The sequence below is a fragment of the Dama dama genome, chromosome 20 (assembly GCF_033118175.1).
Source record: "Dama dama isolate Ldn47 chromosome 20, ASM3311817v1, whole genome shotgun sequence".
NCBI lineage: Eukaryota > Metazoa > Chordata > Mammalia > Artiodactyla > Cervidae > Dama > Dama dama.
The window spans coordinates 21426375-21494897 of NC_083700.1; the positions used below are offsets into that span (position 1 = coordinate 21426375).

The 68523-nt window shown below is 44.9% G+C and overlaps 6 protein-coding genes across 14 annotated transcripts; 1 reads left to right on the plus strand and 5 right to left on the minus strand.

Annotated features, from left to right (window-relative positions):
* Positions 1-1325: 1325 nt before the first annotated feature.
* On the minus strand, positions 1326-11553 carry MRPS21 (mitochondrial ribosomal protein S21). 5 transcript variants are annotated; one of them, XM_061120911.1, is made up of 4 exons: positions 11489-11524; positions 11176-11242; positions 10922-11036; positions 1326-1625 (listed from the first exon to the last, which is right to left on the minus strand). In XM_061120911.1, the coding sequence occupies exons 3-4, from the start codon at positions 11002-11004 to the stop codon at positions 1445-1447; spliced, it is 264 nt and encodes an 87-aa protein (XP_060976894.1). In that variant the 5' UTR covers positions 11005-11036; positions 11176-11242; positions 11489-11524; the 3' UTR covers positions 1326-1444. The 5 variants fall into 5 exon arrangements, with proteins under 5 accessions (XP_060976894.1, XP_060976895.1, XP_060976896.1 ...); XM_061120912.1 differs by lacking the exon at positions 11489-11524 and adding an exon at positions 11354-11464; XM_061120913.1 differs by lacking the exon at positions 11176-11242 and having other exon boundaries at positions 11489-11553.
* A 5454-nt stretch (positions 11554-17007) lies between these two features.
* Positions 17008-20512, minus strand: CIART (circadian associated repressor of transcription). Of its 3 annotated transcripts, none has more exons than XM_061119909.1 (6): positions 20430-20512; positions 19435-19860; positions 19194-19269; positions 18881-18959; positions 18661-18772; positions 17008-17653 (listed from the first exon to the last, which is right to left on the minus strand). In XM_061119909.1, the coding sequence occupies exons 2-6, from the start codon at positions 19798-19800 to the stop codon at positions 17129-17131; spliced, it is 1158 nt and encodes a 385-aa protein (XP_060975892.1). In that variant the 5' UTR covers positions 19801-19860; positions 20430-20512; the 3' UTR covers positions 17008-17128. The 3 variants fall into 3 exon arrangements, with proteins under 3 accessions (XP_060975892.1, XP_060975893.1, XP_060975894.1); XM_061119910.1 differs by having other exon boundaries at positions 19435-19730; positions 20430-20510; XM_061119911.1 differs by having other exon boundaries at positions 19435-19606; positions 20430-20500.
* Positions 20513-22260: 1748 nt separating this feature from the next.
* On the minus strand, positions 22261-29734 carry C20H1orf54 (chromosome 20 C1orf54 homolog). 2 transcript variants are annotated; one of them, XM_061120919.1, is made up of 6 exons: positions 29594-29734; positions 28294-28377; positions 27585-27643; positions 27063-27170; positions 23010-23108; positions 22261-22329 (listed from the first exon to the last, which is right to left on the minus strand). In XM_061120919.1, the coding sequence occupies exons 1-5, from the start codon at positions 29637-29639 to the stop codon at positions 23013-23015; spliced, it is 393 nt and encodes a 130-aa protein (XP_060976902.1). In that variant the 5' UTR covers positions 29640-29734; the 3' UTR covers positions 22261-22329; positions 23010-23012. The 2 variants fall into 2 exon arrangements, with proteins under 2 accessions (XP_060976902.1, XP_060976901.1); XM_061120918.1 differs by having other exon boundaries at positions 23010-23111; positions 29594-29733.
* A 2728-nt stretch (positions 29735-32462) lies between these two features.
* On the plus strand, positions 32463-36633 carry APH1A (aph-1 homolog A, gamma-secretase subunit). 2 transcript variants are annotated; one of them, XM_061120917.1, is made up of 7 exons: positions 32463-32804; positions 33596-33766; positions 33938-34011; positions 34247-34369; positions 34524-34651; positions 35059-35182; positions 36448-36633. In XM_061120917.1, the coding sequence occupies exons 1-7, from the start codon at positions 32692-32694 to the stop codon at positions 36471-36473; spliced, it is 759 nt and encodes a 252-aa protein (XP_060976900.1). In that variant the 5' UTR covers positions 32463-32691; the 3' UTR covers positions 36474-36633. The 2 variants fall into 2 exon arrangements, with proteins under 2 accessions (XP_060976900.1, XP_060976899.1); XM_061120916.1 differs by lacking the exon at positions 36448-36633 and adding an exon at positions 35528-36333 and having other exon boundaries at positions 32464-32804.
* A 154-nt stretch (positions 36634-36787) lies between these two features.
* Positions 36788-42970, minus strand: CA14 (carbonic anhydrase 14). Its single transcript, XM_061120915.1, has 11 exons — positions 42857-42970; positions 40701-40721; positions 39592-39771; positions 38792-38934; positions 38473-38568; positions 38212-38278; positions 37873-38030; positions 37650-37770; positions 37419-37439; positions 37236-37320; positions 36788-37113 (listed from the first exon to the last, which is right to left on the minus strand). Exons 1-11 carry the CDS (start codon positions 42909-42911, stop codon positions 37050-37052), a joined length of 1011 nt encoding a protein of 336 aa, XP_060976898.1. The 5' UTR covers positions 42912-42970; the 3' UTR covers positions 36788-37049.
* Positions 42971-55287: 12317 nt separating this feature from the next.
* LOC133040155 (guanine nucleotide-binding protein G(I)/G(S)/G(O) subunit gamma-5) lies at positions 55288-55687 on the minus strand. Its single transcript, XM_061119912.1, has one exon. The coding sequence runs from the start codon at positions 55611-55613 to the stop codon at positions 55407-55409; it is 207 nt and encodes a 68-aa protein (XP_060975895.1). The 5' UTR covers positions 55614-55687; the 3' UTR covers positions 55288-55406.
* Between the last annotated feature and the right edge of the window lie 12836 nt (positions 55688-68523).

Below are 68523 nucleotides of genomic sequence, written 5' to 3' on the forward strand. Positions count from 1 at the left end.
AAATGAGATTGTATAAAATTGTTCCATCACATATTTAATCAGTAAATATGGTTATCGTGAAAATGAGAAAAAACACGACAGAATTAAAACCAGAACAAATCTGAAGTCACGCTGCTATACCACAAGGGGGCAATGTTTGAACACCAGTAATGTGGAGAGGTAGGAGTTGAGGCAGTCTGCTCTTAATTTTTTAATGCTGAGAGGGCTCCAGTCAGGGTCAGGAGAGGTGACTACCCTTTGCATTCTACAGGGGTTGGCACTAACTCTCTTTGTACTAGCAGGCATGACTGTCAGGGGACCAAGGTCAGAGAAAACACAATAGGAGAGGAAGCTCGCAGCTGGTCTTCCCATAGTGGTCAGATGCCCCAGCTCTCACCTGAAGTGCCTGCTGAGGAGAGGGAGGGGTGGTAGTCAGAACTCCACCTGGAATCTCCTTTGAGTACTATAAGGCAATGATTCTCAAATGTTATCAGGCATCAGAATCACCTGCAGGGCTTGTTAAAATAGACTGCTGGGCTCCAACCTCAATTTCCAATTCAGAAGGTCTAAAGTAGGTCTAAAACTTCCATTTCAAGCTGTTTTCCAGGTGATGCTGCTGATCTGAAGATAACATTTTGAGAACCACCGCTGTAGGTTTTTCTGGCTTTCTCTTAACACTCCCCCATTCCCTCTTTCCTACCATCCATCTACTGCTTTCATTTCTACCAACCCTTCATTAGCTTCCTTTAGGAAAACTAAAGAAAAGACCAAACAGGGGTAAATGTTAGACTGTCTTTAAGATTCTCCTGAGGAAGGGTTTCAGCCCTCAACCACTCTGGGTGATGGGTGTTTCAGAGGTGGGACTTACTCCACACACACATATGCTTCCTCTCCCTTTATTGAACTGCCTGCCAACAGCTGGAAGGTAGTTCAGTAAAGAGGAACAGATCCTTTTCCAATCGTAAGATCTTGCTTTGAGTTTCATAAAAATTAGTTAGAACATGGGAGATATACTCTACTACATTTGAGAAAAATTTCCCACCTCAGACTGCCTTTTAAAAAATTACAGTAAAATATACAAAACATAAAATTTACCATAATTGATCATTTAAGTGTACAATTCCATGGCATTAAGTACATTCCCATTGCTGTGCAAGTTCCACCATCATCCATCTCCAGACCTTTTCATCTTCTCAAACTGAAACTCATACTCATTAAACAATAATTTCCCATGCCCCTCCTGTCAAACCAGCCCTTGGCAACCAACATTCTATCCCTAGACTACTTTTTGACTCAGTTTGTCTTTTGACTTAATAAAAGAGAGTATCCACTGCTGACTAGTGGAATTGCTTCTTGCATATATGTGATTGAGTTTATTTTAAGAAAGGTAAATGGGATTGGAGGAAGAAAAGAGGTGCAGACAACTGGATAAGGGTTTTCATACTGGGCCTCCTGTCCACAGGCCTCAGCAGCCCTGCCATGGATCTGCCCGATTCTTTCGCATCAAGAAGTTGATCTTGCGAGCCATTTCCATGTTGTAGATCCGCCGGCAGGTTTCATAGCTTTCCCTCTGTCGCCGACGGCAAGGCTTCTCGTAATACCGCCGTCGCTTTATGTCCTCAATGAGCCCATCCATGGTAAGGATTCTGTATAAAGACAGACAATGAAGTTAGAGGCTTAGGCTTATTGTTATTCTTTTCCAGTTTCACAATGATCAGAAGTCAACTGACCAAACGATTGGTATCTGTAAAAATGATAGTGTGCAATGGTGACAATATAGCATTCACTGCCTACATATACAGGCCAGGCCCCAAACAGTAATATGTGGAGAAATAAAAAGGCAATTAATTATACGGTCCTTGTTCTTGGGGAGTTGACCGTCATTATCATGTTCTCAACCATTTTTATTTCCTACCACAACACATCTGAGAGATATGGCAGTGGCAGGGGGTCTCAACCAATGGTCTCACCCATTTCAGAATCTTCAAATGGGGTAAGTCATTTGCAGTAGGAAAAAAATAACTAGAGGTGATTCCTACCTGGTCCTTAAGAGGAGAATGTAGTTCCACCCCTGCTGTGTTTAAGAGCTGATGCAGCTTAATTATGTACATTTGGGAAATCTCTGGGCCTACTTCATACAGGGAAAGAAGAGGCCCTTATCACACCAGTGATACAGATAGGAGCATCAAAATAAGAGCCTCAATCATGTTTTTCCTATGTACCACATGCTCCAACCACACATCTGACTACTCCCTGAACACACATTAATACCAAGTCTTCTTTTTAAAGTGTTTGTAGTAGCTTTTTTAAAAAAAAAATACCAGGTCTTTACTCAAGGCTGCTTCCTCAGCCTAGAATGCCATCCACAGCTCCAAACTGCCAACCTTCAAGATTTTCCACAATTTTTTTTTCCCCTTGGGAGATTTTCCACATCTTTCTTTTTTTTTTTTAATTTTTATTTATGTATTTGTTTTGGCCACACCACATGGTATATGGGATTTTAGTTCCCCAGTTAGGGATTGAACCTGTGCGCCCTGCAGTGGAGGCATGGGATCAAACCCCTGGTCCACCAGGGAATTCCCTTCCACATCTTTCTGATACCAAATCCAGATACCATCTCTCCACAAACCTCTCTCATCTTAGAGAGAAGATCATTTGTTTTGTTGTACACCTATTTAGAGATTATTTCATTTTGCCATCCTGTTAGTTATTTATATAGGTGTCTCTCTCCTTAGACTGAAAATCCCTGAAGGCAGAAACTGTGTTTCATTCATCTTAATTTAGCTCAGTTTGTTTTTTTTCCTGCCCACCTAACTACTTCAACAGTTTCTCTTGCTGGATTCATAACATGCATACCTCAAAATCACCTCTTCGTTTTCACTGAGCCAAGAAGACACAGGGGCTTATTCTATAACTTACCTCATCCTGAGGCTCCTGAGTGCTCTGGCTTCAATCTGCAATTTGTCCCTCCCTCTCAACCCATCATCAGCTGGTCCTGAGAAGTCTAGAGGCACCTGCTGCTACTGCCCTCCAATCTTGCATTGTTTACATGACCCCATTCCTGCCTACCCTTTCCTTTCATTACACATAAAAAGTCAGTCAGAAACACAATTGGAGATGGCTGTCGGTAAAGAATCCACCTGCAATGCAGGAGACCTTGGTTCGATCCCTGGTTTGGGTGGAGGAGGGCATGGCAAACCACTCCAGTATTCTTGCCTGGAGAATTCCCATGGACAGAGGAGCCTGCGGGCTGTGGTCCATGGGGTTACATAGTCAGACATGACTGAACAACTAAGCACAAAATTAGAGGGGAGACAGAAGCAGGAAATAAAAATAAGAGAAACTACCTGCTCCTTCTGCTCAGTGGGAAACCCTATGTATTGCTGCTACGTTATACCAGAAGCCCAAGGTAACAATAATAGATTGAACATGAGCTTGAAAAGATTTGAGCTTTGGGTACATTACAAATGTGAATAGACATGGGCGCCACCATCCTTTGGGATCTTTTAGACTCCTGCTGATTTCTAAGTTCAGTTTGCCTAGGTTTTTTTTTCTTTCTTTTTTTTTTAGTTTGTCTAGGTTTTAATGGCAGGGAGATGGGAGGCAAGGGAACTGCCTCAAACTCCCAGAGGTGGAAGGAGCAGATAATTCGGGTTCTATTGAAAACACAGTCATGCCCAGAAGTGGATCCAACACTAAAGTTGTACAGTAGAAAAGGAGGGCACCAAAGACTCAATACCTTTGCCCACAGAGGGTCTCCAATGCTGTCTTTCTTCCTCCACTTACCCTTAAATGTTGGTATTGCTCCAGATTCTCACTGTAAATTCCCTCCTTTTTGGTTCTACATGATTCCCTTAAACTATAACATGGGCCTCAACCCTGATGCACAACAGAATCATCTCCTTAAGAGCCTTTATTTTTGTATGCCCCCTTTATTTTTTATTTTTTTTATTAGTTGGAGGCTTAAGAGCCTTTAAAAAGTATTCATGCCTCGGTCCCATTCCTCAGAGACTCTGATTTAATTGGTCTACAGTGGGGTTTTATACTGGGTATATTTTAAAAGACCCCGCAGGTAATTCTAATGTAGAGCCACACTTGAGAACTGACCCAGACACTGCTGACTCTTAAATCGTTATCTTCAGTTCCAGTCTTAAAAGCTAGGATGATGCTTCCAATTGCCTTAAACCTCACAAAAAAACAAACTTATTATCTCCAACTAAAATTTATTCTTCCTCCTCTACACTCTCTGTTAATGGCATCATCAGTTACTCAAGCTAAAATCTCATGTTCCTGGACTAGGACTTCTTTTCTTCCTACACCCACATTTACAGTATCTTATAAATTCTATAACCTGAAATAGTTCTTAGAGCTCTCCCTTCTCTCTTTTCCTATGGTTACAGCTCTAATTTGATCCTTATCTTATACCTGTACTGAAATAATCCCCTAACTGGTCACTTAATCAACAAGTATTTATGAAATATCAACTCTATACCAGACACTGCATTAAATGCTGAGGATAGAAAACAAACTTTGACATGGTTTCCTACCCTCATGGTCTAGTAAAGACAAAAGAGTTACAATAGAGTGTGATAGATGCAAAGATAAGGGAAATATGGTTATAGACACCCACAGGAGAGGACTTGAGGATAAGGTGGTTATGAAAGCTTCCTAAAGGATACTTCATTTGAATTGTGAAGGATAAACAGGTTGCCCTATTTCCATTCTCTTTCCCTACACCAATTACTGTCCTAAAACATAAATCAGAGCATGTCACTTTGATGTTAAAAAAAGAAAAATTGTTCCCAATAAACAAAATAGTCTAACCCAGTGGTTCCCACTTGTTTGTACATTAGAATCACCTGGGGATCTTTTAAAAATTCCAAACCCTAAGCCTCTCCAGGCCAACTAAATTACAAGTAAGAAGGGACATGAGCAGGGTTTGTTAAGTTCCCCTAGTAATTGCAAAGTGCACATAAATTTGGGAACCACTAGTCTAAGCTCAAAGCCCTAAATAATTGAGCTTCATCCTCCCTTTCTCTCTAGCTTTATCTTTAATAACTTGCCCTAAAAAGCCTGTCCAGTCACACTGAACTATGTGTTTACTCCAAACACATTATATATCTATTTTTTACATTTGTTCACGATGCTCTTTAGAATGCTTCCTTTTTAAAAAAACTTTTTAAAAAATTATTTATTTATGGCTGTGCTGGGTCTCCGTTGCTGTGCTCAGGCTTTCTCTAGTTGTGGAAAGCAGGGGCCACTCTCTAACCGTAGCGTGTGGGTTTCTCATTGCAGTGGCTCCTCTTGTCGTGGAGCACACGCTGCAGGGCTCGCAGGCTTCAGTAGTTGCGGCATGTGGGCTCAACAGTTGTGCACAGACTCAGCTGCCCCAAGGCATGTGGGATCCTCCCAGATCAGGGATCAAATCTGTGTTCCCTGCATTGCAAGGCAGACACCTAACCACTGGACCACCAGGAAAGCCCGTTTCCTTTCTTTTTTCTGTTGTATAAAATGCTACTTATTCTTCAAAGGCCCAAACCAATGGGTAACATTTGTAAATTGATCCAGGAGAAATTAATCATGCCTTCCCTCTGTTCCCAAAGCACAGTGGTTCTCAAGCTAAAGTTTAGACTCATGCAATAGCCACCTAGAAAACTTGTTAAAACACAGACTGTTGGGACTTTCCTGGTGGTCCAGTGGTTAAGAATCTGCATGCCAATGCAGGGGACATGGGTTCGATCCCTGGTCCGGGAATCAGGGAAACTCAGTCTGTGAGCCACAGCTACTGAAGCCTGCAAGTCCTAGAGCCCATGCTCTGCAACAAGATAAGTCACCACAAAGAGAAGCTGTGCGCCGCACCCAGGGAGTGGCCCTCACTTGCAACAACTAGAGAAAGCCCACATGCAGCAACACCCAGTGCAGCCAAAAATAAATAATTTTTAAAAATTAAAAACACCCGCAGATTGCTGTGTCACCTCCACTTTTTGACTTCATACAGGTCTAAGGTGGGGCCCAAGAATTTGCATTTCTAACAAGCTCCCAGGTGATGTCGCAGCTGATGGTCCAGGGAGAACCAATGCCACAGCACACTGTTAAAACACTGATCAGACAATGTATTTGGATATGTTTGGTTTTTTAATTTTTAAAATCTCCCTTACTGGGTTGTGTGCTTTCTAAGGTTACAGATTAAATCTTTCACTTTTGCATTTAATATAATACTTGGCAAAGAGCAAATATCAGTAAATGTATGACAAAAATGAATCCTCTAGGTCAGGGGTCCTCAACCCCTGGTCCAGTCCAAAGCCTGTTAGGAACCGGGCCACACAGCGGATGAGCAGTGGATGAGCAGGCAAAGCTTCATCTGCTACTCCTCATTGCTTGAATTACCACCTGGCCCATCCCCCCACCCCAGAACTGTGGAAAAATTTTCCACGAAAACTGGCCCCTGGGGCCAAACAGGTTGGGGACCACTGCTCTAGGTGACTGACGAATGTCCACAGCTCAAGAGATTAAGTTACATTATAACAGACACAGTTCTTGGGAGTATTAGCTCAGAAGGCCACAACATTACCTTTACTAAAATGGCACGTTAGAGTTTAGATAGCATTTTCACATCCATGATCCTAATTATAATTCTATGAAACTGATTAAGCAGGTAACATCATCTTTTTTTCTTGGCTGCACTGTGCCACATTCGAGATCTTATCACTGGACCACCAGGGAAGTCCCCAGCATCTCTTTACAGGTTAGAAAACTGAAGTTCAGTGAGGCTGACCCGCCCAAGATCATGAAATGGAGCTAAGAGTAGAATTCAGGTCTTTAGTGCCGTGCTTTATAACAGCACTCTGCTTCTCCAGTAAAAACCACTGAGGTTCAAAAGACAAATTACTATGGTGCCCACAGGCAAAAAGAAAATAAGAGAGGAAAAAGCTGAGCCAGACTCCTTCATTAGAGTAAAAAGATGCAAGCCAAGAAGACATGGCACACTAAGGGAAAGGCATTGATCCAAACAACTAAGTATTTATTTCTGTCTAGGCTTTGTTTCGGAGAAGGCAATGGCACCCCACTCCAGTACTCTTGCCTGGAGAATCCCAGGGACGGGGGAGCCTGGTGGGCTGCCATCCATGGGATCGCACAGAGTCGGACACAACTGAAGCAACTTAGCAGCAGCAGCAGGCTTTGTTTGGGCTTCTCTGGTGGCTCAAGCGTTCTGTGGAGATCTCACTGGGTAGACACATAGGCTGTTTCCTTTGTAAGACTATATTTGTGCTCTAAACATGCTAAAGCTTTAACCACTTTCCTTTCTTCTCATTTGCTGTCATACCTACTGCTGTAATTAAACTGCGGAGCATGCAACTTATTATCAAAAATATGAGAGAAATAAGGAGAAGCCAGAATTTAAGCGAGACATACAGAAAAGGCAGCTAAAGGACAAGAATACTGGAGTGGGTTGCCATTCCCTCCTCCAGGAGGGCGTTAGGAAGCATTACTACAAACAAAGCTAGTGGAGGTGATAGAATTCCAGCTGAGCTATTTAAAATCCTAAAAGGTGATGCTGTTAAAGTGCTGCACTCAAATGTCAGCAAATTTGGAAAAGGCAGTAGTGGTCACAGGACTGGAAAAGGTCAGTTTTCATTCCAATCCCAAAGAAGGCCAATGCCAAAGAATGTTCAAACTACTGTACAATTTCACATGCTAGCAAGGTAATGCTCAAAATCCTTCAAGCTAGGCTTCAGCAGTACATGAATCAAGAACTTCCAGATATACAAGCGGAGTTTTGAAGAGGCAAAGGAACCAGAGATCAAACTGCCAACATTTGCTGGATCATAGAGAAACTAAAGGAATTCCAGAAAAGCATCTACTTCTGCTTCATTGACTATGTATGCTAAACCCTTTGACTGTGTGGATCATAATGAACTGTGGAAAATTCTGAAAGAGATGGGAATACCAGACCACCTTACCTGTCTTGTGAGAAACCTGTACTCGGAGTCAAGAAGCAACAGTTAGAGCCTTACATGGAACAACTGGCTGGTTCAAAATTGGGAAAGGAGTACAACAAGGCTGTATACTGTCACCCTGTTATTTAACTTATATGCAGAGTACATCACACAAAATGCCAGGCTAGATAAACACAAGCTGAAATCAAGATTGCCAGGAGAAATATCAACAACCTCAGATATGCAGATGACATGACTCTAATGGGAGAAAGTGAAGAAGAACTAAAGAGCCTCTTGATGAAGGTGAAAGAGGGGACTGAAAAAGTTGGCTTAAAACTCAACATTCAAAAATCTAAGATCATGGCATCTGGTCCCATCACTTCATGGCAAACAGAAGAGGAAAAATATGGAAGCAGTGACAGATTTTATTCTCCTGGGCTCCAAAATCATTGTGGATGGTGACTGCAGCCATGAAATTAAGATGCCTACCCCTTGGAAGGAAAGCTATGACAAACCTAGACAGGTATTAAAAAAGCAAAGACATCACTTTGCCAACAAAAGTCCAACTAGTCAAAGCTATGGTTTTTCCAGTGGTCATGTACAAATGTGAGAATTGGACAAAGAAGACAGAGTGCTGAAGAATTGATGTTTTTGAACTGTGGTGCTGGAGAAGACTCTTGAGAGTCCTTTGGAAAACAAGTAGATCAAACCAGTCAATTCTAAAGGAAATCAACCCTAACTATTCACTGGAAGGAATGATGCTGAAGCTCCAATACCTTGGTTACCTGATGTGAAGAACTGACCCACTGGAAAAGACCCTGATACTAGGAAAGACTTGAAGACAAAAGAAGAAGAGGGCAGCAGAGGATAAGATGGTTAGATAGCATCACTGACTCAATGGATTAAGAATCTGAGCAAACTCCAGGATATAGTGAAGGACAGGGAAGCCTGGTGTGTTACAGTCCATGGAGTTGCAGAGAGAGAGACACGGTTTACTGACTGAGCAACAACAACAAAGCCTATCTAAATTCACCAAAATAAACCATACAGAAAAAAACTTACAGGGAGAGGTCAGAAAAAGGGTGAGGTAATCTGGAAGACTTTCCTTCCCCAAATGCATCATTTCAGCTCACTAGCTAATTAGCTACAGACTCTGTAAAGATATTCACTTAGTGCTTCCAGTGTAAGGGCAGAGATCATTAGACATCTCAACCTTCCCACAGACATGCCACTTAAAGGTCTGAAATAGAAGAGTCTAGAAAGAGCAGTTATAGAGAAACATGAAATAGGGTTATCTTACTTGCCCTGTTATCCTTTCATCTTAAGTGAAAGTACAGCGGGAATAGCTTCTTCGCAAGGATATGACTGGCACATACAGACACCATAAAGGTAAAGAGGCTGACTCTTTTAAAAGACATACAAATCATCTTGAGCCTGCAACTGCTTCTCAATCACACAGCTTCTGATAGCATCTTTGTTCTCACCTACTATGGTCTTCTGCCCTCCAGCCCTCCACACTTAGAACTCTCTGCTTCGCTAAGAAGTAGGTTCTCTTTCATTTATCTACTTAGTCCCCAAGAACCCCACCTACATTTAAACCTAATCATATAAGGATTCTTAACTGGAGAATGACTGCCATAGGTCTCCCCATTTCCACAGAAGCTAGTAAGTAATCTATAACGTGGAGCAAAGAATACTGCACTAGAAAAATGTGTGTGTTTTATACTCCTTTCAATCATTCGATAATTGTAACCCAAGGAATATAACTTAATCTTCCCAGGCTTCTCTTACTTCTTCAATAAAGCAACCACCTTAGTGGCCTTAAGGCAGAAGATCAGCTCATGTATTATCTCTTTCATATAATTCAATTCAACAAGCATTTGTTTCTCCAAACTCTGCTTCATTGGGGAGAGAAAATGATAAATGAAAGTCAAAATCCTTAAAACTGGTGATAAGAGAAGATTAATGAACTATTTTCTTTAGAAAACATAATTTTATTAGGGATCAGCCTAGCATTCAAAACCTTTCAATACAGCTCCTCCACTTCAGCCAGTTTATTTCCATGTTTTTGCTTATGTTGTAACCTATCTGCTGAACCTGTTTCACTTTTCCATCACTTGCTTGCTCCTTTAAGATCCCAAATCTGAGTTCACCTTTTCCATTAGCCTTGTCCCACACCAATCTCTCACTCAGCTTTCCATGTATCATGTACTATATTCCTGCTCACTAGCAATATTATAACTCGGTTTTCCCTTTGGGCTCTTTCCTAAAGTCTTGGATAGAATTCAGGTTCATCATCAAAGGAATGATTGTGGATGAATATGCCTCACACTGTTCGGATTGGGGAAGAACTTCATTTTTAAAGACAGTAAACTGAGGGACTGAGAAGTTCCAAGACTGTGAACACCTGGGCTAGCACTGGTTAGAAACAACCTCACTCTGCCATCGAAGGTCCATATAGTCAAAGCTATGGTTTTTCCAGTAGTCATGTAAGGATGTGAGAATTGGGCCATAAAGATTGAGCGTTGAAGAACTGATGCTTTTGAATTCTACTGGAGAAGACTCTTGAGTGTCCCTTGGACAGCAAGGAGATCAAACCAGTCAATCCTAAAGGAAATCAACCCTGAATATTCATTGGAAGGACCAATGCTGAAGCTGAAGCTCCAATACTTTGGCCACCTGAGGCGAAGAGCCGACTCACTGGGAAGACTCACTCATCAGTCTTCCCACTTATGATGGGAAGACTGAGGGTAGGAGGAGAAGGGGGTGACAGAGAATGAAATGGTTGCATGGCATCACCGAGTCAATGGACATGAGTTTGAGCAAATTCCAGGAGACAGTGAAGGACAGGGAAGCCTGGCACGCTGCAGTCCATGCGGTCGCAAAGAGTCAGGCACGACTGAGCACTGGTCAACAGCAAATGACAGAGGGAGGGACAGAATAACCACCACACTTCTCAAGAGAGTTGGTTGGCCTAGTCTTGATTCTGGTCCCCAACCAGTTACCTGTTCAGAGTCCTGTATGCACCTTCCACGTTCCCTTCTTGTACCATCACAGTCCTGGCAATGAACTTCAGATGTTTTGCCATGACCTTGGATTTAAGTCTTCAATCTGCAGGACCTAAAGTACGATGGAGAAAGGGGAAGTAAAGTATAGAGACCAGCTGAAAAGAGAAACACAATAGAATACAGAACCGCGTGGCTTATTTAGGGTCTGGAAATGCAATGGGCTCAGAAAAGAAGTCTGGGACACGTGTTACCTCATATCCTGGAAGGTACACGTGACTCGTTATCAAGATTCCCCCGCTCACTTGGCCAATACAAACCCTGCCATAGGGAAGAAACGAGACAGTAGCAGGGTATACCCACGGAGGTTTATTTGGCCGGGCACGGAAGAACCGGGACGCGCCGAGGGCGCCCCCTCCCCCTCCTAATTACCGCAAAAGTTCCCAGGATGGTCTGGGGCGGGAACTGGGCACAGCCTCTCTGTGCTTAGGAAAGGGGGCAACCGCGCGGAATCTCTCCCTCCCGCCACACCCGCCTTATTTTCACCTCCCAGCAGGAGCCCCTCACCCCTTAGCACCCAGCCAACTGGGAGCCCGCCCCAACAGGAAGCGGAAGTGCGTCATCGCACGGGGACAACGAAGCTGAAAAGGAAGAGACGCTACGTAGAAACCATGACAACATTCTGGCAGGAGTAGGGGGTTTTTCGGTTCCGTCAGCCACTGCCAAGCCCTGGGTCAGCACTCTACAGCTGGCAAAGCAAAGTACTTGTTGCCTGAAATTGTCCCAAAACAGATTCCTCGCTTTCTCGCGGAGTTACGGTCCTTTGGCCTCTGAGGTCAGCCCGATTCTGCACACTTTAATCCTATTAAATCTTTTTTTCCCCTTCCAGTTGAAGTAAAGTTGATTAAAAATGTTGTGCCAATCTCTGCTGTAATCCTATTAAACCTTAAATAGATATTTAATCTAGTTCTTTTTCCGGACGGAAAATGAGAGAAATAGGCGAAGCTTCCTGAGCATGGTTCCTGTTTTCATAAAGGACACAGATTCTTTGAGAGCTGCTCTCAGGGTGGAAGGGGCTTCCATGGTGGCTCAGAGGTAAAGAATCCACCTGCCAATGCAGGAGACCTGAATTCGATCCCCTGGGTGGGGAAGATCCTCTGGAGAAGGAAATGGCAACCCACTCCAGAATCCTTTACTGGGAAATCCCATGGACAGAGGAGCCTGGCGCGCTACTACCTACAGTCCGTGGGGGTGGGGGGTGGTCACAAAAGAATAGGACACAACGTAGCGAACTCCGGATGGAAAACAGCTTTACACCCAAAAAAACTGAGGGCAAGAAATGAAATAACATACTATCAGTTTCCTATATCACCATCTCCCTAGACATTTCACTAAATAAAGTGGAATCACTAAAGAATCGGAAAAGTCATCTACAGGATTTAGAATCAAAGACTCTTTTATGCCAGCTTCTATCCCATTTGTCTCCTAGTGAGACTTAGAAGAAATAACTTTTTTTTAACTTTTTCCTCATTGTAGAACCAGCTTTCCTTTTATTCATGTTATGTCTACATATATCTTGTTTTATGGGTATTCATATAAGTTCAGATCTACTGGAAATAGCTACTGGAAAACAATAGGGAAAGGCTCAGAAGAAGAAAGCATGTCAACCAGGTACTTGTGCAATACCGTTCTTTGGGTAACTCCCCTGAAACACACAGGAACATACACACAGACAGATGCATCCTCATCAGTTATGCTAACAGGACTCACACAAAAACTGAAGCCTGCCTTGAAGTAAGCCAGGTTCAAAGTAACCAAAATAGAGCTAGTCTGAGATATGATTATGCTTATCAACAAACTTTTATGGAATGCCTACTTTGTGTCATTCTACTACATCTTATTTATTCTTATTATTTTTGGTTGGCTTCCCTGATAGCTCAGTTGGTAAAGAATCCACCTGCCATCCAGGAGACCTCAGTTCCATTCCTGGGTTGGGAAGATCCCCTGTAGAAGGGAAAGGCTATCTACTCCAGTATTCTGGCCTAGAGAATTCCATGAGTTGGAGACGACTGAGCAACTTTCACATCACATTCACATTCTTGATTGTGCTGTCTTTGTTCCTGCATGTAGGTTTTCTCTAGTTGAGGGAGCAGGGGTTACTCTTCATTGTGGTGCTTGGGCTTCTCATTGCGGTGGCCTCCCCTGATGCAGAGCACAGGCTCTAGGAGCATGAGCTTTAGTAGTTGCGGCACAAGGGCTCATTAGTTGTCGCGTTCTGGCCCTAGAGTGTTCAGGCTTCAGTATTTGTGGCAGGCAGGCTCAATTGCTCTGCAGCATATGGAATCTTCCCTAACCAGGGATCGAACCCTTGTCCCTTGCATTGGCAGGCAGAGTCTTTTTTTTTTTTTTGGCAGGCAGATTCTTATCCACTATACCACCAGGGAAATTCCTCCACTGCCTCTTGAACTACCAAAACATAGTAAGTGTCCAAAAAGATAAATAGTATGACAAGGTAGTGTATGATGAATGCAAAATAAATTATACAGCCAGCAGCATAATGTAGTAGAAAAACACTGGATTGGAAGTCAGGTGATCTGGATTCTATCAAAATCCTGATACTCATCAGGCATATGACCTTGAACAAGTCACTTAAACCAGTAGTCTGCAAAGTACTGCCTACAGGTCAAATCCAGCCCCATTCTTGTTTTTGTAAATAAACTTTATTGGGACTTCGCTGGTGGTCAACTGGTTAAGAATCTGCCTGCCAATGTAGGGAACATGGGTTCAATCCCTGGTCTGGGAAGATTCCACATGCCTTGGAGTAACTAAGGCCATGCGCCACAACTACTGAGCCTGAGCACTTAGAGCCCGTGTCCCCAACAAGAGAAGCCACTGCAACGAGAAGGCTGTACACTGCAATGAAGAGTAACTCCTACTTGCCTCAACTAGAGAAAGCCTGCTCACATAAATGAAGACCCAGCCAGCCAAAAGTAAATAAATTAAAAAAAAAAAGTTACTGGAACACAGTTCTGCCGTTCGTTTATATATTAGATATGACTGTTTGGGCTACAATGACAGAGTTGGGTAGTTGCAGCAAGATGTATGGCCCACAAAGCATACATCTTGCTTCGCTGACCACTTACTCAAACTCTCAGTCTGTTTCCTCATCTGTAAAAATTGAACTAATATGTGCCTTCAATCACACAAAATTTGTCATGGGAATCAAAAAGGATAACATGGAAAAATATTTTGAAAGAAAGGAAGAGGAAAAGTAGCATTTTTGAGAACCTTATATCAGGGTATTAGATACCAAACCTTGTACTAGGCAGTTTATATACCTCCTTTCATTTGATGGAGTAAAGGGCCAAAGCCTAAGCATATAGATTGTGTTTAATAGGGCAAACAATTGGGAGGACTTAGTTAAAAGAGGGTGGAAAGGCTGGGCAAGCTGAGTGGCATGAACAAAGAGTTTAGAGGCAAAAAGGCTTACAGTTTCTGGGAGCAAGCAACAACAAACAGCCTGGAACAGAGGGATCATGCATGGTAGCAGAGAGAGAAACAGAGACCTTGACTAAATGTTTTGGACTTTCTTCTCAAAATATCAGAAAGCCATTGAATAGGAAATGACATGCAAAGCATTGTTTCTGGAAAATTAACCTGTTTATAAGTGAGAAGGGATTAGAGGTAAGAGAAGCTATTACTATAGTCAAGATTTAAACCAAAGAGGTGGTGATGGAATGGAAAGGAAGAAACAAATTTAAGAGCCATCCCAAATATAGAATAAAAAGGATTTGATGACTAAACAGCACCAAATTTTAAACTTAGTTATCTAGAAAAATGATGGTACTGTAGGTAGCATTAACAGAAGAAAAAGAGGCTGTAAAAAGGCAGAACAGGAAGAATGCTAATTTGATTGGTCAACACTAGAAAAGGCATCAGACTGGAAAACAAGAGTCCTGTAAGACACATTGTTGTCTTCCACAAGCTACCTAAGTGTCCTCATCTATAAAATGGAGTTGAATTAATTACAAATGGTACCCTCTTGGGGCTTCTCTGATAGCTCAGAGGTAAAGAATCTGCCTGCCAATGCAGCAGACACAGGTTGGTCCCTTGGTTGTGAAGATCCTCTGGAGGAAGAAATGGGAACCCACTCCAGTATTCTTGCCTGGAGAATCCCATGGGTAGAGGAGCCTGGCGGGCTACAGTCATGGAGTCTCAAAGATTAGGACACAACTGAATCGACTAATCACGCTCTCATGTCACCCTCTTGGCTCTAAAACGATGAAATGTTTACTAAGTTTTAAGTATTAGTAATGTGTAAATGAAACCGTCCAGCAGAAATGTATAAATTCAGTATGTCATCTCATGGGAAAGATTGAGACTGGAGAGGAAGCTTCAGAAGTCTTCTAAGTTGAGGTAATAATTAGAGCCATGAAGAAGATGAAAACTTGAAGTGAAAGAATATAGTTAAAGAGCCAAGGATTGAGCCTAAGGGAACACCCATACTCTGGAGTGGGCAGAAGTGAGGCTATTGTAAGATATAGAAGTTGTTGCCAGATAGGTAAGAGGAGAATTAGCATAGTGTGCTGACATTGGATCCAAGGGAAAAGAGCTTCAGTAGGTATTACCAAGAGTGTCAAATGATACTGAGAGCACTGAGTCCCTGGCCTTTGTAAAGCCCCTGGACCTACTGATTGGGTGGAAGCTACTTTATGATACTCAAATTCTGTAAGATCATTAGTGACTAAGAAGGTGCAGTAGAGTGATGACATGGATGCTAGGCTGTAAGATTTAAGGATTATGTGATAGGAAGGAGTCAGAAAGAGTATGATTAGACTCCTCTGTGAAGAATTAAAGAAAAGGGACTTCCTCCATGGTCCAGTGGCTAAGAATCCACTTTTCAATGCAGGGGCCACAGATTCGATCCCTGGTTGGAGAACTAAGATCCCACAGGCTGTGGGGCAACTAAGCCTGTGCAATGAAGATCCCATGTGCCACAAATAAGACCTGGTGCAGCTAAATAAATATATACATAAATAAAAAGAATTACAGAAAAAAGATGAGAAAGTGAAAGAGGGCAATTAGAGTCAAGAGATATTTTCAAGAAGAGGGTACCTGATCATACTCGCAGGAGGAAGAAAAATAAATAAATCAATAACAATTGGAAGTTACAAAGTAAAGAAGGGACAAGTGATTCAGCAAAAATTCCAGAGGTGAAAGGTAATCAAAAGCACAACTGGAGCAGTTTGCCTTAGAAGAGAGAGCATGTTGTCTGAAATAAAAGGAGACAATAATCTACTGAGAACTGAAGAGTTGAGAAACAGGTGAAAGATGTACAATTAGCTATGAGACATATGCTACGCAGCCCATATGCAATATAAGTAAAATGACAAGGTAGTCTGATACATCGCCGAGGCTGGAAGAGGCCATGGTTGTGATGGAAACTGGGATAGAGGAGAAAGAACAATACATGGAAAAGTGGAGAAGTAGGTAAATTCACAGACTTCACTTCTGTGGTCTGATGACACCGGGTAACATACGTTTAGCAGCTGAAGCTTTTTGAATAATGATGAGGCCCAGCGTCTGAGAGGACTTACCATTCTGACAGTTCTAAGGCATCCCTTCCTCTTCAAAACTAGCGACCACAGTGGCTGTTCTGGCTTTGGTGTCCCTTCTCTGGCAGCAGTAGTTTACATTATGCATTTATCCACAAGAATCAACAGTTCCCAGGGAAGCAAAGAGCTAGCCCTGAGTGGCAGAACCTGCTAGTCTGGACCAGCTGGAAGGTTACAAGCATGAGAGACACAAAGGCAAAGGTACTAGTCTCTGAGCCTGAACGGAAAAACAGACCCAGTTTTGAACCCCTAACTGTCCCAAGGGCGTTTCCTAGGAATTTAGCAGCAGAGAGTCCCTTTTCCTCTCCCACAGGACATATATTGTCCCATCCAGACCTCTAATTGGGGGGAGCTTGCGTTCACAAACATTTCCCTCCCCTTTCTTTTCTGCAGGTCAGAGGAGAAACACTGGTATTTGAGGCAAAAGGTTTCAATTTCCCCCAGTGAGTAAACTCTTTAAGTATAAAATTTATTTAATCATAAAGGATTTCTCTTTCTTCAACACGAATGCACACATTAAAAGTAAAAAAAAAAAAAAAAAAATAGAGACATATATTTACACAAATTAGAAACTACAGTCTCAGGTCCTGGATTAGGGGTTGAGAGGATGGACAGCAGGAGCAACTAGAGGATGGCTTCTCATCTGTTTCAGGTGTCCTGTGGTCATCTCTCTGGTCAGGGTGGGTAGACCAGGAGGGGAAGGGGCACAGCTACAATTTGATGGCAGAGTTACTGGCAAATTGTGATAATGAGGCCCCTCTGCAGATAGTTTCTGATGATTACCAGGGATGACAGGAGATGCTGTCGTAGATGAAACTGGAGTGATTGGGGCTGAGTGAGTCAAGGGCTGTACTCCATGCTGGAGGAAAAGGATGACACCAATGCTGGTTCCAGTGCCTAAAGGACCATGGCTAAAGGAGATGGTACCTGGGGAACTGAGAGGGGGATTGCAAATTGGAGTAGTGTGGATCCAAGTGAGGTTCAGAGCTGGCCATTCGGTGAGGTGCCAAGGCTGCTTCGGTTTTAATATTAGCTGTCCTAGCTGTGTCTGGTCCATCTTTTCCATGGAAGGTGCAGGAGAGGAAGCAGCTGGATAACTGTGGTGGCTTGGAAAATACTAGGGAGGGGGAAGAAAAGAGAAAAAATTATGTGAGATAGCTTTCAGATTAATTCCACCTGGCTGTTTAAACCTTGGTTTTTCCTTGGGAACTCTGTAATGCTAACATACCTTGCTTTATGCAATAGATAATTTCCTGCCGGGCCATGACTAAGTAACTGTTTTAGTAACCAAATTCTTAAAGGCCTACTATATATACCACACACTACATAGCACTGGCTATTAAGACATATGAGGGATTCCCTGGTGGCTCAGTGGTAGAGAATCCACCTGCCAATGCAGGAGATGCAGGTTTGATCCCTGGGTTGGGAAGATGCCCTGGAGAAGGAAATGGCAACCAAATCTAGTATTCTTGCCTGGGAAACCCATGGAGAGAGGAGCTTGGCAGGCTACAGTCCAGACATGACTTAGCAACCAAACAACAATTCAGACATATACAAAATAAAACAGTCTCACAAATTTTCACTCTTTATAAACAAATTTGTTTTAGAACGTCTTTCTAAAGTTTTTAACTGGAATCATCATTTTCCAATTTCTGTATTTTAAGGTCTAATTTTCTATGTTGAGTTCCTTAAGAACTGCAACCATTCCTCAAAACCTATGCTTCTAGAGGGATACAAGGATCCTTGGGTAAGAGTAAAAAGGAGAGGAAAAGCGGTTTAGGGGCAGCAAAGGAGAAAAGATTTTCACAGACAAGCTGTGGAATCTTCTTGCATGATTCATTTGGCCAGGTAAAAAGTCTTCTGTATCTATACAGAAAGACAAGCTACAAGATGCAGTATGGGGTTAAACTCCAGGAGTTCTTAGAAATGACCCAAACAAAATGGAAACAAACAACATCTAGAAATCAGACTATGAAGGAATGTAGGCATTCTCTTCCTTGAAAAGAAACTTATTGAAAAGATGAAAAGACCCAGAAGAAAATGGGAGAGGGAGCCCCTTTCTGAAGGTATAACTTCATTCCTTTGGTTATTTCCCCAACTTTTCCTCAGATAATAAGTTCTCACCTTGGTCAGCTGGTGCCTGCTGCTACCCAATGATGACTTCTGGGCAACTATATGAGGAAACCAAGTCTTTAACATTCCTTCCACCTGTAACAAAGTTCCTAGATAACGCTCTCTGTGAGGGAAAGTAAAAAATAAAAGGCCATTAGGTGTGAAAAAAGCAACAGAACAGGATTGGAAATAGCACTTTATGAAGAAGAGAAAAGAAGCAAAGGGGACTTACCCCATCTGTGGCTTCTTCAAAACTCCTAAGATACGCTGGATCCTGTCCATTGCCACACTCTGCTGGAAAGTGCTCAATCCTGGGGTTAGGAGAGAGAAGGTGAGACAAAAGATTGAGATTCAAGAATTTAGTCAGCAAAAGGAAAGACAGAAGGGAGTTAAAATCGATTCACCTAAGGAAATTGTCACAGGAGAGAACGGGAATAATCTAGGCCCTAAAGACTTAAGAGAAATACACATTTAAAACATATCTGGAGAGAGACAGAGACAGATATGAACCTAGCTCAAATGAATGCAACTAATTAGATAATTACCTCTCTCAAATCGACCCATCTTCAGCCCCTTCAGTAGGTCTGTGAGAGGGGGTATGAATCCTTGGAGCTCTTTACACTGTAGGAAAACAGGACAAATGGTATGAGAAGACCAAGAACTGCCCACAACAGTACTTATTTTTCCATCCAACCTGGGAGCCAATACGCTCCTTGTGGGGTCCTTATCAACCAAATGAATACTAAGCCATTCTGGTCCCGTCTCACTTTCCCAGCTTTCTCTTACCTTCTGAGCAAAGAGCAGGTCTCCTTCTGTGGTACAACCCTGGATGTTTATACAGGTCTCCAATTCACCATCTCTTGATCTTTTGACCCCAGATCCTGACATAGAAGCAGCCAAGCCCCGCTGTTCCGAGTGAGATGCTACATGTTGGTTACTGGAAACCTTGGGTCGTTGCCTGCAGCGGATAGGACCAGGGCTGGGCCGAGAACCTTCCTTCGGCTCAACAGTGTCTGGCTTGGGGCCATGAACCCACTTGTCCTCCCCCTCACTATCGGAGGGGGAGCCAAAGTCACTGTTCACTGGGGAGGTGGAAAAAGAGGAAGAAAGAGAGTAGGAAGAATAGGAAGAAACGCTAGACGGAGAATCCATAGGTTCAGAAGCAGGGTCTGGAGAGCAGCTCCCGGAGTACCCAAAGATCAGGACCTGCAACTGAAGAGCAAAGCGAGGGGGTCTGAAACCAGAATCTGAGGATTGGGAAATGGACTGAGAAACTGGGGTGTACTGTATACGACAATAACATCTCTTCTCTCCCTTCCCAGTATTAATCCTGGCTCGGGCACAATAGAAAAAGTCATCTTCCCCGCCTCCCCCACTCCATTAAGAACCTGGATTGCCTTTGTGCCCGCTGCAGAGCAGCTCTTAGCCTGACACAGACTGTTCGTTCTTCCTCATTTCAGAGTAAATGACATGATATGACCCCTTTCTCCGGTTCGCCTTTCTGGTCTCATCCTGGCCCCGTAGCGAGCCTCTCTACCTGAGCTCACTACACCAGCAAGCCGGAAATCTGCTGCACTTGAACCCACCTAGGGACCCTGTAAGAAACTCCCGCCTCTTCCCAACCTTTCTGATCGCCATCCCTGCGCCGGACAATTCCCAGTCGCACCTGCCACGTGATGCGAATCCTTGCAATACCATTATCTGCAACGAGTCCCTAAGCCCACTCCCACCGGGTCTGATCCTCCCGCGCGGATAGCTCCCTGGCGTCTGAATCTCCTCACCTGTGTCAGTCGGCTCAGCCCAGGCTGTCTGCAGCTCCTACTCAGACTCTCGAGTCTCGGCTACCCACCTCCGGCTCCCTCCCACTGGGTCCCGCCCCTTCCCCCTCCGGGACACGTGCAGCTCCGCACGTGCCTTCCCCCTGCTTACACAGACCTCGCAGCCTCATTGGTTGTGTAGCCGGTGACACGTGACTCTCGTTACTGACGTTCACATCCCATTTGCTACAGCATACAGGGGTTCGGCCAATAAAGCGGCTGTCAGGGGACGATTGGTTGGATGGTAAGCATTCTGTGCTCCGCCCCTACATGCGGCTAGCAAGGAGGACCCGGTGATGAGAAAAGGAGGAGGATGGAAAAAGAGTGGAAAAGAAGGGAGGGGAGAAAAAGGGCGGAGCCCGTGGCCTTAAATAGGATGGTGGTGCGTGAAGCCGCGCGGCTGGAGTGTGCAGACTAATAGTGTGACCTGAGGTGTGAGCCTTGCCGTGTGGGACTCTTGGTTCTTCCTTGGTAACCGACCCCTGTGCCCCCTCTTTCAGCGCCTCCGCTCACAAGTGCAGCACGTGGAACCCGTCAGCGACTTGCGTCTGCAACGTGTGTGTGAGAACACGGACGTGTGCCCCTGTGTATCCTCCTCCCCCCTCCGCGGCCCAGCCCTCGTGACTCCCGGGTCTCTGTTTCACTTTCCCCTCCTCCTTATCCTACAAGTTGGGTGCCTCCTGCCCTCTTGGGTGAAGAGGGTGGGGACTGCTGCCGAGAACACCGCGTCCTCTCCCCGGCTCCCGCTGGGGCGGCTCCTCCAGCCCTTTGCTTACATAACCCGCCGCGCACGTTACCAGCTCAGATGCCAGCCCGCCATCAATCTAGAGGTCAAAACCCAGCCGAGTTGTTCCTGACTTCTACCCGGGTTCCTCAGGCCCTGTGCCCTTAATTTCATTTTACTTAGCACAAGGAATGGGGAGGCGGGTAGGTCTGTGATTTCCTAGATTATGCCTTTGTTTAGCTTTAGTTTCTTCATTGGTCCTCTGGAGAAGATTTGAAGAAGAGAGGGTGGCAAAGTCCGGAGTTTACTATTCACCGCCCCTTGCAGTGTTTTTTTTTTTTTTTTTTCCTTTGCTGCACCCCCGGGAGGCTTGCAGGATCTCAGTTCCCCAACCCGGGCAACAGCAGGGAAAGCTCGGAGTTCTAACCACTAAGCAACCAGGGAACTCCCCTTGCAGTGTTGAAAGCACTGTGGAGAGAAGGGGACTGGGCTCAGGGACTGTGGGCTGATTAAAGTTTTGACATTGAAGAGACCGCAAGGGGGCAGCCTAGTTCTGATTAGGGTCGCAAGGATAAAGGGAGAAAAAATTTTTTTTTTAAGTTTGTCCTTGCATGCCCTAATTACTAACTGAAAATGGTACATATTTAGAGGCGGGGGTGGGGGGGGGTGGCTAGGGGTGTGGAGAGTAAGTAGAAGAGGGTGTGAATTTTTGAAATCTATTCTAAGTAGCTTTTGATGGTTTACGTTTGTTTAACAACGTGCTCATTTTTAAAAAGGATAAAAGGGTTCTACTTCAACTTTCTCCAAGGATATTGTTTCAATACTGTATATGATAAGGTAAAGCGGTAGAATTAGAGGGAATTATAGGCTGTGAATAAACCTGTTTGTGGGTGCTTTTCTCTGTTCTTCCCAAAATTTCAGTTCCACCCTCCTCCCATGGTCCTAATAATTCCCTCTAAATCTACTGTTGCCTAACTCCGTTTGTAATCCACCCTTCCCACATATCCTGGTGCTCTCTTCAGTGTTGTGGCTTTAGAACTGGCCCTCATAAAGGAGTAGAGAGTAACCAGATTACTTCATTTATTTATTTAATCTTCCACTGTCCTCTTCCCAGATCCCCATCAAGGAGTCTTCCTTCTCCTAAAAAACAAAGGGGGGAGGAGGAGGTTTGCGGAAAATCAGGGTCAGGAGACTCAGGAAACCTTTCAGGCTCTTCCACCTCTATGGAAACTGCCCGGATTTTATATTTTGAGCTAGATTTCCTCATGACATCTATTAGATGTGTCCCCTCCTTCATTCCTTCCTTCTGCTAAACTTCTTCGTGCCTCTTACTGTGGTTACCAACTTAAATTCCTTCCTTATAATTCAAGTTTCTCTTCCCTCTTCCTTCCCCCCACTGTCTCTCCCCTACATTGGAGAACCATTCATGCCCCCACTTCTGAACTTCAGCCTCTCAACTCTGTCAGGTTGCAGGGCCCCTCCCGTTTTGCCCTCTGGCACCTGCAGAACCTTAAACCAGTCCAGGCTGAAACCAGCTCTGATTCCTCAAGGCAGACTGGAAACCTGGAGAAATTTCTTGTCCCTTCCACCTGCTTCTGCTCTAGGAGGTCCTGAAATCATCCCAGTTCAGAAAAAGTAATGACTCTTATGACAAAGGCCTTTGCCTCAACATCTCCTAAACCTCCTTGAAGTTAGGTAAGCTTTTTCTAAATGTGACCCCTCTTCCTTTAAGCAGCTGAAAATTGACCAGGCTGGGAACACTAGCTGGAGATACTGGTAAAACTTCAAAACTGCCCCAAGGCCAGTGGCTGCACTCTTACCTTTTACAGGAAATACATCCCCCCATGAACGAGGGCCCAGAACAGAAGGAGCGGACCAGAACTCTGCAGACTGGATACAGCGTCATTCAGATCTGGACTCTGCTAAAATACAGACATCCCCTCATAGTAGGCTAGTATCATCCTCCTACCACCCAGCTCCCACTCTGGAAAGATAACCATCTCTTTATGCCAACCTCTGTCGTCTTTCTTCTGAGCTTAGAGAAAGATCCAGCCCTCCTCCCCATCACTATAAGAAGTCCTTTCCTCTGTGCCTTTCAGTCATTCCTGACCATACTAGGGAGGCCTGACTCAATTCAGTGACGTGTTTTTTGTTTTTTAACCTATGCACGTGACACTGTGCTAGTCACTGTGATAGGTGCCATATTAGTCACTCAGTCGTGTCCGACTCTATGCAACCCCATCGACTGTAGCCCGCCAAGCTCCTCTGTCTGTGGAGTTTTCAAGAATACTGGAGTGGATAATCATTCCCTTCGCCATGGGATCTTCCTGACCCAGGGATTGAACCCGGGTCTCCGCATTGCAGGCAGATTCTTTACTGTCTGAGGCACCAGGTTCAGGCACAGGTGCCGTGTGTGGTAAATCGCTTCGGTTGTGTCTAACTCTTTGAGACCCTATGAACTGTAGCCCACCAGGCTCTTCTGTCCATGGGATTTTCCAGGCAAGAATACTGGAATGGGTTGCCATGCCCTTCTGCAGGAGATCTTCCTGTCCCAGGGATCGAGCCTGGGTCTCCTGTGGCTCCTGCATTGCAGGCAGATTCTTTAATGCTGAGCCACTGGGGAAGCCTGCATGAAAGTAAGAGTAAAGTGAAGTCGCTCAGTCGTGTCTGACTCTTTGCGACCCCATGGACTGTAGCCCACCAGGCTCCTCCGTCCATGGGATTCTCCAGGCAAGAATACTGGAGTGGGTTGCCATGCCCTTCTCCAGGAGATCTTCCCAACCCAGGGATGGAACCCAGGTCTCCCACATTAGGGGCAGACGCCTTAACCTCTGAGCCACCAGGGAAGCTGGGAAAGCCCACGTAGGGGGATATAAATATGATTAAGACATTGGTCCTACCCTCACAGAGTTAACAAGCTAAAGGGAGCCTGCTGCTGCTGCTAAGTCGCTTCAGTCATGTCCGACTCTGCGACCCCATAGATAGCAGCCCACCAGGCTCCTCCGTCCCTGGGATTCTCCAGGCAAGAATACTGGAGTGGGTTGCCATTTCCTTCTCCAATGCATGCATGCATGCATGCTATGTCGCTTCAGTCATGTCCGACTCTGCGACCCCATAGATGGCAACCCACCAGGCTCCTCTGTCCACAGGATTCTTCAAGCAAGAATACTGGAGTGGGTTGCCATTTCCTTCTCCAAAAGGAAGCCTGCCATATACTTCAAAATATTTATCTGTCCTTGTCAGTCATCAGCTTTCCATTCCTATTGATTCCTCCCATCTATGTTCAACTATATTCAGACTGCACTTTGGTTCTGCACTTTGGCCCTTTCTAGCTGTTGCTCCTCTCTCCCTCTCCCTCCCTCTCTTTGGCTGCACCTCGTGGCATGGGGGATCTTAGTTCCCTAGCCATGGATTGAACCCATGCCCCTGCATTGGAAGCATAGAGTCTTAAATACTGGACTTTCAAGGAAGTCCTCTGCTTCTTTTTTCATTACCAGATTTCTCAGATAGTTGGTTTATCCTCTCCCTCCACTTTCTCACAATGTATTCCCTTTCTAATGCCACAGGAAGTAGCTTGTGGTACAACCACTCAATTGAAACTGCTTTCTCTGTAGTTATCAATGACCTCCTTCTCCTTGGCCTATTGGTAGCTTTTCACTGATTATATATTAAACTTTCTCTTCTAGACTCTTTAATACAAATTTGGCTATCTACCTACCTCTCCAATCAATTTGTTTCCTTTTCCTTGGTTGATTCCTCTCCTACTAACTAAAGGCATTGTTATTGGCCTTTCCGTATTCTGTAAATACTAGATCTACTGAGCTTGTCTGCATTTGTAACTTTGCACTTAGAACTGGAGCATGGACTTAATTCAGCTACCTTTAGGGCACCCTCACAGGCTGTGCAGAGAAGGTAACGGCACCCCACTCCAGCACTCTTGCCTAGAGAATCCCGTGGACGGAGGAGCCTGGTAGGCTGCAGTCCATGGGGTCGCTAAGAGTCGGACACGACTGAGCGACTTCACTTTCACTTTTTACTTTCATGCATTGGAGAAGGAAATGGCACCCCACTCCAGTGTTCTTGCCTGGAGAATCCCAGGGACGGGGGAGCCTGGTGGGCTGCCATCTATGGGGTCGCACAGGGTCAGCCATGACTGAAGCGACTTAGCAGCAGCAGCATAGGCTGTGACTGTAAATTCAACTAGGCCAATACCAAATTTATAACTTCCCCCCCTAAATCACTCTGATCACAGTTCCCATTTCAGTCAACCATTTTCCCAGACGCCCATATTTAAAATTATTTTTAAAACTCAAGTTATTTTAACTCTCCTCTTATTTATTGCCCATATGAAATTATCACTGGAGCAAGGCATTTTCTTCACAGTGTTTATTTTTCTCCGCTCCATTAAAAATGCCACTTCTGGGGCTTCCCTGATGGCTCAGTGGCAAAGAATCCACCTGTCAATGCAGGAGACATGGGTTCGATCCCTGATCCAGGAAGATCCCACATGCCTTGGAGCAACTAAGCCCGTGGGCCACAACAATTGAGCCTGTGCTCAGGAGCCCAGGAGCTGCAACTACTGAAGCCTGCTCGCCCTAGAGCTTGTGCTCTGCATCAAGGGAAGCCACTGCAAGGAGAAGCCCTGGCAGCAATGAAGACCCGGCACAGCCAAGAATGAATAAATAAACAAACAAAATGCCACTTCCCTCATCCAGACCTTTAATGGATGCAAATCTCATTAATATCTCTCCAGTCCATTGCATCCTTCATACGACCAGATAAATCATTTTTCAAAAATACCACTTTCATCATGCATTTAGCACATGGGAGAACATACTAGGCCCCCTATTGTTTATAAGTCTGAAATTTACCTTGATACTTCAGACTCTGTAATTTGGCCCTGTGTTCCCATATGTGAAATTACCAAGCAAATACATGTAGCTTTGAATATTTTGTTTGTTAGTTTCCTACTGTTCCTTTCCATATACCATCTCCTTCAATCATACCTCAACCACTAAATATACCCTTCTTGTTCTGTCCTCCTTGTCTGTGTAGCTCTTTCACTCTTGGAAGAACTTTCTTCCAAATTGCTTTCATCCTTTTATAACTTACTGCCAATCAAAAGCTCACCTATTCTTCAAAGAAGTATCTCAAGAACAGTCATCTTCTGAAAGTCTTCCAGACAACTTCAACCTGTACTAATCTCTCTCCTTCCACCGCCTAAAGCACTTGTTTGTCGTATGCTGTCAAATTTGTATGCAATTTAACACTGTTAAAAACCTTTTCATTTTGTTCCAAATGTTTCATAAGTGTAAACTTGAGTTTTATGAATACTTTGAGGACAATAACATGATAGATTTCTTTTTCATTAGCAGCAACATCCTTAGCAGCTTTAGGCATAGTTTACAAAAACATGGTGGCCAAGTGGTAATGAATCTGCCTGCCAATGCCAGAGACACAAGAGACACAGGTTCGATCCCTGGGTTAGGAAGATCCCTGGAGAAGGATATGGCAACCCACTCCAGTATTTCTTGCATGGAAAATTCCATGGACAGAGGAGCCTGGCAGGTTACAGTCCATGGAATCACAAAGAGTTGGACATGACAGAGCACCAGACTCTATGTGTATGTAAACACATTAAATACTATTCAACTGAAATTTAACTGCACCAACTCTTCCCTGTGTTCTGTATACAGTATTAAATCTCAGTGAAAGAAATGATGGCTAATCTGAGATGAACACCTGCGTTGTAGTACTAGTTATTTGGTTCCCCCATCCACCAAAGCTTCCCTCTGCTCCGCATCACCAGTCTGGGGATCCATCCAGGGTAAGGGATGTCTGTCTCCCTCCCCACTTATCCCCAATCCACTCACTGGTTCCATTGTCATTGGTTTCTCTGTTACAGGCTTCTGATGGTCAGCGCGGTCTGTTTCATAACTAATGGTAGTCTCTGATGCTTCCACCTTCTCATCCAACCTGTTCTGCCCTCAGTAGGATTAGGAAACAGTTATCATTGCCTCCGTTCAACATCCTCATAGATTCTCTATTTAGATTTCTTTTTTACTTCACCACCTCTTCTCCCCTCCAACCCCTCATCCAAGACTTACACTCAGGGAGCTTTCCTACTTCATGTTTGCATGGATTATGTACCCACCCCATTCACCAACTCCCTTGACTGGAGGACTGTTCCTCCCTTTCAGTGTCTTAGCAAACCTACTGCATTCTGGCTTCATCCCCAGCTGTTATTAACAAATTTGTTTCAGATTCACTACCTAGTTTCACTTCACCTAAATAGTTTTTATTCCTGTTGATTATTTACATTTCAGCAATGTCTAGTTTCTTTTTAACTGCTACCTATCCTGATCCTCCTAGGGGATCATGTAGATTTCACTCACCACTGTGTTCTCTGGCTCAAACATAGAGTAATCAACAGTGAAGTTCACACTAAAGTCATCTGGTGAGGAGAAAAAAAATAAGTAGTTACAAATCAGAAAGGTAGCACTAGATCCGGAAATGAGAAGAGTAAGAAATTGTTCAGAATACTTCAGTTTGCTCAAGTTATAAAATTAACTGGTATAATATAATTCCACAAACTTTAAGGACTTCTCAGATGGCATAGTGGTAAAGAATCCGCCTGCCAGTGCCGGGGATGCAGGAGACTTGGGTTCGATCCCTGGGACAGGGACCCTGGAGTAGGAAATGGCAACCAGGTCTAGTATTCTTGCCTAGAAAATTCCATGGACAGAGGAGCCTGACGGGCTAAAGTCCATGGGGTCGCAAAGAGTCAGACATGACTGAGCGACTACGCACATGCACACAACAAACTCTAATGTTAAAAATGTTTGTGAATGTGTATGCATTTATATTTTCAACCTGATATCTAAAATCATGCACAGATTTGAAATTTTTCAAGTTATTTCAACCAGTTTCTAAAGGATCACTAGTTCGAAAAATAACATCATGAGTTTGATGGCTTTTACTCAGAGCGAAATTTCTCTCTGATCTAGTTATGCCATTGCAGAAGGAAAAGTCAGAGTCTAAGAACTGAGTAGCTCCCAAACCTCTCTCCAGCCTGTGAAGGATCAGAACCTTATATGTACTCACCATAGCTGGGGGTGATTGTGTAATAATAGATCACCTGATAATACTCATCCTCTTCCAGTTCTTCTCCATCCTCATATTCTTGTCCTAGGACAAGAACTAGAGGTCAAGGGGGCATCTGGAAAGCCTTAGCAATACAAGGACACCGGATGTTGACCTCAGCTCTATCAGTATTCTTTGTTTCTGCCTCCCCTCTATTATCTCCCTGCCTCTGTACCTCTAAACCCTTCTCTGTCTTCTGGACTACTTAACGCTGACAAGGCCCGTTCCTCTCCGCCCTTTCATCGGGGAATCCCCAGAACTGAAAATGTGAAAATCCTCTTCACATACTGGAACCCAAACTAAGCCTTAAAAACGTAGGAAGCAGGGAGACACCAGAAATTAAGACCTTCAAATCTACTCCTCAGGATTATGCTCCAGACTTACTGTATTTGTGAGAGATCTCCTCTTAGCAGTGTCCCTCACAATTAACTAATACACCTGGCCTTAGGCTTTTGGATTTGGGCTTTAGTTCTCCTTTCAATGCTAACTAGCAGGATATCTCTGAACAACACAGTTAACACCGCTTTCTTCAGATGAGTCAGAAGGACTAAATGATCCATCTGCATTAGTTTTTCTTCCTCCCCAGGACTAAAAATATGTGGCTTTGACGTGACAGGGTCAGGAATTCTAGGCCGCCTGCTCAATCGTTTTCTAAACTCCTTGCTTGCGCTCTCTTAACCCCAAGCAGTGACACAACAGTCTGGAGGAAAAGGAAACAATGAGAGCACCTGGAAGGCTGGGAACAAAGGAGGGAAGAAGCCAAGCTACTTCTGGGACCCTGTCACTGAAGGCAGCCAGTACTCAGTATTCTAAAGGTCACCCCTCCTGGGTCTTTACTAATACAAGGCTTTTTCTCCAGTTCTCTGGGAAAGAAGATACCCTGGCTTCCCTCGATAGTTTCAGACTGCTCCACCTTCAAGGAGCCTGCCTCAGTCCACTCTCACTTGAGTCCTTATCTCACTCAACTCTGATGATGGTGAGCTGAGCTCACTCTTGTTAGGACCTCCCCATGTCTGGGGCTCCATCCGCACCAGCTGCCTCTTCTTTGACAGGACTCTGCTCTCCTCCCCGTTTCCTGTCTCTAATTTCCAGGTCCTCCCTCTGCCCCTGCCATCTAACACCGATGGGAGAGTGTTGTCCCTCTTTCCTGAACCGCACCTCCGGCCCTCTTCTCATTTGCTTTTCTCCCACCATTTATGGTTTCTCCCCATTTATGGTTAGAAGGCTTGGCTCAAAAGCCCAGGGAGAGAGGTGAACTTACCCAGGATGAGTGGCACAGCAAGAATGGCTACAAAGAGGACATCCATTCTGGATTCTGCTCTAGTGCCTTGCAAAAAGGAAATTACACAGTTTCCCACCAAACTTACCCCGCCTTCTGCCCTCCTCCAAAGCAGCGAAGGAGCAGCAGCAACTCTTCTCCTGGGGTGGGGGGGGGGGGGGGGGGGAATTTCTCCGCCCACTTGCTGCCTGACTAGGCCATCAGCTACTACCGGTGCAGTCCTCAGTCACAGTGGCCCAGATTAGAGAGACAAAGTGAATTTTGATGGGAACATGTTCACTGAGACTCCCTGGCCCTAGACCAGATCCACTCAGGCCACCTGCTGCCACTTTCTGAAAAACAAAACACACAAACGAAAAACCAAACCAAACAACAACAAAAAACCCAGCTTACCGTGAAGTTTCCCCTCTCCCCTACTTTCCTTCCTTGTGCCCAGTCCTCACAAAAAGCTCCCTCTCCCTCTCACTGTCCCTAACTGACTATCCTCTCCAGAACTGCTCTTCTCCCTGAGGCTTCATCACAGTCTCTTTCTTCACAGTCAAAATATTCTGAGGAAGGGATAAGCATTTTTTTCTAGAGTGAGAACAGTCCCCTCCCTCTGCTTATCTCAGACTACCAAGTATGGGAGCAGTATCAACATCACCATCTGACTCTATAAGCACCTGCTGCATTGATTCTCATTAAAAAAAAAAACAAAAAACTTTTCAGTCAAGACTAGTTCCTTCCTCTCTGCTAAGTACTGACCTCAACTCACCTCCTTCTCAAGTTTCTGCACACAGGATGGGAGAAGGGAGGAAGCAGGTACTCTTTCCCTGTGGTACATGCCACACCTCTTCTCCCCTTTCAGTCCTTTGGTGTGTTCGCTTCCTCCTAGCTTACAGGGGTGGAGTTCATCTTATCCTCTCTGCTTTTATAGTTCCCATTTTCATTCCATCCAGTGTAGAAACATTTAGTGACATATTGCTGGGCACAGTGTGCTAGGCCTAGTCTGATAGGCAATTTAGGGTTCAGAGGCAAGGAAATAAGAATTTTTTTTTTTTTAAAGGGAGTTAATAAACATCTATTCAACATCTACTATGAGCCAGGCACCATGCAAGTGTCTGTGGAAACACTAATGAACAAGATAGGTTTGGCGCCTGTTCCTAAGTCAGAAGATGCTGTGATAAGAGCTCAGAGGAGAGATGATGTCTTATCCCCACCTCTTCTGGATTGCTATCTCAGAAGCAAGACAATATAGAGTCTTGAGCACCGACCAGGATGCTCCCATCCTCTCAACCTTATTGGGGGCAGATTTGTATCGTTCGTTCTCATATAAATCTATATAATCTACCCCTTCAGCTCCTTTCCAGAATTTTCCAGAAAAAATGTAAAACTTTTATATGGATATACATCTATGCATTGCCATAAATCATTTCCAGAAGGAAAGGAAGGCTGGTTCTCTTTGAACAATTTTTATAGTGTTCTGGGGGTACTTTGATAACTTTCTCAAAAGCGATGTTCCAGTTTCCCTCACCTTCCCATCCTGGCACTCTTTTGCCAAAACATCCTCCCTAAGGACTAACCCTGCTGCTGCTGCTGCTGCTGCGTCGCTTCAGTTGTGTCCAACTCTGTGCGACCCCATAGACGGCAGCCCACCAGGCTCCTCCGTCCCTGGGATTCTCCAGGCAAGAACACTGGAGTGGGTTGCCATTTCCTTCTCCAATGCATGAAAGTGAAAAGTGAAAGTGAAGTCGCTCAGTCGTGGTCGACTCTTAGAGACCCCATGGACTGCAGCCCACCAGGCTCCTCCGTCCACGGGATTCTCCAGGCAAGAGTACTGGAGTGGGGTGCCATTGCCTTCTCCCAAGGACTAACCCTGCTGCTGCTAAGTCACTTCAGTTGTGTCCGACTCTGTGCGACCCCAGAGACAGCAGCCCACCAGGCTCCCCGGTCCTTGGGATTCTCCAGGCAAGAATACTGGAGTGCAAAAAAAAAAAAAAAAGAATACTGGAGTGGGTTGCCATTTCCTTCTCCAAGGACTAACCTTACCCCCATCCAAATGAAGTTACAGTACCCTCTAACACTTTAACTTTCTTTCTAAAATGCATCCCTTGTGCCTTCCCTTCCCCCAGTCTGAGGAAAAGACACCCCTGATGTTCATTTTCAGAAAATAAATAAAGGAAGTATGACATAAAAGGAAACTGAGTAACTTTGGTGGTGTGGGGGGAGGGGGATAGTTTTCCTTCAACTCCATAGCTATAATTGCTTTTTACAAAGAGCTTTAACTCCCAATTCCAACTCAAAATCCTCTCCAGCCTACCTAACATTGCTATCCAGGCTCCTTTTACTTCCTTCTTATTCGCTTGTCATTATAGATGAAAGCTTCATTAGCGACACTGTATTGTTTGTTTCCTACACTAGCCTGTTCAAAGAGCACCTACTCTTAAGTGTAACCTTCATTTCTTCGGCAGTATCTCCAGCTCATTTCCTCTCATTCAAGTAAGAACAATACCCGTCCCTATCTTCCGGCACTCTCTATCCTGTGATTTCTTTGTATTTGTTCTTTAGTTTCTAACAGGATCTTCCCCCTTTGCAGCTCTTCAAGAAAACGTAGGATTGCTACCACCCTGCCCCATAAAATAACGAAAGGAAACAGCGACCAAGGCCGAACCGAACCGAACCAAGGAACCTGGGCCCGGGCCCGGCCCACTGCTTTAACCGGCCGGAGCCACTCCCAGGTCCGAGGTCCAGGGCAAGGAAAGCTGGACTACAACTCCCAGCAGGTCGTGAAGCCACGCCCCACCTCCGCAGCTCCGCCCCCACGGAGTCTCCCTCCACTGGCCTCCAGGGGGTGGGGATTAGATGGGAGGTGGCCATGAGGCTGCAAAGGGGTTTGTTCCCTCCTCGGCTTCCGTAGAGGAAGTCGCGCGGACTAGTGTCTGGGGTTTCGGTATCCCCGCCTTCCCCGGGGGTCCGGGGGTGACATTGCACCGCGCCCCTCACGGGGTCGCGTCGCCACCCCACGCGGACACCCTAGCTGGCGTGCTCCTCCCCTTCCCCTCGCTTGGCCGGGTCTCCACCCCGCCCCCAGCTGCCCAGCCATGGGGGCCGCAGTGTTTTTTGGATGCACTTTCGTCGCTTTTGGCCCGGCCTTTGCGCTTTTCTTGATCACTGTGGCTGGAGACCCGCTTCGCGTCATCATCTTGGTCGCCGGGTGAGTTAGGGGGTTGGGGAGACGCGGAAGGACGCCGAAGAGTGAGATCCGAAAGGAGCTTGAGGACCTGGGGCGAGCCTGAGTCTTGCTCCTGCTCAGTGGTGTCCGGTTCTTTTGCGACCCTATGGACTGTTGCCCGCGAGGCTCTTCTGTCCATGAGATTTTCCAGGCGAGAATACTGGAGTGGGTTGGCGTACTGAAGATACTACTTCAGGAAATCGTCCCTACCCAGGGATGGAAACCGCGTCTCCTGAGTCTGCTGCATTAGCAGGCGGATTCCTTACCACTGAGCCACCCCTGGGACGCTCCAAGGGAAGCCTGAGTAGGGGGAGACAAGTTGGAGGTGAAGATTGGGAAGGGTCGAGTCAGGGATCTGAGTGATTTGCCCTTTCCCGCAGTTGGTTTCCACCTTGCAGGGATCGCACAGATTCCTCCTGTACTCCTCCCGGCGACGTCAGAGGAGGCCCAGGGCCAGGACTAGTGAAGGGGCTGTGCTGACCTCACCCGTCCCTACCGAAGTATCCAGGAATGGATACCTCGCCCTCTTGTGCTCCTGCACTCTGGCTTTCATAGCTCTGCAGACCGTTTAATCAGATTTCTAAGCCTTCCCCTGCGTTCAGATCCCTACAAACTCCCTTGGTGGAGACACTTACCCTATCTCCTCCCCGTCTCCCTGGCCATCCAGAAGTCTAACTTCCGCTTTTTATGCTGCAGCCTTGATTGGTTTCTCTCTTTGATGTCTCAGGATGCCTTCTACCCTGGCTTGTCTGATTGTCCTTGTCTTTCCTCAGGGCATTTTTCTGGCTGGTCTCCCTGCTCCTGGCCTCTGTGGTCTGGTTCATCTTGGTCCATGTGACCGACCGGTCAGATGCCCGGCTCCAGTATGGCCTTCTGATATTTGGTGCTGCAGTCTCCGTCCTTCTACAGGAGGTGTTCCGCTTTGCCTACTACAAGCTGCTTAAGTAAGAAGATGGGATGGTCTGGAGGGGAGAAGGGCAGAGGACTGAACTATGAATGGGGCAGCCCTGGGTGGTGGTTTGGACGAGGAAGCACCAAGGGAAGACGTTAGAGGGAAAGGAGATTCCTGCCCTCCCTCATGTTTCCCCTGTCCCACCCACCCCACCACACCCCAGGAAGGCAGATGAAGGGTTAGCATCGCTGAGTGAGGACGGAAGATCACCCATCTCCATCCGCCAGATGGCCTATGGTGAGCCAAGGGAGAGGGACTGGAGGAGGGAGTTGGACACTCTTCTCTCCCAGGGAAGCCTCTAAACATCCACGTGTCCTAAGTGGCTTCTTGTTTTTCTTCACACCAGACTTCCAAGGATAGGTTGCCTGGAGGGAGAGAAGGTGGGGGGGAATTGTGCCTGGGAATGGGGAGGGATCACTGGCAGTCAGGCTATAGTGATCTCTGGCATTGATGAGACCCTCCCTCCCCCCAGTTTCTGGTCTTTCCTTCGGTATCATCAGTGGTGTCTTCTCTGTTATCAATATTTTGGCTGATGCACTTGGGCCAGGTGTGGTTGGGATCCACGGAGACTCACCCTATTACTTCTTGACTTCAGGTAAAGTCCACTTTCTTTCTTGCCTTCCTGCCCCATCCATCCCTAAGCCCTGACCTGATTTACTGGCCCTCCCTGGGAGATATCTTTGGCTCAGCATCTCAGGAGGCTGGGAGAAGACGAGGGATGTATCTCATCCCCATCTCCCCCCCTGCAGCCTTTCTGACAGCAGCCATTATCCTGCTCCATACCTTTTGGGGAGTTGTGTTCTTTGATGCCTGTGAGAGGAGACGGTACTGGGCTTTGGGCCTGGTGGTTGGGAGTCACCTACTGACATCGGGACTGGTGAGTTGGGGACAGGGGCCTGAGTTAGAGAGAAAAGAACTTAATAGTGAGTGGGATGGAGGGGAAATACATCCTCACTTCTTAACGTTTAAAAATCTGTCATGAAAGGAGGCAGAAAGGTGAGTCTTGAGACGTCTCTCACCTCAGCATCAATTGTATATCCTGCTCTGGGGATTCCCTGGGGAGGAGTTTGAATGGATTAATCAAACCATAATGCAGATGGCCTGAGGTGAGCAGGAATAGCAGAAACCTTTGGGGGAGCTGAAAATCACAAGATACTTACTGGTGCTCTGAAGGACTGAGGGATTTGAGGGAGATCTCTGGGGAAGTTTGGGTCAAAGGCACAATGGGAATATAGGGATTAGAGGAAGAATCTAACTTCTTTTCTACTCTTCCCCCATCACCAGACATTCCTGAACCCCTGGTATGAGGCCAGCCTGCTGCCCATCTATGCAGTCACTGTTTCCATGGGGCTCTGGGCCTTCATCACAGCTGGAGGGTCCTTCCGAAGTATCCAGCGCAGTCTCTCGTGTAAGGACTGACTACCTGGACCGATCGCCTGACAGATCCCACCTGCCTGCCCACTGCCCATGACTGAGCCCAGCCCCAGCCCGGGTCCATTGCCCAGCATTCTCTGTCTCCTCGTCGGTCTGTTCCACCACCTTCAGGGTCTTGCTTTGTCCACTCGTGTGTGACCTTTAGTCTCTAGGCTTTACCAGGAGCAGTCTGGGTTCAGCCAGTCAGTGACTGGTGGGTTTGAATCTGCACTTATCCCCACCATCTGGGGACCCCCCCTTCCCCTTGTGTCCAGGACTCCCCATGTGTCAGTGCTCTGCCCTCACCCTGCCCAAGACTCATCCCCCTTCCCCTCTGCAGGCCGACGGCAGGAGGACAGTCGGGTGATGGTGTATTCTGCCCTGCGCATCCCACCCGAGGACTGAGGGAACCTTGGGGGGGACCCCTGGGCCTGGGGTGCCCTCCTGATCTCCTCGCCCTGTATTTCTCCATCTCCAGTTCTGGACAGTGCAGGTGGCCAAGAAAAGGGACCTAGTTTAGCCATTGCCGTGGAGATGAAGTCAATGGAGGTTCAAGGGTAGACGAGCTCTGAGTTTCCCAGTACCCCTTCCCCAGACTGGACATCTTGGTCTTTTTCTCAGGTCTGAGGGGAACTATTTTTTGTGTGATAAAGACCCCAAATTGCCTTTTTTTTTTTTTTTTTTGAGTGGGGGGAGGGAGGAGGTATGTTGGAATTCTTCTCCTAACCTCCTTGGACTGTATTTTCCCTTCTCAACTTGCTCCTTATGACTGGGCTTATACCTGTCCAGCTTTCCCCTTGGTCCCAGGCTTTGGGGGAAAGGAAGGAAGTGCATGTTTGGGAACTGGTATTACTGGAACTAATGTTTTAACCTCCTTGACCACCAGCATCCCTCCTCTCCCCAAGGTGAAGTGGAGGGTGCTGTGGGGAGCTGGCCCTCTCCAGAGTTGCAGTGCTCCTGGAGGAGTCAGCCTACCATGACATCACAGGGAAGGAGGGCAGATTTTTTTCTAGTTTTTAATTGGGGTGTGTGGGGGGCGGGGAGGTTTTCTATAAACTGTATCATTTTCTGCTGAGGGTGGTGTATCCCATCCTTTTAATCGAGGTGTTTGTGATTTTGACTAATAAAAAGGACTTTATAATTGTGGGGGAACTTGGCTTTAAAAGGAGGGGATAACGTGTTAATGAGGTTTCTGTCCTCTCATGGCTCTTTTCCAACTGCCTTTCTAACCTGGCAATTTCTGGTTCCTTCCAAGGATAGCTTCGATGCGAGGCCAGGGAGTATGAACTCATGTCAGAAACTCTGGGTTAAGCATCTTCCAGAAGTGGATCTCCCCTCCTTCCAGGATTGGAGTAAAAGGAGTTACTCACTCATGCTTCCGTTTGCCCACCTCTGCCATCTGAGGCATTAAGAAACACTCCCATTCTCAAGAGCTCCAGAAGTAAAGCCAGACGTGGGGTCAGCAGCTTTAATTTCCAAATATATTGAGAAAAAAAAAAAAACCCAAAATAAACAGCAGCAACCCTTTTTCCTAAGGGGAGATCTTACAGCTATATCTAGGGACAGGGCTATAAAGATAAGGGGACGGGGGACTGTGGGCGACATCCCCCTACAACTATACACAGTTGACCCTCTGCATTGTCACCATAGGGCTGTCCTGATCTCTATGTTCTAAGAGGCTGAAGGTTCTGTTGGTCATCCTTGAATGAGAGCCTGTCCATACTTCTGTGTAGGGACTGTCTGGAGGAAAGAGGGGTGTTGGCCTACTCCTACAGTATTTCCTGGCCAGTCCCGGCGCCTCACTTGACAAGCACCCTGACAGCCGAGCAAGTGGAAGGCATCTGAAGTGTCCAGGAAGGAGTCTATGCCTCGGTGGCTCGTGCTGAGGTGAAGACCACACTTTTCCGGTTTCTTAGTCTCTTCCTCCTGGAAGGGAGAATGATTCGTGGAAATGCCTAGTGTCCAATGTGAAGCAGATTAGAGGTGGACTAGGAGCATGCTTTTCGGGACAAAAGAAGGGACTGGAAGGATGGAGAGTAGGACCTCACCGGATCTTTCTAGCGATGAAATAAACAGCCAGCAGAAGGCAGAGACAGCCAACCAGGATTCCTACTCCCAAACTCAGCATTTCACCTGGGAGAGAGATGGAGGGTGTCTGCCTAGGACTGACATAGATGGTGAGCCTTTCCCTAACTTGCCCACACCTCGATACCTGGGAATGACCATCTTACCTGTGGTATACGAGGGTCCCACTGCAAGGGAAGAAAACCTGGGTCAGCGAGACCAGATCCCCACCCAGCTAGAAGCTGCCCTATGCCAGCCCTGGGGGCATGGTGGGTCCCAGTCCAAGCAAGGCCTGGGAACCCCTTCCCTCGTTAGCCTTTTCCTTCCTAGAGGCGTCCTAGTTCCTGCCATTGAATCCCCCAGTTTCCCGTCCCCTTTTCCAAGCCCTGTACAGTCACCTTGGATGAAAGAAGCAAAGACCATCCGCTGATTGAGAGGCTGGGGGGCTCGGTAGTTCTGTACCAGGGGCTCAGAGGGCTCCTCCTCCGTGGAGAACAGTGTCTCCCGAAGCTTTTCCAGCTGAGAAGCAGAAGCGTGGGGCTCGGACGAGCAGCCCTTGCTTTGGGGAGTGGGGAAGGGTTTGAGGTTACAACTCTGCCGCTTCACCTCTCCACTGCTCACCTGTTCCATGGAAATCTGGGCCCTTCGATGGAAGACCGTCCAGAGCACACTCTGGTAGCAGGGCGGAGTGGTGAGCGAACCGTTGTAACGGAAGTACTGCGCCAGCAGCGGCGGGAGCAGCCCTCTCACATTGAAGGGAGGCACAGAGGTCTTCTGATCTGGGCAGGGACAGACTCGGGCTCATCTCCCTCTCACTGCACCGTCGCTTACCTAGACAGGGCTGCTAGAAGCAAACCCCTTGGTCCCTAACTCACTGCCTCATCCCAGGCCTCTCAGGCCTTGAGAAATTTCCCTGAAGTCTAATGTGACTTTGTCTTAAGATAGATTTTTAGGGCTCACCTTTGTGCTTGATTTCATGCAAGTGACTCAGAATGTGTTCATAAGCTGGATTCTTAGTCTCACCCACCTGGATGGGGAAGAAGCGGGAGAGTGTTCAGGATGAGTCCATGTTGGAAGTCAGACAATTGTGTGTAGGATACATGGTCTAAATGGGTTGCTGACTTATCTTGGGAGGATGACCAGCAGCAGACATGGACAGAATAGGACTGAGGGATGCAGAGGGAGTGGAGGGGGGCCTCGGAGGGATTGGGGGCCACTGACCTCAATGAGGATGCCCAAGACAGCCAGGCCCTGAGGCCTCTGAGCAGCCTCACTCAGGCTTTCGTAGGACTCAGAATCATAATGTACGATGTGGAGCTAAGAGAGAGGACAGGGAATTGAATCATTTGATGTTTCTCCACTACCCAGTCCCAAAGGCTTTGATCCTAGCCACCGCCACCACCACTGCCACCTCTCGCATGCAGTAAATCTGCCCCACAAAGCTTGCCCTTTCACCCCAAGTGTGACTGTTCCAGTTTCCAGATGCCTGGCACCGACAGTGCCTACCACTACATCCTAATCCAAGCCTTGCTCCTGGTACCTCTGCAGCTGTGGCTTTGCCATTGACCAGGTGCTCTGACCCCCAGGGGGTTCCTTTCTGACCCCAGTGCAGGTGGAGCTGGGCAGCTACATATTTTCGGGGAAGTCCTTCCAGATAAAGGGTAGAGGGCAGAGAGAGTTGTACTGTGAGGGAAAGAGAGCAAGTAGTTAGGGTTGGTGGAGTAATGTGGATGCATTCCTACCCTGCCCCCCAGTTGCCATCACTTCTTGGGAAACTTGGCCGACCTTTTCTGTCTCTCTGCACAGCACCCAGTTCTTCCCATGTTGTTCAGTCGCTCAGTTGTGTCCAACTCTTTGAGACCCTGTGGACTGCAGCACTCCAGGCTTCCCTGTCCTTCACTATCTCCTGGAGTTTGCTCAAGTACTTGTCCATGGATTCAGTGATGCCATTCAACCATATCATCCTCTGTTCTTCCCATAGGACACTGCTTTTCTTTTTTTTTTTTTTGGTGGCACCCTGAGGCATTGGCATGTGGGATCTTAGTCCCCCAACTAGGGATTGAACCTGTGCCCCCTGCAGTGGGAGCCTGGAGTCTTAACCACTGGACCCCTGGCTGAAAGTCCCAGCCACTGCCTCTCTAGTGAAGATCAAGGCAGTACTATGATGCTCACCCACCCCTCGACCACCTTTGGCTACAGGAGCCTCATCCCCATTCTCTTGTCTCCAAATTTATAGATAAAACCTTCTGAGAATTTAGAAGTTAGGAGAATGCTTCTTCACCTCTGACTCCTAAGATTGGAATTGAAGCTTACATCTCCTTGGAGGCCAGGTCTTTTTACCTGTGTGGCCATTATTGTGCAGGTTCAAAGGCTCAGTGCCAGGCTGTTCATATCCGTGGGGCTGCAGAGGTAGCAAGTCAGGGTCAAAAGTCACACTGTCTGTCTGGATATTGATGGGGGACTGGGCATTGCTTCCACATTCAGGGTAAGAGGCAGGCCAGTGTTCTTGACCACGTGGACCTGGTGGGGTTATCACAGACATTTGTCTTGCCCTCCAGCCCCAACCACCCTTCAGCAACCCTCCACCAAGCTATTTACCTACGTGGAGGCAGACATGCACTTCCCTCCACCCCTATGAAGCCCTCAGTTATGCGGGGCTGGGTGAGGGGGAGTCCTTGCTGGACTCGCTGCGGCAATTCCTTCCCATCGCCTATGCAGGGGCAGTGATGATTCCTCTGCTCTCCTGATGAATGGGGAGCAGTTGCCTTTACTTACTGCTTCTCTTGTTGAAGGATACGAAAGTTAATGAGAGGAAGAGGAGACGGATAGAAAGTCTGCAGAGCCAGAGGTGGATTTGAGTAGCAGCAGGAAAACTGGGAAAATTATTCTAGAGAGGTAGGGTCTCTAGGGAACCCCTATCAAGTGGCCTTAAGATTCAGACCTGCTGACTTCCCATTGTTGACTCCTTGCTTTCACACTGAAACTTGCATTGACTCAGGGACTTGGTTAAGTTGAAAAGACCTCTGCCAGGGTCACACATTGTCCTGCTGGCCTCTCCCTCACCCCTGACCTCAGGTTCTGTCCCAGTTCCAGATTTAGGTGGGGGTGGGAGTGATCAGGATAGAAAGAGCAAGGAGGAGAACTGGCAGCAAAGCTCATGGCATCTTCCCCCACCTGCTTCCCTCTCCACTCCAGCTCCCTCACTCCCACAGAGATTGATTGAGGACATAACTGGCTTTTCTGCTGAATCAGGGGGTGCGGGATTTGATGCTTAGAACAGGGTCTAAGAATCAATCTGAGCGGAAGCTGGAGCATGGGGAGTTGGGGAAGGGAGGAGCTAGGATGAAAAGCTAACGGAAACCTCCCCACCCACGTGGTGTAAGTCTTCCCGCCAGGTGAAGAGGTCCCAGTGAGGAAGGGGTGTCGTAGGCCTGGGGTTCTGCTCTCACCCTCATACGTCCAGTGTTGACCTGTAAGGCAGAGTAACTTGAGTTACAGCCAGCACAGCCTGAGGCAGGGAGCTCCTCCACTCCCCCCTCCCTTTCTCCTCCCTCCTTCCAGCACTTCCCAAAGGAAGACCTGAAATTGGACACCGCAGTGGAAAGGTCGGGGGTCTATTTAAAATCTCCAGCCAGGCTGCGCTAGTGCTGGCTGAGTAAAGGGGGAGGAGAATTGAAAAGAGATAAAGCCAGGAGACTAAAATTAACCTGGATCCAAGTGTGCAAAATGCCCAACCCTCACTTTTCTCTAGCCTGTGCCAAGCCAGTCTAACACTTGGGCTGAGGTGATGGTGTAGGCAGAGGGTTTGGAGGAAGGGGACTGGAACAAGGGGAGGGGCAGGAAGTTCAGAGTTGGGGGCCATGTTGCTGAGAGGAGAAGGCGATGATTCCTTTGCTTTGAAGCTTTGTACAAACCCAGGCACTGAGCTTTGTAAATGTACAAACCCAGGCATTGAGCTGTAAATGAACATTTACGTTTCTCCTTCTTGTCCCAGTAACTCTAAAGCAAGCTTTCCCCATCACCAGGAACCTCTGCTCCCTAGGTTCGCAGATGACTAGGAGAGGTGGGAGTCAGGCAGGGTCTACTCTACGTGGAGCGTGATGGGTAGGCACAGGCAGCCAGGCTGGCAGGGACAGGATGAAAGTAAAGCATTGTGTGTGGAAATGAGAGCTGCCAGCCGGGTCACATGCCAGGCTCTCATGCAGTCCTGTCTTCTGGATGGGAGGTCTGGGGTCTGCTGGTCCAGCCCTCACCCAGGGCCAAACTGCTTCAAGGGGGAAAGGAGGCCTTCCTGCAGGTTGTCTCTGCATTTTTCAAATTGCTAGAAACTTTGGAGAAAAATTCTAAATCTCCACCCTCTGCCCCCTGCCCCCTGCCACCTCCGCTCTCTTATTCCCTTAAATAAATCCCTTAGACTGCTAAGATATCCTTGATCTCATCACTGGGCTCTTCGACTGGCTCATCCCTCAGTTCACACAATTCTGAAAAGCAACCCAGGGAAAGGCTGGAGGCAGCCTTGCACTCACCATCTCAGTGGGACGCCTCGACAACTCAAACTCCCTGGTTCTGGGCAGGCTAACAGCCTTGCCCTTTCCCTCCCACCAAATTCTCAACACACTGGTCTTGCATCTCTTCCTCCCCTTTCCTGATTTTTTTTCCTTCCTCCTCAGGTAGAATTTGCAGCTCTCCTTGACTAGGTGCCCCTCCGCCCAGTCATCTTCTTTGCATTTTCCTTCTGCCCTCTAGACACCTCCCAACCCTGTTCTTCCAACACATCTTAATTCCACATCTGCTGTGTGCTGGATACTGCACTAGACACAGGGATCACAGAAATGAGTGGTAAGGGTCCTGGGGACATTCCTGGAACACCTCAGCCATTCCCCGGAGAGTCCCTCCTCCTCTGCTGGGAGCTCCCGAAAGTCCTTTGTAAGTTGTAAAGGGACTAACAATATGGACTATTATTGCTACTGCTTTCAGGAAAAACCAGGAAATCGGTCGCCCCATGGAACAGAGACCACTCCAGTACTCTTGCCTGGAGAATTCCATGGACAGAGGAGCCTGGTGGGCTACAGTCCATAGGGTCGCAAAGAGTCAGACCCGACTGAAGTGACTTAGCACACACGCACCTAGAAAGGCCATGAGGTTTGTAGTCAGGGATGGGGTCTGAGTTTGCCAGGAACTGTAGGAATATTCCCCTGACCACCCGCTCCATGAGTCCTCTATCCTTTCACTCCAGGCTTCTTTGGCTCCCTAATTGGATGAGTTTGTAAATAAAGAAGGCCAGGAGGGTAGCCTGGGACCAGGGCAGTGGGGAAAGAGCTCAGAAGAGACTTTGTAGCCTGCAAATCGATTCTGCGGGAGGCGTGTGTACATATCCTGCCCCAGGCTAGTTTGCCCCCATCCCCACCCACAACAAGGCTGGAAAAGCAAAGAGCAACGGAGGACAGTGGTCTCCTCCCGAGTCTTCTCTCTTTCCCTCCATCCCAGAGCCTGAACCTATTATTCTAGCCCCCAGGCTTCCTTTTACACTCCTCCTCCATTAAACATGCACGGCAACATGTGTACATCAGCAGAGACAGACACACAGACACCCAGATGTACCTACCCCCGTTGGCAGTCAGGGTCCAAATCACCTCTAGCAGGAGGGTGAAGAACAACATGGTGTGCCCGGAGGAGTGCGAGGTACTGGGGGCCTGGGGACTAGAGGACTAGGGCAGGGAGAGAGAGGGGGAGGGGAGGGGAAGGGAGGGGAGAGGAAGAGAGAGAGAGAGAGAGAGAGAAAGAGAGAGAGAGAGAGAAAGGGAGAGAGGGTTGAGGGGGAGGACAGGAGTTTCCTGGAGTTGAATGTATTTGTCTTTCTCTCTTGCTGACTTTGTGTCTCTGCGGGCTTCCAGGGGATTTGGTTTTCAGTGGGGGTACCATGAGTTTCTGGTCCCAGGATAAATCTCTCGCTGCTTCTCTCTCTGCCCTCTCTCTTTTTACCTCTCTTTGCAGTCTTCACTTGCTGGCCAGCTACTTCCAATTGCCTCCTGCTTTTAAGGTGGCTCTGGACGGGTGTACGTGGGGAGGGGGGGGGCTGCCTGGGTTGCTGGCGAACAGCTCCTTAAATAGCCGATTAAGCATGCAGGATGGCCCTGCTCAGAGGAGAGCGCGGCTGTGAAAACGGGAGCCCTGGCCCTGGCTCAGGAACCCAGCTGGGGTGAGCTCTTCCTCTGCTATCCACACTGACACTGTGGAGAAAGGTGTCCCTGGGAACGGGCAGGAGCAGGAACGGAGGTTTTGGGGGTCCGATCCTTTGGGGTCCCATCCAGTCCCCCTCCAAGGGACTTTGGCTTCTCCTCTGAGGGGCCACTCCCTGGGTGTGGGGCAGATAGCGGGAGGACCCGTGCTCAAACCCCTGCAGAATGTGAGGTGCCCTGGAATAGGAAGAGTGCGGAGTTAAAGGGAGTTGGGGGACTCAGGGTGCAGCTGGAGGGTAGGAAGTCAAGGACTGAAACCTTGGTTGTGGAAAGTGAGGAAGAGAAGTGAGGCGGGAGAGGAGAGCTCGTTTGGAGCGCTTTCTCCTGCGCCTGTCACCACCCCCTTCCCACGGTGAGGCTGGGTCCACGTGCCTTTGTGGCCTGGGTGGGGGGTGGTTTTGTTTGCTGGATAAAGCCCATTTGTGTGCCCAGCGGGGGAGGGGCTGCAGCAGCACCATGAAGAGACAGCGGCTGCAACTGCCAGACCCAGCCACCTCCCTCCCCAGGGAGCCCAGATCTAGGGCGGCTTTTGTCACTGAAGAGGACACAGACCCCGGGCAGGGTGGCCAGGGCAGGAGGAGAGGCAGGGAGACCTTAGAAACAATCACTACCACCATCAAAAAAAAAAAAAGGTGGACTCCAGGCTCCGAGAGTGGAGGGAGCAGAGAGAGACCATGTGATCACATTGGAGTGGGAGAGGGGCCCAGGGTCTTCCCACCCGCCCAGCCAAAGGCTGGGGCAGGACTTTGGGGACTGAGTGAGACCTGCCACCGGAGAGCTGGGCAAGTGGAGCAGAGAGGCCGTTGAATCTCAGGAATGCAGGCTGGTGCTTGTTCCCCCACGGGACTGGAAATCCTGATTGGAATGTACATTCTAAATCCCTCATTATGGACAGTGAGACCCAAAGATAACCTCAGGCCAGACACTGGCCCCAGTTCTCCTTTCCTGCGCCAGAATCTCAGCCTGGAGGAGGCACCCATGTGAGCTCTCTCTGCCCTCCTTGCTGCTGCCCCATAGCAATAAATAGTCAAAACAAAGGGAGCAGAAGCTAAATAAGGGGGCCGGATAAAAGCCAAGTGAACAGAAATAATGCATATGCTATATCATCAGTCCCTGCTGAAACAGGAGCCCGGGTGCTTTTCTGTCCACTGTGATTGATCTGCAAAGCAAAGCCATTTTGCAGATGCCATATCCTTTTTAATTCTTTCATCACCCTTCAAATTATTTTTCCCTTCCAGAAAAATTGTATGTTTTGAGGTTCCCCCCAAACCCCTCTCATCCCATCTAAGAAGAAAAGGCTTAAAGTGTAAATTAGACTTCCTGGGAGTCAGGACCATTAACACAGAGGAACAGAAAAAAGAAAGCAACCTCTTTTGCAAGGTAGGAAAGAAGAGGCCTGGACAGAATGACCTCTGGCAGGACAAAGTTCCCTGGAGTGTCCGGGGCTGCGATGCAGCCTCCCAAGATAGATCAAGTGTCTTGTCAGGCGCCACCTCCTGGTTGTCTATGAATTTTTTAAACTTTTAAAGTTCCAGTTCAAAATGTTTTGCATGTGATTCCTTCTCAGAAGTGTTTCACTGCTGGTGGGCTTTGGGATTTTGCCTATACAAGTGGATACCGTTTCACAGAGATGTCTCAGCCTCAAATCAGCGCCTTCCCACTTGGGAGTGAGCAGCCCCTCCTGGCCCTTGTGTTTCCCCAATGGACAAAGGCCCTGGTATGTAGGAAAAAGGGGAAAGGCGGCAAACTCCAGAGGGTTGCCTGTATTTATTTATTTTTAAAATTTTTATTGGCACTGTCTTTATTTTTATCTTTGACTTTACTGTGGATATTTCTTTTGTCACCGGGCTGATTTGGAGTAGTGTCAAGAGGACCATTATATGTTAAAAAAAAAACAAACAAAAAACTCTTCCCACCTCACCTCCCCCCACCTTAGTTGCTACTCAAACTGGCGGTTTTGTTTCAATTCCTCGGTCTCCCTCTCTAGCCCTTTGCCCACTATGAGCTTGGTGAAAACTCCACTGGAAACCAAAGTGGCTTTCTGGCGCCATCTCCTGTCCTTCCAAATGCAGTGAAATGAGAACTGGGCAAAGAATCAATGGTATCCCAGCGTGGTGACTTCTGGGTTGGTTTTTCTTAAAAGGTCCTTTTTAAAAACGATATTTAAACTGACTAAATATTCTAAATAGTCTAAAACACCTTACAAAAACCCACTAAGTGCTCTGAGTTTGTGTGGTGGGGAAAATGAAAGTCAGGGAGGGAGGGAGGCCAGATCAGAAGGAAAGAGGATGGTCAACACAGGGAACCTACTCAAACAGTCCAGCTGGTGACTCACTGCCTAGAAGAGAGAATCGATGAGGAGACAGAATTAGATGGATTCAGTTTCCTGAAAGAGCAAGCAACTTTGTGACGTAAGTAACACAGATCCAGAGATAGTCTATTTTGATACTCACATTTATTATCACTCTCTTGTCTTCTAACACACTGGTACTGAAGGCTCTTAAACAAACACAGAAGCTTTCAAGAATTTAAGTCAAAGTAATTTAGGGGAGAAGGTGGCCAGAACTCTTTTGGGTCATTTCTCGGTTTTCCAGTTCACATTGCATGGCAGATGCAGTATAAGAATCTTATAGACAGAAGACAGTTCCAAGGTTGTGGTCTGAACAATTTTAATTAAAAAGGAGTTAAATTTGTGTCATACACTGATTCTGTGCTCAGAGCACTGCCTGGTACATAAATATTTGCTGATTGAATAAATGCATCTGGTCATTGGAACATTTATTTACTTTCTGCCTTTTCTCAGAATTTTAGGCTAGAAGGGTCCTCAATCATCATTTCAGCTCCCTTGTTATACCCTTTAAAGACTGAGTTTTGAGGGATTTATGAAGTCTCCCTTGGCTAGGTATATAGCTGCTAAGCTAAACCAGGATAAGGACTTAGGCACCACTGAACTTTCCCCTTTGGGTTCTCAAACATCATTGTGCATCAGAATCACCTGGAAAGCTTGTTAAAATACCAATTTCTGGGCCTCTGCCCCCAAGGTTTCTGATTCTGTAGGTCTGGAGTATGTCCAGAGATTTGCATGTTTTTGATAGGTAAGAGGTCGATTTGCTTCTCAGGTAGCACTAGTGGTAAAGAATCCACCTACCAATGCAGGAGTTCCAAGAGCTACAGGTTTGATCCCTGGATCGAAACGATCCCCCAGAGAAGAAAATGGCAACCCACTCCAGTATTCTTGCCTGGAAAATTCCATGGACATAGGAGCCTGGTGGGCTGCAGTGCGTGGGGTCGCAAAGAGTTGGAGATGACTGAGCATGCACACACACACACACACAAGAAGTAGATTTATTAATATACCTTGTAAAGAGGTTGCAGGAAAATGGGGCACAAGAGGATGGTCATGTCCCAGGTCTTAGTCAAATTCCCGGGGACAGGCTGTGAAGTGAGGGTCCTTGGATCGGCACAGGAAAGAATTCAAGAGCAAGCCATACTAAAGTGAGGCATAGTAAAGTAGAGGGCACATTCCATAGGCAGAATGTGGGTCCTCAGAAGGTGAGAGTGGCCCAGAGATTTACATTTCTAACAGGTCACCTGTTAGATGGTACTGGTCTGAGGGTCCACACTTGAGAATCAATGCTCTATATCCACTGAAGGAGCAGAGGTGATAAACAGCTTGCCTTTTGGTTTGTTTGTTTTGGCTGCACCACGTGGCTTGCAAGATCTTAGTTCTCTGGACAGGGATTGAAACCGGGCCATGGCAGTGAAAGCGCCGAGTCCTAACCACCAGACCACCAGGGAATTCCCAGGAGTTTGCCATTCTCTGTAGAGATTCTAGCCAACTAGAATTGTTCTTTGCAGTCACTTTTGCAGAGGTTAGTAACAATACCGTCACTACTTTACAAACATATATTGAGTACTTCTATGTGCTAGGCAACAGGGAAGACTCTAGAAATAAAAAATTAATAAGCCACAATCCTGGCCCTCAAGAATTTCACAGTCTCTTTAGGGGATGCAGATACCTTACCCAATTACCAGAATACAACCATGAGAAGTTCTAAATAGCGGTGAAACAAAGTGTTATGGGAACCAAGGGGGATGGGCAATTAGTAGTGAAATTTTCTTTACCTGATGTCAACAGTCTTGTGATGGTCGCATAGCCTGGGCCTATAGTTATATATAAGAACAGAAAAAATGCCACTCCACAGCAGGCAGACCCATGCTTCATTGTCTCTAAGAGTGACACCAAAGAATATGTTGTGTTGAAGCAGGGTTTTCCTTAATATATTTAAGAAGCTGCCTTCCCTTCAAGGAAGGATATCATGATGCATGCATGCTAAGTCGTTCAGTCATGTCCGACTTTTGCGACCCCATGGACTGTAGTGGAGGTGATGGAATTCCAGTTGAGCTACTTCAAATCCTAAAAGATGATGCTGTTAGTGTTGCACTCAATATACCAGCAAATTTGGGAAACTCAGCAGTGGCCACAGGACTGGAAAAGATGTTTTCATTCCAATCCCAAAGAAAAGCAATGCCAAAGAATGCTCAGACTCCCACACAATTGCAGCCATCTCACGTGCTAGCAAAGTAATGCTCAAAATTCTCCAAGCCAGGCTTCAACAGTACATGAACCGTGAACTTCCAGATGTTCAAGCTGGATTTAAAAAAGGCAGAGGAACCAGAGATCAAATTGCCAACATCCGTTGGATCATCGAAAAAGCAAGAGAGTTCCAGAAAAACATCTATTTCTGCTTTATTGACTATGCCAAAGCTTTTGACTGTGTGGATCACAGTAAACTGTGGAAAATTCTGAAAGAGATGGGAATACCAGACCACCTGACCTGCCTCCTGAGAAATCTGCATGCAGGTCAGGAAGCAACAGTTAGAACTGGTCATGGAACAACGGACTTGTTCCAAATTGGGAAAGGAGTACGTCAAGGCTGTATATTGTCACCCTGCTTATTTAACTTATATGCAGAGTACATCATGAGAAATGCTGGCCCAGATGAAGCACAAGCTGGAATCAAGATTGCCAGGAGAAATATCAATAACCTCAGATATGCAGATGACACCGCCCTTATAGCAGAAAGCAAAGAAGAACTAAAGAGTCTCATGGTGAAAGTGAAAGAGGAGAGTGAAAAAGTTGGCTTAAAGCTCAACATTCAGAAAACTAAGATCATGGCATCCGATTCCATCTCTTCATGGCAAATAGATGGGGAAACAATGGAAACAGTGAGAGACTTTATTTTCTTGGGCTCCAAAATCACTGCAGATGGTGACTGCAGCCATGAAATTAAAAAGATGCTTGCTCCTTGGAAGAGAAGCTATGACCAATCTAGGCAGCATATTAAGAAACAGATATTACTTTGCCAACAAAGATCCATCCAGTCAAAGTGATGGTTTTTCCAGTAGTCATGTATGGATGTGAGAGTTGGACTATAAAGAAAGCTGAGCGCCAAAGAATTGAAGTGTTGGGTAATTAGTGTTGGAGAAGACTCTTGAGAGTTCCTTGGATTGCAAGAAGATCAAGCAAGTCAATCCTAAAGGAAATCAGTCCTGAATATTCATTGGAAAGAGTGATGCTAAAGCTGAAACTTCAATACTTTGGCCACCTGATGTGCAAAACTGATTCTTTAGTTTGAACGCAAACTAAAGAATGCTGGGAAAGATTGAAGGCAAGAAAAAGGGATGACAGAGGACAAGATAGTTGGATGGTATCACTGACTTGATGGACATGAGTTTGAGCAAGCTTCAGGAGTTGGTGATGGACAGGGGAGCCTGGTGTGCTGCAGTCCATGGGGTCACAAAGAGTCAGACAGGACTGAGTGACTGAACTGAACTGGACTGTAGCCCACCAGTCTCCTCTGTCCATGGGATTCTCCTGGCAAGAATACTGGAGTGGGTTGCCATTTCCTCCTCCAGGGGATCTTCCCTCCTCCAGGGATTAAACCCAGGTATCTTATAGTCTCCTGCATTGGCAGGTGGGTTCTTTACCACTAGTGCCACCCTGGAAATTATAATAATTTGTTCCAGCTTCTCTGGTGGCCTCCTCATTCTGCCTGACTTTCCCCTTTTCTTTTTATTCTCTACCATTCATCTAATCCAAAGGAAGGTTGTGTGTGACAACTCACACAAAAGAGACTAACACTTATGCTGCTTCCCTTCAGTAGTGAGAAGATTCTAGTTAAAGGTATTTTTTCCTATGATTTTTAAAGAATTGTTATGTCCAAATTGCTGTAGGAATGGGAACCAGAGAATAATATAGCAAAGTGAGATCTTGTTACCACAGGTAGCTCATCACTGGCTTAGTGCTGTGTTCAATCGCTTCGGTTGTGTCCGACTCTCTGTGACCCTATGGACTCTAGCCTGCCAGGTTCCTCTATGGGATTCTCCAGGCAAGAATACTGGAGTGCGTTGCCATGCCCTCCTCCCGGGAATCTTCCAGACCTAGGGATGGAACCCACGGCTCCTGCATCTCCTGCATTGCAGGCAAACTCTTTACCTCTGAGCTACTGGGACACCCCTACTACTGGCTTAATCATCCCCCAGATAATTAGTCTGTTCTCAGATCAGATAGTGACAAATGATTTGGTTTTCTTTGAAACCTTAAAGCAAAGAAAAGGCTGTGCTTTCACTGACATTTTATTTGCTTCTAAATATCTATATATATATATATAGATAGATATTTTAAAAAGCATGAGTCTGTAAGGGTAAAATGACTTGACTGGGGTCATATGGAAATATTACTAGGACAAAGAATCAGGTTCTGACAGACTCACTGCTCAAAATGCGTTGAGACTTTAAAAACAAAACCAAAATTTTTTAAAACTGGTGACATTTTTGACTCTGGCTGCTTCTGCCTATTCCTTGCAGCTGGCGGGGAGGCATTGCTTTGAGGAGGAACTACAAAATCAACAAACCTTTTTTTTGAAAGCTTCAAGTCATTTCTGGGCAACATCTGCAAACGTGAAATGCAGTTATTAATTTTCCCCTTTCCCCTCATTTTCTACTATCAAACATGCTTATTGTTTCATGTGTTTTATTTAAATAGCATTGTCACAGGTTGATTACAAATCCATACACATGGGGAAGAAATGACTGTTTACTCCTTTTTTAAAAAAATGAAAAGGAAATGTTGGAGTTGGTTCCAGAATGGTAGAGAATATCAGATCTTAGCAATGTCTTGTCTCTTTTCCTCTTAAATGTTATTTTAAAAAATAATACCTGATTATTTTAAGGAAAAGAGAAGATTATTTTAAAGAAAAGAGAAGATTATTTTTAGGAAAAGAGAAGATTATTTTAAGGAAAAGAGAAGATTCAAAATAGCAAAAAAGAAAAGTAACATCACTCACAATTCTCCCAATTAGAGATAACCCTGTTACCATTCTGCTATCTTACAAATTTTTTCTATGAAGCTATAACTAAATGCACATATTTTGTGTGTATAAATATTTTTTTTACAAAAATAGGACCAAACTATATACATAATTATAACCTTTTTCCTTGACATTATTTGGTAAACACTTTTGTGTATCAGTAAGTGTATATCTCTATCAGAAATTTTAACTGCATAGTATTGTATATTAGAAACCTGTTTAAACAATTCTGTGGCTTTGGACTGGTAGCTTTTTTTTCAATTTTTACCTGTGACAAACAATACTTCAATCAGAATATTATTGTTCATGTATATTTACATATTTGTTCAACTGTTTTCTAGAAGTAAAATCAAAAGAGGGTGTATAGTTTAAAAAAATATGAAAATTTTACACTCATTCCTTTTGTTAAAGTCAGGTTTCTGGAGGTATAACTTATGTGCAGTAAAATTCATCCTTTTTAGTGTAGAGTCCTATGAGTTTTGACAAATACATAAAGAAGTGTAAGCACCATCATAATCAAGACATCACCCTGTCCCTGACATAATTCCTGATCTATTTCTGACCTCATACGTTTGCCTTTACCAGAGTGTCTTACGGGTTAAATTATGCAGCATATAGCATTTTGACACTGGCTTCTTTCACTCATCATTCATTCATGTTGTTGCATATTAGAAGTTTGCTTCATTCTACTGCTGAGTTTTTCCATTATATAGATGTTCACAGTTGGCTTATCCATTTACTAGTTGAAGAATCTGTGGGTTGTTTTTAGTTTTCAGCAACTGCAGGTAAAACCATTCAACTACAGGTTTTTGAGCGGACATATGTGTTTATTGTTCTTGACTAAATACAGGGACCCCACAGAGACTGAGACAGAACTGTGTTTGGGTGTCTCCTGAGGAGGTACGGGTCAGCAGTGGGCTGCTGCAGGGACAGGGGCTTTGGGTGCAGCAGACCTGGGTATGGCATGAGGCCTCTTGGAGGAGGTTGCCATTAACCCCACCAGAGAGCTGCCAGAATTTACAGAGGCCTGGGAAATAGACTCTTGGAAGGCACAAACAGAAACTTGTGAGTACCAGGACCCAGGAGAAAGGAGCAGTGACCCCACAAAGAGACTGACCCAGACTTGCCTGTGAGTGTCCAGGAGTCTCCAGCGGAGGCGTGGGTTGGTGGTGGCCTGCTGCAGGGCTGGGGGAACTGAGTGTAGTGGTACATGCTTGGGAGCTTTTGAGGGAGGTCACCATTATCTTCATTACCTCCACCATAGTGTGGCCTCAGGTAAATAGCAGGGTGGGAACACAGCTCCACCCATCAATTGAAAATTGGATTAAAGATTTACTGAGCATGGCCCTGCCCATCAGACCAAGACCCAGTATCCCCCTCAGTCAGCCTCTCCCATCAGGAAGCTTCCATAAGCCTCTTATCCTTATCCATCAGAGGGCAGACAGACTGAAAACCACAATCACAGAAAACTAACCAATCTGATCACATGGACCACAGCCTATGAGAAGCTATGAGCCATGCCATGTAGGGCCACCAAAGACAGATGGGTCATGGTGGAGAGTTATGGCAACATGTGCTCCACTGGAGAAGGGAATGGCAAACCACTTCAGTGTTCTTGCCTTGAGAACCCCATAAACAGTATGAAAAGGCAAAAAGATAGGACACTGAAAGAAGAACTTCCCAGGTCGGTAGGTGCCCAATATGCTACTGGAGATCAGTGGAGAAATAACTCCAGAAAGAATGAGGAGATGGAGCCAAAGTAAAAACACCCAGTTGTGGATGTGACTGTTGATGGAAGCAAGATCCGATGCAGTAAAGAGCAATATTATATAGGAACAGGAATGTTAGGTCCATGAATCAAGGCAAATTGGAAGTGGTCAAACAGGGGATGTCAAGAGTGAACATCGACATTTTAGGAATCAGTGAACTAAAATGGACTGGAATGGGTGAATTTAACTCAGATGACCATTATATCTACTACTCTGGGCAAGAATCCCTTCAAAGAAATGGAGTAGCCATCATAGTCAACAAGAGTCCGAAATGCAGTACTTGGATGTAATCTCAAAAATGACAGAATGATCTCTGTTCATTTCCAAGCCAAACCATTCAATATCACAGTAATCCAAGTCTATGCCCCAACCAGTAATGCTGAAGAAGCTGAACTTGAATGGTTCCATGAAGACCTACAAGACTTTCTAGAACTAACACCCAAAAAAGATGTCCTTTTCCTTATAGGGGAGTGGAATGCAAAAGTAGGAAGTCAAGAAATACCTGGAGTAACAGGCAAATTTGGCTTTGGAGTAAGAATGAAGCAGGACAAATGGTAACAGAGTTTTGCCAAGAGAACGCACTGGTAATAGCAAACACCCTCTTCCAACAACACAAGAGAAGACTCTACACATGGACATCACAAAATGGTCAACACCGAAATCAGATTGATTTTATTCTTTGCAGCCAAAGATGGAGAAGCTCTATACAGTCAGCAAAAAGAAATCTGAGAGCAGACTGTGGCTCAGATCATGAACTCCTCATTGCCAAATCCAGACTTAAATTGAAGAAAGTAAGGAAAACCACTGGACCATTCAGATATGACCTAAATCAAACCCCTTACGATTATACAGTGGAAGTGAGAAATAGATTCAAGGGATTAGATCTGATAGACAGCATGCCTGGAGAACTATGGACAGAGGTTTGTGACATTGTACAAGAGGCAAAGATCAAGACCATCCCCAAGAAAAAGAAATGCAAAAAAGCAAAATGGCTGTCTGAGGAGGCCTTACAAATAGCTATGAAAAGAAGAGAAGTGAAAAGGAAAGGAGAAAAGGAAAGATATACCCATTTGAATGCAGAGTTCTGAAGAATAGCAAGGAGAGATAAGAAAGCTTTCCTCAGTGATCAGTACAAAGAAATAGAGGAAAACAATAGAATGGGGAAGACTAGAGATCTATTAAGAAAATTAGAGATACCAAGGGAAACTTCCATGCAAAGATGGGCTCAATAAAGGACAGAAATGGTATAGACCTAAAGAAGCAGAAGATATTAAGAAGAGGTGGCAAGAATACACAGAAGAACTGTACAAAAAAGATCTTCACGACCCAGATAACCACGATGGTGTGATCACTCACCTAGAGCCAGACATCCTGGAATGTGAAGTCAAGTGGGCTTTAGAAAGCATCACTACGAACAAAGCTAGTGGATGTGATGGAATTCTAGTTTAGCTATTTCAAATCCTGAAAGATGATGCTGTGAAAGTGCTGCACTCAATATGCCAGCAAATTTGGAAAACTCAGCAGTAGCCACAAGACTGGAAAAGGTCAGTTTTCATTCCAATCCCAAAGAAAGGTAACGGCAAAGAATGCTCAGACTCCCACACAGTTGCACTCATCTCACACGCTAGCAAAGTAATGCTCAAAATTCTCCAAAACAGGCTTCAACAGTACATGAACTGTGAACTTCCAGATGTTCAAGCTGGTTTTAGAAAAGGCAGAGGAACCAGAGATCAAATTGCCAACATCCACTGGATCACCGAAAAAATGAGAGAGTTCCAGAAAAACATCTATTTCTGCTTTATTGACTATGCCAAAGCCTTTGACTGTGTGGATCACAGTAAACTGTGGAAAATTCTGAAAGAGATGGGAATACCAGACCACCTGACCTGCCTCCTGAGAAATCTGTATGCAGGTCAAGAAGCAACAGTCAGAACTGGGCATGGAACAACAGACTGGTTCCACATTGGGAAAGGAGTACATCAAGGCTGTATATTGTCACCCTGCTTATTTAACTTATATGCAGAGTACATCATGAGAAACGCTGGCCCAGATGAAGCACAAGCTGGAATCAAGATTGCCAGGAGAAATATCAATAAACTCAGAGATGCAGATGACACTGCCCTTATTGCAGAAAGCAAAGAAGAACTAAAGAGCCTCATGGTGAAAGTGAAAGAGGAGAGTGAAAAAGTTGGCTTAAAGCTCAACATTCAGAAAACTAAGATCATGGCATCCAGTCCCATCACTTCACAGCAAATAGATGGGGAAACAGTGGCAACAGTGATAGACTATTTTTTTGGGCTCCAAAATCATTGCAGATGGTGACTGAATTCCTGAAATTAAAAGATACTTGCTCCTTGGAAGAAAAGTTATGACCAACCTAGACAGCATATTAAAAAGCAGAGACATTACTTTGTCAACAAAGGTCCATCTAGTCAAGGCTATGGTTTTTCCAGTAGTCATGTACGGATGTGAGAGTTGGACTATAAAGAAAGTTGAACACTGAAGAATTGATACTTTTTGGTTTTTTTTGTTTTTTTTTTTATACTAAGTATTTTATTGTATGCTGCCATCAGTGTATATAAAATAATTACCCTTGTGAAACAGAAAATTAAGAATATTCAGAGAGGTAGACATTAAGGACTGGCAAAAGTAGAAGTTTGTGTAGTATGGCACATTACAGAGAGGCTTTTGTACAGGCTTCAAATTTAGCTTTCCTTTGAATATTCACTGGTTTATGAAAAGTGGTTTGGAAAACCTTGTCAAGATTCATCTTACTACAAAAAGGAACAGACTTTCTGGGGCCTGAAGGGATTTGTACTTGAAGATACTCCAGTCAGCAGAGGGTCATGTTGAGCATTCTGCAGACAGAACTGTTTCAAATCTGCAGCTGCCTGGGAAACCTTCACCCGATTGAGCCCGGCCTCCAGCCGGAGCTGTTGAACCACTTTTTTCATAGCCGCGACGCTGGATGAACCAGACATGGCGCACTGGAAAGGATGGCAGATCCGCGGGCCGTCGGCAGGTCTGCGGTGGGTCCGCTGGGCCAGTCGTCGGGGCTGGGCAGAATTGATACTTTTTTTTTTTTTTTTTAGAATTGATACTTTTGATCTGTGGTGTTGAAGAAGACTCTTGAGAGTCCCTTGGCCTGCAAGTAGACATAACCAGTCCATCCTTAAGTAAATCAGTCCTGAATATTCATTGGAAGGACTGATGTTGAAGCTGAAACTCCAATACTTTGGCCACCTGATGAGAAGAATTAACTCATTTGAAAAGACCCTGATGCTGGGAAAGATCGAAGGTGGGAGGAGAAGGGGATGACAGAGGGTGAGATGGTTGGGTGGCATCACTGACTTAATGGACATGAGTTTGAGTAACTCCGGGAGTTGGTGATGGACAGGGAGGCCTGGCGTGTTGCAGTCCATGGGGTCTCAAAGAGTCAGACACGACCGAGCAACTAAATTGAACTGAAATACATAGTGCTGGGTTGTGTGGTAAGAGTATGTTTAGCTTTGCAAAAACTGCCAAACTGTTCTTCATAGCAGTTGTACTGTTTTTCATTCCTGCCAGCAACGTATGAAAGCTCCAGTTGCTCCAGCACCTGATATGTTGTTTCAGTCACTCAGTTGTTTCCAACTCTTTGTGACCCCATGGACTGCAGCACTCCAGGCTTCTGTGTCCTTCACCATCTCCCAGGAAGAAAGGAAGAAAGAAAGAAAGAAAGTGAAGTTGCTCAGTCATGTCCAACTCTTTGGGACCCCATGGACTGTAGCCTACCAGGATCCTCAGTCTACGGGATTTTCCAGGCAAGAGTACTGGAGTGGGTTGCCATTTCCTTCTCCAGGGGATCTTCCCGACCCTGGGATCGAACCCTCTCCCGCACTGTAGGCAGACGTTTTACTGTCTGAGCTACCAGGGATGTCCATTGAGTTGGTGATGCCATCTAACCATCTCGTCCTCTGTCATCCCCTTCTCCTCCTGCCTTCAATCTTTCCCACACCACAGTCATTTCCAATGAGTCAGTACTTCACCTCAGGTGGCCAAAGTATTGGAGCTTCAGCCTCAGCATCAGTCCTTCCAATGAAAATTCAATATTATTTTCCTTTACTATTGACTCGTTTGATTTCCTTCCAGTCCAGACGACTCTCAAGAGTCTTCTCCAACACTACAGTTCAACAGCATCAATTCTTTGGTGCTCAGTTTTCTTTATAGTCCAACTCTCACATCCATACATGGCTACTGAAAAAACCATAACTTTGACTATACAGACCTTTTTTGGTAAAGTAATATCTCTGCTTTTAATATGTTGTCTTGGTTTGTCATAGCTTTTCTTCCAAGAAGCAAGTGTCTTTTGATTTCATGGCTGTAGTCACCATTTGCAGTGATTTTGGAGCCCAAGAAAATAAAGTCTGTCACTGTTTCCATTGCACTTGATATAATAAGTTGAAAAGAAAAAAAAAGAGTAATCATTCTGGTAGGAGTGTAGTGATATTTCACTTTGGTTTTAATTTTGGGTGTGTACTTTTTAAGGATTTTTGCTATATTTATTGCCATATTGCCTTCTTTAAAGTTATACTCCTCCAGAGATATAGACACAAACTGTCACTCTCTTCATTTTTTTGGAGAGATAAACAAAGGACCCTGCAATTGGTCTTCCCCAACTAGGCAAACGTTCAGTATTTTTTCCCTCTCTTGTGACCTTTCAGCTATCGCACAGACATAAATTTCACTTGTCAGTTCAGTTCAGTCGCTCAGTCATGTCCGACTCTTTGTGACCCCATGAATCGTAGCACGCCAGGTCTCCCTGTCCATCACCAACTCCCAGAATTTACTCAAACTCACGCCCATCGAGTCGGTGATGCCATCCAGCCATCTCATCCTCTGTCGTCCCCTTCTCCTCCTGCCCCCAATCCCTCCCACCATCAGGGTCTTTTTCAATGAGTCAACTCTTCGCATGAGGTGGCCAAAGTACTGGAGTTTCAGCTTCATCATCAGTCCTTCCAATGAACACCCAGGACTGATCTCCTTTAGGATGGACTGGTTGGATCTCCTTGCAGTCCAAGGGATTCTCAAGAGTCTTCTTCAACACCACAGTTCAAAAGCATCAATTTTTCAGCCCTTAGCTTTCTTCACAGTCCAACTCTCACATCCATACATAACCACTGGAAAAACCATAGCCTTGACCAGACAGATCTTAGTTGGCAAAGTAATGTCTCTGCTTTTTAATATGCTGTCTAGGTTAGTCATAACTTTCCTTCCCAGGAGTAAGCATCTTTTAATTTCATGGCTGCAGTCACCATCTGCAGTGATTTTGCAGCCCCAAAAAATAAAGTCTGACACGGTTTCCACTGTCTCCCCATCCATTTCCCATGAGGTGATGGGACCAGATGCCATGATCTTAGTTTTCTGAATGTTGAGCTTTAAGCCAACTTTTTCACTCTTCTCTTTCACTTTCATCAAGAGGCTTTTTAGCTCCTCTTTACTTTCTGCCATAAGGGCGGTGTCATCTGCATATCTGAGGTTATTGATATTTCTCCCTGCAATCTTGATTCCAGCTTGTGCTTCTTCCAGCCCAGTGTTTCTCATGATTTCACTTGTATCATGGTTAAATTTCTGTGCAATGACTCCTATCTTCTTACGGACTTTGAGTACAAAGTGAGAGATGTGCTCATTTGGAGAAAATTTTAGCTTAAAGATGAATAAAATCTACATTAGTGAGTATAGCATGCTTTTCAAATACACATATTGAAAATACCCATCATGCTATAAGAAGTCATCTTACTATAGAAATTTATACTAATGCAAATACTGCTGGTCAAAATAGCAAGCAGGAGAAGATGCTAATTAAAATAGATCATATTCCACCAGTCACCCAGTTTCTATCAAATTTCAATATATTTCAGAAGGATTGCATTTAACTCTTTGATTACTAAGATTTTGATATTTTGTGAAAGCCATGGGTTTGATTGAGCTGAAGTTAAATAGAAACACAAGCATAGCCTTGGCAAAAATCTAAACTGTATTAAAAAAAATAAAGAAACAAAGTAACATAGTTTTTGAAACACATGGCAGAAGAGTATACCAGCATCCTGCCCAAAGTTCTCTATCTTGTAACTATAAGTTTATATATGGCAAACTAAACTTCTGCATAGCAAAATACACCTATATTCTTTTTTCTCTTTTTTATTTTTTAAATTATGAGAGTATGATAACCCATTTACAGAACACTTGGAAAACACAGAAGAAAGTTATGTATGAAAATGAAAGTGTTAGTTGATCAGTTGTGTCTAATTCTCTGGGAACCCATGGACTATAACCTGCTAGGCTCCTTTGTCCATGGGATTTCCCAGGCACAAATGCTGGAGTGAATTGCCATTCCCTTCTCCAAGGGATCTTCCCAACCCAGCGATTGAACCTGGGTCGCTTGCATTTCAGGCGGGTTTGTTACCATCTGGGACATGGGGAAAGCCCCCAAAATTACATATAATTCTACTATATATTATGGGCTTCCCTGGTAGCTCAGACGGTAAAGTGTGTGTCTGCAGTGCTGGAGACCCGGGTTCGATCCCTGGGTCAGGAAGATCCCCTGGAGAAGGAAATGGCAACCCACTCCAGTACTCTTGCCTGGAAAATCCCATGGACAGAGGAGCTTGGTAGGCTACAGTCCATGGGGTCGCAAAGAGTCGGACATGACTGAGCACCTTTACTTACTTTACTACTATATATTACAATTATTTTTTAAGTAGATAAATTGAGACTTTTAGTTGGAGTTTCAATATCACACTCTCAAAAATTAATAGAAAGAATAGACAGAAAAGTAGAAGGATATAATAATAGTAAACCTGGAAAGCACTATGAACCTATTCAACATAATAAAGATTTATACAATTTTCGTACAACAGCAGGATACAAATTCTATTGAAGTTCCCATACACTATAAACCAGGAGACACTAGAACATATCCAAGGATGTAAAGCAAGGCACAAAAATTTAATCGTCTGAAAGTATTGAAATCATAGAGTCTGCTCTCTTATCACTGTCAAAATACACCTATACTCTTATCTTCTACCACAGAATAAGAAAAGCAGATACTGGTTTGAAGATAGCTGATCCACTCAATATGTTTTGTTGTGTTTCTAGATAGTTCACAAGCCAGTTCTTAGTTACTTCATATTATTTGTAAATTTAGTTTTTATTTTTATCAAAATAGTAAGGTACACAGTTTTAAAAGTCAAATAGATCAGTAAAAGTCACAATAAAACGTTGTTTCCCCATGTCCAGTTCCTACTTCCTAGAGACAATCACTGAGACTTATAAACTATTTCTTCTAGTCCACAACTCCAGATTTCCAAAAATACATTTATAGAGCTATTTCTTGATTTTTCAGTTGTAAATATTGTTATCTATGAGCTTTCAACTATGAAAGATAAGGATTTACCTCTTTTACACAACACTGTCTCCCCTATACATTTTTTTTACCCTGTCCTGATACAATTATTAAACCACAATTTTAGTTAAATCAGCATTTAACATTTAAATTGTCATCAATAGTTACAATTGTGTCAAGGAGTATATTATATTTCCTTTCTTGTACAACTTTTAATCTTACCTTGAATTGATAATGATCTTTTTTCCCTTTTAGTTTAGTTTCCTAGTTGCTTATTCATCTCGAAACTCACTGTTGAAAGTGTAACTCCTTTCTCATTTTGTTCAAACATATAAGGTAATTTATCATAATGTTTTAAAAAGAATTTTCCTCTTTGAACCCTCCATTCTCCGGTTCTGAATTAGATTGGCTTCTCTATTCTTAAGAGCTTTTTAATTTCTTTCCTTTATCCTAGATTTTCTGTAATTTCATGTTAACATATCTTGGTCTTTTTTATCTCTTGGAAGGATACTCAATAGGCTCATTTGTTTAAAAGCTTATGTACTTAAGCTCTGGGACAGTTTTTCATATTATTTCTCTAACAATTTTGTTTTACACGTTCTCTATCTGAAGTGCCTGTCAATTGTATGTTGAATCTTCTGGACTGATCTCTAACACCCTTAACTTTTTTCTTTTATTTTTCCATTACTTTGCTCTTTGTTCTACTTTCAGGGAGATTTTCTCAACTTTATCTCGTCCTTTCTTTTGAATTACTACATTCTGTGTTCATATTTTTAATTTTTACAAGCTCTTCTAAGAATTTTTTTTTAAAGATTTGTTTTTTGGATGTGGACTATTTTTTTAAAGTCTTCATTGAATTTGTTACAATATTGCTTCTGTTTTACATTTTGGTTTTTTGGTCATGAGTCATGTGAGCTCTTAGCTCCTTGACTAGTAATCAAACCTGTACCCCCTGCATTGGAAGGCAAAGTCTTAACTACTGGACCACTAGGTTAAGTCCCAAGAATGTTTTTCTCACAGCAATATTTTCTTTTATTTTCATGAATACATTATCTTTTATGATATTAACTTAAGCTTTCTCTTGAAAATTGGTTTCTTCTGTATCCTTTCCTGTCTGTTTTCTTTGAGTTCTTTTTCCTGTTTATTTTTGGCTTTTCTTTCATGTAAAGGGGTTTTCTAAAATATTTGTGATCTTTAACTATCCACTCACATTTAAGAGTGAGGCACATAAAAAACACTTAAAAGGCGTGTGTAATCATGTATGAAAGTTGGTAGGCTGCATGGTGGTGAGGGGATGGAACAGGTATTTGACCATTTTCTACTATTTTGTCAGGATGTCTGGACTTGTGTCTTAGGCTAATCAGTTTCTCCAGAGAGGAAATCTCTTTTTTACTTGAAGTTGCATCCAATTGTAAATGGAGACAAGAAAGGGGTTGATTTTTCGAGGAGAGTTCTCATTGAAATATAGATTTTCCACTTTTTGTTTTGCCAGTTTTCATTACATCTAACCTACCTTAGTTATGCCTGGTATCTCTGAGTTTATTTTAGTTTATTTTGACCTCTATGGGCCAGAGTTGGGAAGGGAATTTAGTTGTTTTTAACATGACCTTTTGCCATTTCTTCTGTTTTAGCCTTACACTCACCCTCATCTTCAAGGGTTCTTGGTGTCTCCAAATTCAGCATCTTTGTGGGGTTCTACAACGTAAATCAGATTGTCTTTCAATTTCCTGCAGACAGTAAAGTTTCAACTTTCTCCTCTCTGCTAGGGCAATTATCTCTAGTCTAATGGGATTTCTAAGGGGGATCCCCATAATAGCATTCCTGAACAAGTTGAGAAATGAAACAAGAAGTAAATATGGAGGTTAATTATTACTTTTAGAGGCCTTATTACTGTCAGAGGCCAGGTTGGAGGGTGCAGCTTAGTGTGAGAGTCTGTGGGCCTGTTAACTGTTCCCCAGAGCCAGGCAGCCTGGCTGGGGCAGACATAAGTGTGGAGGAGCACAGCAGAATGTGTGTGTGCTGGTGAACAGGCTCCCTCTCCCAGGAGAACAGAGGATGGACGAGGTGGAACACTCCACTGAGGGTGCATGAACAGAGGGCTGGGAGAGGCCCAGCTACACTAACTGAGCTCTTTTTGTCCCAAGAAGGAAAATATCAGAAGTGAGGAAAATGCATTTCTGAACTACATGGTCCATGAGCTTTACAGATTCCAAAATTTTGTTGTGCTCTCTCAACTCTTCTCTCCTTGATCAGTCTCTTTGTTCTTTTGGGTTTAGGTTTATCTCTTTAAAGTCATTTTAATTGGCTTGGGAAGGAATGGAGTTAAGCAGGTACTGTATTAAATTCTCCATGTTTAACTACAAGTTTAAAGTTATTTTTTGAATGTTACCTTGTTATTGAGGTTACATATTTCTTTTAAGGCAAATATTTATTATCTGTGCTACTGGAGAAATGCAGTGATGCAATAATTCTTAGAATGCAAAATCTCTAAATCATTTCTACTTGCAAATCTATTTACAATATGGATTTATTTCTAGGAGACTTACTTTCCTAACTTTGTTTGACTTTGACTAATGTTAAAACTGGTTTGTACTGTCTTAGCATGTAAAGAGGTGACTCAAACTGGGAAATCTCAACCTAGAATTTTAATCTGTTGCAGATATTTCACAGAATTTGGTATTCACATAGCAGTAGTCAAGAATTTATTGATATGTATGTTTCCTTCTTCGCCATTCACTGATAATCCCTACAGAGAAAAGAATCCCAAATTTAAAAAAGAGTGTGATTAGAAAAACCTAGAGAATGTGTGGTAGTTCAAACATTATATAGTACTCATGGTGCCAATCAAAATCTCTTCTCAAAAAAGTCTGATAAATATCTTCAACTAAGTTTTAATAGAATAATTAACTATACTTATTAACCTATGCCCCAACCAGTAACGCTGAAGAAGCTGAAGTTGAACGGTTCTATGAAGACCTACAAGACCTTTTAGAACTAACACCCAAAAACGATGTCCTTTTCATTATAGGGGACTGGAATGCAAAAGTAGGAAGTCAAGAAACACCTGGAGTAACAGGCAAATTTGGACTTGGAGGACAGAATGAAGCAGGGTAAAGGCTAATAGAATTTTGCCAAGAGAACGCTCTGGTCATAGCAAACACCCTCTTCTACCAACACAAGAGAAGACTCTACACATGGACATCACCAGATGGTCAACACCGAAATCAGATTGATTTCTCCTGTATAGGAGAAGCTCTATACAGTCAGCAAAAACAAGACTGGGAGCTGACTGTGGCTCAGATTACGAACTCCTTATTGCCAAATTCAGACTTAAACTGAAGAAAGTAGGGAAAACCCCTAGACCATTCAGGTATGACCTGAATCAAATCCCTTATGACTATACAGTGGAAGTGAGAAATAGATTTAGGGGACTAGATCTGATAGACAGAGAGCCTGATGAACTATGGATGGAGGTTCGTGACATTGTACAGGAGACAGGGATCAAGACCATCCCCATGGAAAAGAAATGCAAAAAGGCAAAATGGTTGTCTAAGGAGGCCTTACAAATAGCAGTGAAAAGCAAAGGAGAAAAGGAAAGATATTCCCATTTGAATGCAGAGTTCCAAAGAACAGCCAGGAGAGATAAGAAAGCCTTCCTCAGCGATCAATGCAAAGAAATAGAAGAAAACAATAGAATGGGAAAGACTAGAGATCTCTTCAGGAAAATTAGAAAAAAAAAAAATTAGAGATACCAAGGGAACGTTTCATGCAAAGACGGGTTCAATAAAGGACAGAAATGGTATGGACCTAACAGAAGCAGAAGAAATTAAGAAGAGGTGGCGAGAATAAACAGAAGAACTGTACAAAAAAGATCTTCACGACCCAGATAATCACGATGGTGTGATCACTCACCTAGAGCCAGACATCCTGGAATGTGAAGTCAAGCGGGCCTTAGAAAGCATCACTACGAACAAAGCTAGTGGATGTGATGGAGTTCCAGTTGAGCTATTTCAAATCCTGAAAGATGCTGTGAAAGTGCTGCACTCAATATGCCAGCAAATTTGGAAAACTCAGCAGTGGCCACAGGCCTGGAAAAGGTCAGTTTTCACTCCAATCCCTAAGAAAGGCAATCCCAAAGAATGCTCAAACTACCGCACAATTGCACTCATCTCACACGCTAGTAAAGTAATGCTCAAAATTCTCCAAGCCAGGCTTCAGCAATACGTGAACCGTAAACTTCCAGATGTTCAAGCTGGGTTTAGAAAAGGCAGAGGAACCAGAGACAAATTGCCAGTATCCGCTGGATCATCGAAAAAGCAAGAGAGTTCCAGAAAAACATCTATTTATGCTTTATTGACTATGCCAAAGCCTTTGACTGTGTGGATCACAACAAACTGTGGGAAATTCTGAAAGAGATGGGAATACCAGACCACCTGACCTGCCTCTTGAGAAACCGGTATGCAGTTCAGGAAGCAACACCTAGAACTGGACATGGAACAACAGACTGGTTCCAAATAGGAAAAGGAGTACGTTAAGGCTGTAAATTGTCACCCTGCTTATTTAACTTATACACAGAGTACATCATGAGAAACACTGGGCTGGAAGAAGCACAAGCTGGAATCAAGATTGTAGGGAGAAATATCAATAACCTCAGATATGCAGATGACACCGCCCTTATGGCAGAAAGTAAAGAGGAGCTAAAAAGCCTCTTGATGAAAGTGAAAGAGGAGAGTGAAAAAGTTGGCTTAAAACTCAACATTCAGAAAACTAAGATCATGGCATCTGGTCCCATCACCTCATGGGAAATGGATGGGGAGACAGTGGAAACTGTGTCAGACTTTATTTTTTTGGGCTGCAAAATCACTGCAGATGGTGACTGCAGCCATGAAATTGAAAGACGCTTACTCCTTGGAAGGAAAGTTATGACCAACCTAGATAGCATATTAAAAAGCAGAGACATTACTTTGCCAACAAAGGTTCATCTGGTCAAGGTTATGGTTTTTCCAGTGGTCATGTATGGATGTGAGAGTTGGACTGTGAAGAAAGCTGAGCACTGAAAAATTGATGCTTTTGAACTGTGTTTTTGGAGAAGACTCTTGAGAGTCCCTTGGACTGCAAGGAGATCCAACCAGTCCATCCTAAAGGAGATCAGTCCTGGGTGTTCATTGGAAGGACTGATGATGAAGCTGAAACTCCAGTACTTTGGCCACCTCTTGCGAAGAGTTGACTCATTGAAAAAGACCCTGATGGTGGGAGGGATTGGGGGCAGGAGGAGAAGGGGACGACAGAGGATGAGATGGCTGGATGGCATCACTAACTCGCTGGGAATGAGTTTGAGTAAACTCCGGGAGTTGGTGATGGACAGGGAGGCCTGGCATGCTGTGATTCATAGGGTTGCAAAGAGTCGGACATGACTGAGCAACTGAACTGAACTGAACTGAACTTAATTAATTATCCTGGAGTTTTTGCATCTCAACAGGGGTCCTAAGATTAGATATCTATGTGTGGCATTTTGAGCATCATTGGTAGGTAAGGATATCTTAGGGAGCATAATATTTTGTGTACATGAATTAAACATGATTATAATGGTTGCCTTTGAAAATAGATTTGAAGTTTGATCAGAGGAACTGGGTTTGGGATTCACCTTCATGAAGCACTAATCATAAGACCTTGGGTATATCCCTAGTTTTTTAGTTATTTATTCCTATTGTTTAGTTATCCATTGCTAATAAGTCACCCTAAAACTGAGTATTTAAAAATAACAACCATGCTGGGAATTCCCTGTAGGTCCAGTGGTTAGAATGGCCTGCTTTCAGTGCTGGGCCTGGGGAACTAAGATCCTGCAAGCCACATTCCGTGGCTGGAAAAAAATAAAATAATAGCCATGTTTTATTTGCTCAAGATTCTGAAATTAGGGCAGGGCATGGCAGAATGGCTCATCTCTGGTCCATATGGTGTTGGCTTGACAAGGACTCGGGGATCCAAGATGGCTTCACTCACATGGCTGGGGCCTCTATTGGGCTGGGAGAGCTGGGGGATGTCTGGGTTCTCTCTCTTTATAGTCTCTCTTTCTCTAGGGCCTCTTTCTATATATGGCCTCTCTTTAGTTGAACTTCTTTATATATATAACAACTTTGCCTTGGAGCGTGTTGACCTGGAAGCTTTCCATAGCATATTAAAATGCTGGGCATTGTAGAATTATGTTCTCTCGGTATTCATCATCTATGCTCTTGTCAAGAGGGGCAGTAGTGACCCTGTTGGATGGTTTTCTGGAATTTTTCAGAGGTATGGGCAGGAAAAATTTCTGGTGGTTCCAAATCAGTCTGAACTCTAGAGAAAATGCACTTGCATTGGTTGTACCAGCTTAGCTTTGTCTTGAGGCTGCAAGTAAACTAGTTTGGAAAAGGGAAAGGTAAAAAGTTAAGAGAAAGTGAAATTTGAAGTCATCCTTAACTCCTTTCTACTCTGTCACCTATGCCCCAAGCAGGCATTAACCAAACTCTTTATTTTCTAATGGAAGTATGAATTTATTTATTTATTTATTTTTGGAAGTATGATTTAAATTACCATCTGAGGGTTGAGACACAGTCAATCAGTAAACATGTCTTGAGGACCCACCTTGTTCTCAGCCCTGTGCTAAGTCCTGTGAGTGATGCCAGAGGAAGCTGAGCTATTGGCTTGTTTTCTCTCTAGGAAATTCCACTTTGGTTGGGCAAACCAGAATTAAACAACACCTGTAGTAAGAAATGGCAACCCACTCCAGTATTCTTGCCTGGAGAATCCCCATGGACAGAAAAGCCAGCAGGCTACAGTCCATGGGGTCACAAAGAGTTGGACATGACTGAGCGACTAAGCACAGCACATGAGTAGGAAATGGCAACCCACTTTAGTATTCTTGTCTGGAAAGTTCCATGGACAGAGACACCTGGCAGCCTACAGTCCATGAGGTTGCAAAGAGTCAGATATGACTTACAAGGCACCATAGGATAAATGTTGAATAGGTAGTTTAATAAGTTCTAATGATTCAGGGGAGGTAAAATCTTTTTGGTTAAAGTAGGAGAAAAGCCTGGTGGTTTAGTCGCTAAGTCGTGTCTGACTCTTGCAACCCCATGGACTGTAGCCCGCCAGGCTCCTCTGTACATGAGATTCTCCAAGCAAGAATACTGGAGTGGGTTGTCATTTCCTTCTCCAGGGGATCTTCCCCACCCAGAAATCAAACCCAGGTTTCCTGCATTGCAGGCAGATTCTTTCCCAACTGAGCTATAAGGGAAGCCCAGAAGATCAGCCTAAGCAAAACTAAGAAGAGTAGAATGACTATCACCTGTACAGAACAAAAGGATTCTAGTGAGACTTGATCAGAAAAATGTGATCTATGGGATTATTCAGGGCTTCCCAGATGGCGCTGTGGTGAAGGGCCCAGCTGCTGATCAAGGAGACACAGGAGATGAGGGTTCAATCCCTGGGTCGGGAAGATCCCCTGGAGTAGGAAATGGCAAACCACTCCAGTATTCTTGCCTGGGAAAACCCATGAACAGAGGAGCCTGGTGGGTTACAGTCCATGAGGCTGCAAAGAGTTGGACACACCTGAGCTAGAGCTAGAGAGGGGGTTGTTCAAGCTCCTATTGCTGTGTGAGAACTCCAAATTGGGAGGGTTAAAGCAGTCGTGATCATTTTATAATTTCTCATGACTTTGTGGGACAGGAATCAGAGAAGGGTTCAGCTAGGTGGTTCTGGCTCAGGATTTCTTATGTGATTGCAATCAGACAGTGGCTGGAGCTGGAAACATAGGGTCCTGGAGAAGCTGAGGACTGGCTGGGTACCTCTCACCTCTTCATGTTGGCTGGAGGCTTCTCTATGTGATTTCTCTCATTGGTTAGTTTGGGCTTCCTTAGAGGCCCCAACTTCCAAAAAATACTTCAACCTTACTCTCCTCCAGACTTCTGATTTCCTGCCAGCACCCCTCCCCCCTGGACCAAATACAGGAAGTCATAGGACTTGATGCACTTCATGTGGCTTTGGGTCACAGATCAGTGTGGAGAAGGGTGAAGAGTGGATCTGGAGAGGCAATAGAAAATATTCAGCAGCTGATAATTTTAGTTTTTGAACATTAAAGACATTCTGAGTTAAATAATATCCTGATGCATGGTTCTTATTGGTGGATTAACCGCCAATCTCATTCATTCCATACCTTTGATCCTAAATACTTAATCTCACTCTTCATTCGGCCACTTAAACTCCGCCTCGTTCAGTTCAGTTGTCGCTCAGTTGTGTCTGACTCTTTGAGACCCCATGGACTGCAACACACCAGGCTTCCTTGTCCATCACCAACTCCCGAAGCTTGCTCAAACTCATATCCATCAAGTTGGTGATGCCATCCAACCATCTCATCCTCTGTTATCCCCTTCTCCTGCCTTCAGTTTTTCCCAGCACCAAAGTCTTTTACAGTGAGTCAGGTAAATTCTGATTCTTCGCATCAGGTAGCCAAAATATTGGAGTTTCAGCTTCAG

Excerpts from the sequence above, each read along its gene's own strand:
- LOC133040155 (XM_061119912.1), bottom strand. The coding sequence starts at position 55,613 with ATGTCTGGTTCATCCAGCGTCGCGGCTATGAAAAAAGTGGTTCAACAG.
- CA14 (XM_061120915.1), bottom strand. The coding sequence starts at position 42,911 with ATGTTGTTCTTCACCCTCCTGCTAGAGGTGATTTGGACCCTGACTGCC. Across the intron at positions 39,772-40,700 it reads TCAACACTGGACGTATGAGG|GTCCACGTGGTCAAGAACAC; the intron begins GTGAGAGCAGAA and ends TAACCCCACCAG. Across the intron at positions 38,279-38,472 it reads TCTTGGGCATCCTCATTGAG|GTGGGTGAGACTAAGAATCC; the intron begins GTCAGTGGCCCC and ends TTCCCCATCCAG.
- MRPS21 (XM_061120913.1), bottom strand. The coding sequence starts at position 11,004 with ATGGCAAAACATCTGAAGTTCATTGCCAGGACTGTGATGGTACAAGAA. Across the intron at positions 1,626-10,921 it reads GCATACAGGACTCTGAACAG|AATCCTTACCATGGATGGGC; the intron begins GTAACTGGTTGG and ends GTCTTTATACAG.
- APH1A (XM_061120916.1), top strand. The coding sequence starts at position 32,692 with ATGGGGGCCGCAGTGTTTTTTGGATGCACTTTCGTCGCTTTTGGCCCG. Across the intron at positions 32,805-33,595 it reads GTCATCATCTTGGTCGCCGG|GGCATTTTTCTGGCTGGTCT; the intron begins GTGAGTTAGGGG and ends GTCTTTCCTCAG. Across the intron at positions 34,012-34,246 it reads CATCCGCCAGATGGCCTATG|TTTCTGGTCTTTCCTTCGGT; the intron begins GTGAGCCAAGGG and ends CCCTCCCCCCAG.
- CIART (XM_061119909.1), bottom strand. The coding sequence starts at position 19,800 with ATGGATTCTCCGTCTAGCGTTTCTTCCTATTCTTCCTACTCTCTTTCT. Across the intron at positions 18,773-18,880 it reads TTGAAGAAGCCACAGATGGG|AGAGCGTTATCTAGGAACTT; the intron begins GTAAGTCCCCTT and ends TTTCCCTCACAG. Across the intron at positions 17,654-18,660 it reads GCAGGCACCAGCTGACCAAG|TATTTTCCAAGCCACCACAG; the intron begins GTGAGAACTTAT and ends CCCCCTCCCTAG.
- C20H1orf54 (XM_061120918.1), bottom strand. The coding sequence starts at position 29,639 with ATGGATGTCCTCTTTGTAGCCATTCTTGCTGTGCCACTCATCCTGG. Across the intron at positions 28,378-29,593 it reads TGCTGTGCCACTCATCCTGG|GACAAGAATATGAGGATGGA; the intron begins GTAAGTTCACCT and ends TTCTTGTCCTAG. Across the intron at positions 23,112-27,062 it reads AACCAATGACAATGGAACCA|CAGAGTCCAGATCTGAATGA; the intron begins GTGAGTGGATTG and ends TCTGTATTTTAG.